The sequence below is a fragment of the Acomys minous genome (assembly GCF_964271855.1).
Source record: "Acomys minous genome assembly, chromosome: 17".
In the NCBI taxonomy this organism is placed as follows: Eukaryota; Metazoa; Chordata; class Mammalia; order Rodentia; family Muridae; genus Acomys; species Acomys minous.
In genome coordinates this window covers 37,911,609-37,976,867 of record NC_140500.1, presented here as the reverse complement: position 1 = coordinate 37,976,867, position 65,259 = coordinate 37,911,609, and the positions used below count along the sequence as shown (strand labels likewise).

The 65,259-nt window shown below is 39.9% G+C and overlaps 2 protein-coding genes across 6 annotated transcripts; one reads left to right on the top strand and one right to left on the bottom strand.

Annotated features, from left to right (window-relative positions):
• The first annotated feature begins 12,799 nt into the window (after positions 1-12,799).
• Positions 12,800-30,313, top strand: TRNT1 (tRNA nucleotidyl transferase 1). Of its 4 annotated transcripts, none has more exons than XM_084766009.1 (9): positions 12,800-12,882; positions 13,532-13,704; positions 16,490-16,683; positions 19,106-19,244; positions 23,078-23,204; positions 25,508-25,701; positions 26,314-26,567; positions 26,706-26,987; positions 29,544-30,313. In XM_084766009.1, exons 2-8 carry the CDS (start codon positions 13,557-13,559, stop codon positions 26,952-26,954), a joined length of 1,305 nt encoding a protein of 434 aa, XP_084622135.1. In that variant the 5' UTR covers positions 12,800-12,882; positions 13,532-13,556; the 3' UTR covers positions 26,955-26,987; positions 29,544-30,313. The 4 variants fall into 4 exon arrangements, with proteins under 4 accessions (XP_084622135.1, XP_084622133.1, XP_084622134.1 ...); XM_084766007.1 differs by having other exon boundaries at positions 12,821-12,921; XM_084766008.1 differs by lacking the exon at positions 12,800-12,882 and adding an exon at positions 12,909-13,003.
• Positions 27,371-48,873, bottom strand: CRBN (cereblon). 2 transcript variants are annotated; one of them, XM_084766005.1, is made up of 11 exons: positions 48,726-48,873; positions 44,801-44,916; positions 43,956-44,158; positions 43,067-43,216; positions 39,277-39,436; positions 32,307-32,369; positions 31,248-31,332; positions 30,729-30,844; positions 30,309-30,373; positions 29,602-29,733; positions 27,371-28,691 (listed from the first exon to the last, which is right to left on the bottom strand). In XM_084766005.1, the coding sequence occupies exons 1-11, from the start codon at positions 48,790-48,792 to the stop codon at positions 28,511-28,513; spliced, it is 1,338 nt and encodes a 445-aa protein (XP_084622131.1). In that variant the 5' UTR covers positions 48,793-48,873; the 3' UTR covers positions 27,371-28,510. The 2 variants fall into 2 exon arrangements, with proteins under 2 accessions (XP_084622131.1, XP_084622132.1); XM_084766006.1 differs by having other exon boundaries at positions 44,801-44,913; positions 48,726-48,858.
• Positions 48,874-65,259: the final 16,386 nt, after the last annotated feature.

Sequence of the window (65,259 nt, the reverse complement as noted above, 5' to 3'; positions counted from 1 at the left end):
GCCCTTTGTTCTTTTCTGGGTGTTTCAGTCCTGGGAATTTCAAGCTGAGTGACTAGCAGAGAAGAATGTTTCCCCCTTTAATTATAGCTTGGAGCAATGATTCTAAACCCCAACCATAAAAGTCTTCCATTGCTACTTCATAACTGTAATTTTGACATTGTTACAAATCATAGTGTAAATATCTGAGAGGCAGGACGCTTGATATATGACCCCTGTGGGGGGTCGAGACCCAAAGGTTGAGAACCTCCGGCTTAGAGTGCGTGTACACAAGGGTTGTGTTCAGTGAATTATTTGAGCCAGATATTAGAAGCTGCCTCTGAAAGGGCAGCTGCCGGCCCAGCTGTAGGAATAGTTGGTGCAAGAATTCTAGTCCCCAGAGAAGCCAGCACAGAAGCTTTTCAGAGAAGAGGGGCAGCCATCCCCTCAGAGCAGACACAGAGAGGCCGTTATGGAGGCTAGATCAATGTTTCTGTTTGTGAGGTGATACATGATGAGTCCCCTGAAGGAAACTTCCACATGGCTCAGTGTCTGCACAGTGTTAAGTACAGTACTGCGTGTGTTCTTGGGGCTCCCAAGGTAACCGTTTTAAAACAGTTGCCAAAAATGAAACCAGATCAATTATTGTTTGATGACCTGAAAAATATGATTTTCCTTGGGGAAAGGAGAAGTGAAACAAGAAACAGAAAGCACTCCAGCTTGTTGTGAGAGCTGTCCAGGAAAGCTTAGACAAGGTTTCAGCCATCTGGCCTGTTCTTTGGGGGACCGCACCTCTTAGTTCAGATGCAGCAATTCATCATGGAGGAATGTATTCATCATGAGCATAGTATTTTGTGTCCTGAAAGGCTACTTTTAACATTCGCTATATTTCTTACACATGTCTATTCAAAATGTATTTACCAAATTCAGATAATCACAATGGCAGGCCAGCTGAACACTTCCAAAGAGTTATTCTGGCTGTGCCTTTGCATACCATTTTTTCAAGGATATTGTTTTCTATTTTAACTTACTACACCAATAAAAAACAAAATACATGCTCATATTTCTCCCATGTCTTTCTGTGAACTCAAAGGAAATAAAGGGGAGAATTTGCATAGTTTATATTTTATGGCAAAAGTTTCATTCTTTAATATAAAATATGTGTCCAGAGACATAGTGAAATATTTTTAGAAGAATTCACAAAATTAGTTTTTTCTTTTTAAATCTGCTTCATTCCTTCAGAAGCAAAACAGTGAGGATTTAGTCAAGTGGCATAGGTAAAATCTGAGTTGTAACTACATGGGAAGCAAAATGCAGTGGCTCCCCCTTGAGCTCTGGCTATGGGAGCTTATTAAACTGTGATATGTAGCCCAGGGTTCATACAGAAGACACTGAAATGCATTGCAGCTTTCCCTGCAGTAGGACAAGTCCTATAGGGATGGGTAAAAGAGAGTTGGAGCTCCTCAAGCTTGAATTATGTGGACATTAAAATGGGTGATTGTGGTTAGTTTCTTTTTTTTTAATTTTAATTTTATTAATTTATTCAGATTACAACTCAATTGTTATCCCATCACTTGCATCCTCCCGTTCCTCCCTCCTTCCTGTTTTCACCCTATTCCCCTCCCCTAGGTGTATGACTGAGGGGGACCTCCTCCTCCGCTATATGATCATAGGCTATCAAGTCTTATCTTATTCTTTCTTTGAGTGCCATCAGGCCTCCCCACCAAGTGGAGGTAGTCAAATATGGAGCACCAGAGTTCATGTCAAAGTCAGTCCCCGCTCTCCACATAACTGTGGAAAATGTGCTGTCCATTGGGTAGATCAGAGTAGGGGTTTGATATTTACTATTGAATTGTCCTTGGTTAGTGCAATAGTTTGAGCAGAACCCCCTGGGCCCCAATCCACCCATCACGATGTTTTACATTTTCACTATGGAATACTACTCAGCTATTAAAAGCAAGGAAATCCTGAAATTTGTGGACAGATGGATGGCACTAGAAATGGTCATAATGAGTGAGTTAACCCAGAAAATGGGTGATTGTGGTCAGTTTCTTTTTGTTGTTTTTGTTTGTTTGTTTTTCAAGACAGGGTTTTCCTGTGTAGCCTTGGCTGTCCTGGACTCACGTTGTAGACCAGGCTGGCCTCAAACTCACAGCGATTCACCTGCCTCTGCCTCCCAAGTGCTGGGATTAAAGGCGTGAGCCACCACGCCCGGCCCTTGTGGTCAGTTTCTTTATGGTTTTGTTTGTTTGTTTGTTTGTTTGTTTGTTTGAGTCAGGGTCTTAAGTAACCTAAGCTAGCCTCAGACTAGTTGTGTCGCTGGAGAAGACTTCAACTCCTGATCCCCTGTGCTCTTCCCTCTATGTTCTGGGGTCACAGGGTGTGTACCACTGTGCACATTATTACCAAGGACTTTTGATATGTAGCTATTATAGGAAAAGCAATGTGAAAGTGTACACACACACACACACACACACACACACACACACACACTTTATAATGCCACTTTAGGTGAAGAATGGGAGGAGAGGTTAGAAGGTTATGTTAAGTTGTGGATGTCTTAGCTGTTCACACAGAACAGACATGGGGGCTTGTCAGTGGCCATCACTGAAAGGCATCTGTTTCTCACCTACATGTCTGACTTTTCACTTCAGTCTAGTTTATTTTACATTGGGTTTCAGATTACATAGTGGATTCAGGCTTGGTCCTGGCATCTGCTGGACTTTTGGAATTGGCATTATCCAAGCATATTCTTTTTACAGTGATAGCAAAAATGCCAGAGGGCAAGATTAACCATTTAGGCTCATGTTGGTTATCTCAATGACATTCTGCTCAGAGCCTAGAGTAGCATCAAACCCCAAATCAACAGTCTTATGCCTAAAGTGTGCTCTCATCCACGCTTGTCAGGCCAAGATAAAAAAGCATGGACCTACTGGTTAGTGAGGAACTTGGAATAATTCCTCCTTTTTTAAAAATTTTTTTTAAATTGACATTATCTTGCATTTTATTCAATGCATATTTGAAAGAGTAAAAATAGCCTGGAATTTACAAGATGAAGACATGAGTTTGGATGTTTTTTTTAATTTTTTAATATATTTTATTAATTTATTCATATTACATCTCAATTGTTATCCCATCTCTTGTATCCTCCCATTCCTCCCTCCCTCCCATTTTCCCAAACAAAAGGAATAATTCCTTCTAATCCTGCAAGATTAATATTTCTCTTGTTTTATCCATGAGTTTCAAACATAACACAAATACTTCATACAAACACCAAAAACAAAAAGTTACTTAAAAATATTGAAGGCATATAACTGACAATCCAGAAGTAAACTCTTAGACTTACAATCAATTAATAGTTTTGCATATGATATATATGGCATATTTATATAGGTGAATGTGTCTGTGTGTAAAATTTCAGAATTGTCATCTGGTGTTGTCTTTGATTAATCTCTACTTTATTTATTGAGATAGGGCCTCTCAAATGAGTTTAGGCCTCAAAAATCAGCTAGCCTGACTGGCCACCCTGCCCTGCAGTTCTCTGTTTGTCTCAATGTACTGGCACTGCAGGTGGCTGCTGGAAGTGGCCAGCCTTTATGTAGGTTCTGGACACCCAGACTCTAGTCCTTCAAATGCTGGTCCTCATGTTTGCACAAAAGCCTTCTCAACAGAGCTGTCTCTCCAGTCCAGTGAAGGGATTTTTGAGAAGGAAACCAATACAATTAATTCAATAAAAGAAAGACTAATCCTTTCTACAAACAGTGCACATACTCATGGTGAGCTTATTTTACAGCCGATAAAAAAAAAATCAACTCATAGAGATAAAGGATATGAACATGACCTGTGGTGGCTCTTTTCGGTTATCAACCTGACTACACTGGGAATTAACTAAAACCTAGGCAGCTGGGTACACGGGCAAGGGATTATTTTCTTTTTCTTCTTTCATTGTTTTTCTCCATCCCTTCCTTCCTCTCTTCCTTCCTTCCTTCCTTCCTTTTTCTTGTCTTTGTTTTGTTTTGTTTGTTTTTTCAAGACACCATTTCACTGTGTAGTCTTGACTCTCCTGGAACTCATTCTGTAGAGTAGATTGGCCTTGAACTCACATAGATCTGCCTGCCTCTGTCTCCTGGGAAGACTCACCTTTAATCTGGATCTTTTGAGATGGAAAGACCTACCTTTAATCTGGGCCACTTCTGGTGGCTACCTATAGAAAGGGCATGGAAGAAGGAAGCTTTTGTTCTTTGCCTGCTTGCCATTGATTTTGTTGACAAGATATCCCAACACACACACACACACACACTTATGTGCATGCACATGCGTAAACACACACGATGACTATATAAACACCAATAACATGCTGATAACAAACAGAAAGTACTGATCTGTGCTATAAAATAGATGAACCTTAAAAACAGAAACGAAGTCAGGCTGCTCAGAAAGGCCCAAGGTGTGATTCCATTCTTAATGTGAAATGTCCAGAACAAGATAGTGTACAGAGGAAAAAATCAGCTAGTGATCATGAGTTCTGCTATAGAGAGGACACAATGGGGAGACTCTGGAGACCATGAGCAGTAACTGCTATTGAGTGTGAGTATCCTGGGGTAATGAAAACATTTTATACTGTGTGTGGGGTGACAGCAAGTCAACCAGTTTTCTAAACTCATTGAATTTATACTTTCCATAAATTTTATGGCACAAATTATGTGCTAGTACAAGTATCATAAAAATATGAGAACAATGTCCTTAACAAAGTTTAATCAGAATCCCAGGCAGTTATTTGGAAAAACTGTAGTGTAAGCTCAGTGTGTGTGCCTTCCGGTGTTTCTCTGAAATCAAAAGCTTTGTTCAGCAGAGACTCCCAGAAACTGAAACCTTCCCAGTTCTTTTTCCAGCAGCCAAGGCTCTGCAAGTCAGACAGGAAATCAGCCAACGTGTATAAAACCCACCACCAACAACAAATAAGCTGAAAGGATGTCTTATAGGTTAAGAGCATTTCTCCCTGTGCAGCTGGGATGGCTTAGGTTCAGACACCTGCACCTACATAACAGGCTAAGCAATGTACTCCTTGTGCCTGTAACCCCACTGATGTAGAGCTTGGAGACAAGGGAATTGCTGAGGCTTGCTGGCTGCCAGCATAACTGAAAAATTCAAGGTCTCAGGAGACATCTTGCCTCAAAGGACAGAGGCAGATTCCCAACACTCTCCTCTGGCCTCCCTGGCACATTTGCACAAACAGTATACGTAGTACACAAACATACAAATAAAAGAAAAACTATCAACAGCTATATGGTTAAACTGTTAAAAAAATAATGTTTTGTTTCAGTGAAAGAAGAAGTTCTTGTGTGTCTGAAGTTGTCTTTTACTATGCACATATCACTGTAGCCCCATAAACCTATTTTACAGGTGAGTAAACTGAGGCTTAGTGAATTTACATAGCCTTGCTTCTTTGTGATGCTCCCCAAATTCACATTGCCTGGGATGGCAGAAACCTTCATTCTATAAATATTATTGTTTTAGAAGACATGTTTGACTTGGAAGGAATGTTTAATTGGTAATGACTGGTGAGTAATTCTTCCTGAGAATTGATGAATTCCATTGATGAATTCACGGTTACGTGTGAATGTCCTCTGGTCCACCAAGCCCTTTCTTACTTTCCTCTGCCTCACTGTCCTGATGCTTGTACATTTCTATTTTGTGCTATTGAACTGAGAGTGATGTTTGTACTTCTGTCCCCACTGCAGTGATGGCTTGGAGTGCATCTCCCATCTCGAATCTGAAGCCCTGGGTGGGTCAGAGGACACATGTTTGTTTTACTCTATCTTCAGTGTTTCAGAATCTTTGTTGGGAGCCAGCACACAGAGCAGGCCTGGGTGCTGCAAGGAGGGAGGCAGTTTCTGCTTTGGCAGTGGACTCTTTCATGTGAACCTTCGCTTAGAGATAAACAACGCAGTGGAGAACAACTCTGTGAGAAACTGACTTTAGACTCCCTCGTTACTCTGATCTGAGGTTGCTGGAAACTCAGACTTTTGAAGGTGATTATTTTCAGTCTTTACCCTTGGGCCCCAGTTCTCTTAACTATTATTGAAGTCCTATCTTTTAAAATTAATGACCCGGTATGAAATTTCAGAGCAGCTAAAATTGATTCGTCTATTTACTTACCTCTTTTAAATGTAAAATAAAATTGCATTTGTGTGTAAAATCCCCCAGCACCAATGGAAACTGCGATTCTACATTTGCTGAGAAATATCTTTATTTGTCCTCTGGGAGATCTTAAACTTTAGTTGGCTTCTATTAAATTTTTATGAGAACAAAACTAGAAAATGACTTTTTCTTCAAACAGGTACCTTTTGTTGTTTCATAGAAGAGCACACATGCCTGAAACAGACCTTGGTTTTGTTTTGTTTTGTTTTTTTCAGCAAATGAGTGTGGGTATCATTTACAGAGAAAAGGCCCAAGGTGGGAAGAGGCAGGGGAGAAGGCTACCTGAACTCCTAAATGAAGACTGTCAGATCAGGTCACAATCACATTTTTCCTGGCTTATCTAAATACTGCACAAAATGTCTTCCTCAAGTGGATGACAATGCTTTCAACTCCCAGGACAGTGGGAAGAGTCCTTCTGCCTTCTCTTAGTATGCAGAAATGTGGATACTTCTAGCAAGGAAGGTAAAGTGAGGAGGGTAGGGACAGAAGGGGCGTGTCCCTGTGTGAACAGTCTGGAGGGAGTTCTACTCATATTCAGCTGTGTTTTTGATGTGTGTGTGTGTGTGTGTGTTTAAGTAAGAGTGATATGTGTCTGTGTATATCTTTATATAAAGGTGCATGTGTTTGTGTGTGTGTGTGTGTGTGTGTATGTGTGTGTGTGTGTGTGTGTTTAGGACAGAGGTTAACATCTGGTGCTATTCTTCGGGAACATGGTCATTTAATTTTGGGGATCAGTGTTTCTCACTGCCCTGATACCTGTCAGTTAAGCGTCACTGATTGGTCACCAGTAAGCCCAAAGAATGTAATATACCTACCTACTCCTGCTTCCCCAGTTCTGGGACTGTAAGGCATGTCATGTATCATCGTGCCTGACTTTGATTTACATGGGTTCTGAGTACGGAACTTGGTTCCCCATGCTTAGACACCAAGCACATTGCCAATTAAGCTATTTTCTCAGCCCTTCATCCATACTTGTAATGGAAATCATACAACCTGCATAACAGCCAAAAGGGAAAACTCAGAAAAGTGTTTAGTGTTATCTGATGTAGCTAACGCTATTACAGCTTTGTGAATGTTTCCACGGTATCCCTTTTCTCCCTATCTGTGTAGCCACTGAAGATTTGACAGGGTGAATAATGAGAGAACCCAGAAACCAGCCTACGTCCATGAACCATATAGTTAAGGCAACACATTTTCTATAGAAAGATCATCTTAGGATATCTGGATAACAAATCCAGTCACCAATGTCCTTGTGACAAGGTGGCAGGAAGAAGTAGGGAGGACTGGCACTGTGGTCTTGGCTTTGAAGATGGAGAAAGATTTTTTCTTGGAGCTAGAAACATCAAACCAAAAAACAAAGGCTTCCCCCCCCCATACTTGTTCTAGCTCCTAAATAATGGCACAGAGACCAATTATATTTATTAGTAATGTTCAAGCACTATAAGTGGACAGCTTCTCAGCTAGCTCAATCTAAATGAACCTAACCAATCCTCTACTTCCCAGTCATGTGGCCTGTTACCTGCCATCTTAAGTCTCACCCTGGCTGCTCCATCTGGGTCCTCACAGCGACTCCTTTCAAGCAGCCCCTCTCTCCGTGCTCTCCTCCTGGCACCCCCTTACTAGGATCAGAAGTGAAATTTCTCTTTATCTTTCCTGTCCAGCTATGGGCTCTTCAGGTTTTTTTTTCCAATCAGAGGTTATGGAGAACAATTTTTACACAACATTAAGACAGGAGATGCTTCAGTATTCAGTAATTATGGTCTCTGGGTACAGAAATCACAGCATTTGAATACATAGTATACAAAACATCCTCCAACAGCAAACAGTACTTCCCGGAGTACTCAGAAGGAACCCTGCTCAAAGGATTCATTTTAGAGTTTTGACTTGTAGGTGCTTTGAATGAGATATGTCTCCCATAGGCTCAGGCATTTGTACTCTTGGTCTCCAGTCGGTGCAGTTCAGGGAAATTTAGGGGGCGTGGCCTTACCCCGTACATCGCTGGGGGCCCACACTGAGAGTTGGTAACTTCGCCCATTCACAGTTTGCTCGCCTTATTTGCCTCTTACTGCTTTGCTTCTCCACCATCATGAGGGCTTATCGCTCGGAAACCATAAGTCAAAATAAGCTCCTCCTTCCATAAATCGAGTCTGGTCATGGTGCTTTATCACAGCAAGAGAACAGTAACTAATGCAGACTTGCAGAGCTGTGGGACAGCGCGTTTATGTGGCTTCAAGCCAGTAGGTTTGGTGTAGTTGGTTACGCAGCCACAGGGGGCTGATGTAGTAGGTTGCTCCTCATTTCCTCTCCTCACACACCTTTATCTTTTCTCAGTTTTTTTCTGGTCTAGTTACCATCCATCCCCCCGCTCCCCTCGCCCACCAGTGCTGTGGGGCCAATAATAGCCCAGGATTATGAAGAAAGACTCGTGGCGAGCTTCAACTCCCAGATACCTCAGATAAAAATGGCAGGGTTTGGCTCCTGCCCTCCTCCCAACTTGGCGCCATAAAGGCTGCCCCAGCGATAACTCTACAAAGAATTGATTATCTTGACAGTTATCAAGCCTCCCTCCTTGTTTGACCTTATAAGGTCACTCACAGCCCCTGAGTATGTAGATGAAGTATCTCCCAGCACCCCTGTCCTGGCCAATGGTACATAGCCAAACAAACCTTGGACCAGAGACCCTGGTCACCACCCCAAGGGTATAAACATCCCTCCCCCCGAATAAACGAACTAGTTCTCAGAAGCTGTTCCCGAGCCTGTGCTCTTTGCCCAAGCACTCAGAGTGCCAACCAAGATCCTGCCTGCACCCACCTGGCCCCCGGCTAAGCTTTCCTCCTTCAAGTCTAGCTCTGAGAGCAATGAGCCTGGATAACCCAAGGGAAGAAGCAGAGACAGTGTGACACTGCCACCATCTTGGCCCCCGTGCATAAGGACAGCAGCTTTAACCTCCTTTTCAGGCCTCAATGCCACCAGTGTGCAGTGATCACCCGTGGGAACACACAGATAGGTTTGTAGAAACCCCCGCTTCAGTAAAACCATCAACTCTATACTATTAAAGTTAAAAGTATGGCCAGTGCCATGCCGCATAGTGTCATCCTGTGTGATCTGATCTCTGTGGTGTCCCCTCCCCCCACCTCAAATCTGTGTAATCATTGTTGAGTAACAGTTCTGAATCAGAATGCTTGAGTCACTTGAAGCCTGTGATGGCTGTTCTTGATCGTCAGTTTGGCTACATTTGGAATTAACCGAAACCTAAGAGACTTGGTATGCCTTTGAAGGATTTTTCTTAATTAAGCCGTTTGAACTGGGAAGACTCTCTTTTAATCTGGATCTTTTGAGGTGAGAGGATCTGAGCCACACCTTCTGCCTCTGCTATGTAAAGGAGAAGAAGGAAGGTTGCTCTCTTTTCCTGTTTGCTCTTTCTCTAGTTGGCAAGCCCATTGCTTCACTTGCATTAGAGCCTGCTTCTTTGTTTGATGACAAGCTGGCATATACAGCCAGCCAGCCTAGGGACTGAACTGAACAAATACTGGATTCTTAGGCCTTCCATTGGTAGACATTGTTGGACTAACAGGACCACAGCCTGTAAGTAAATTCCATATATACATACACTCAAATACATATATACACATATATAATACATATGTTACATACATACAGTACATACGTATCTGTCTAGATTGCTTATATTTCACTTTCCTGATATTTCTTCTTAATCATATATTGTCTTCTTACTGATGAATAGTAGTTTTGACAGTGGTTTATCTCTAGAATAATAAAAACTTACCCGACCCTTACACAGGGTAGTCTGTCCTATAATCACCTCAGGGGATAAAACCCATAGCCAGGGAGACTTCTTTCTGGGCTGTTTCTGTATCAAATACAAGTTCTCCTGAAGGTTAAGTTTTCATTTTCCTGAAGGTTGCTTTGAAGTAGGAGGTCACAGTAAACATCCCTGTGGAAAGGAGAGAGTTTTGGATCTCTAGAGTCCTCACAGCATCCCAGTGGTTCAACTGCACATTCTATGCATAAAAGTTGCATTAAATAGATTCAGAGTTCCTGATCTTGATTTCATAGGTACTTCAATTAAAAATATAAGCATTTTTTCAAGTGTGATTTTATGTTCTAATTATTTTTTCAGTACATACGAAAACAATTGGGGAGTTAAATTATTGTAGTATAATTATGTATATAAAAATTATCTTTCTCAAAAACGTTTTTAAATGTACTGTTGTGTGTGTGTGTTGAGAAGCACACAGTTCTTTAATCACAAGCAATGTCAATATCTAGGGCAGTGTTTTCCTTTCCAGCTCTAAATTTTGCTTTGTTTCTTTGTACTGAACTCTGTTCCTCTACTCAGCCCTGGCTAATGACTGCACTGTTTCTGTCTCTGACCTTTTTTGTGAGTAGAGTCATATGCAGCCTCCTAAAGCTGGCTATAATCACTTAAGAGTGAAATGTGTTGCTGTCCATATTAGCCGAATGCTCTTTTTCATTGCCAAGCAAGTTTTCATTAAGGACATACTGAAATTTGCACATCTGTTTATATGTTGAAGGAAAACTGAGATACTTCCAGTTAGGGATATTACATATAAAACTATAACCACTCAAAAATCCGTTTAGGTATGAATGTGTTTTTTACATCTTAGTATTTTGGTGTACAGCTACTGAGTAATAAGTTGTGTTATAATCCTAAGCTTTTTTCCAAATTGGCATACCAATTTGTTTCTTTCAAGAACGTATGAGAAGTCTGCTCACTTCATATCCTTACTGACACATAATAGTGCCGGATTTTTCAGTTTTAAACATCATGTCAGTTTTTAATTGTGATTCGATATGATTTTCATTTCCCTACCCTTTTGATGATATTGAATATCTGTACATTTTTAACTATACATTTATTCCAACATATTTTATTTATATACAATTTATGGATGCTTTCCTAGTATGTTTTGCTGATAGAATGTTACAGTAGAATTCTTGTGTAGTTATATTGTACTCTGAGACCTTATTTATTTATTATAATTTATTCACATTACATTTTGATTGTTATCCCCTTGCTCTTATCTTTCCATTCCCACTCTCCCTCTCTCTTCTGCCCTATTCCCCTTTCCCAGACTTCTGACCGGGTGGGAGTGGGGCTAGGGGGTGGCAGCAAGGGGGGCTCCTCCCCCACCATCTGACCACAGCCTATCAGGTCTCATCAGGATAGCCTGCATCCCCTTCCTCTATGTGCCAGCAAGGCTGCCCTGCCAAGGGAAGTGAACAAAGCACCAGCACCAGGGCTCATATCAGAGTCAGTCCCTGCTCCGCCCCCTACACCCCATACACACAGAGAATGAGCTGTCCATCAGCTACATTTGAACAGAGGGTCTTGGTTCTCTGCATGCGTTGTCATGGGTTGGTGCATCAGTTGTGCAGCCTCCCCCCCACGCCCCGCCCCCAAGGACAGTTATACTGAATAGCTGCTACTTTCCAAATGTTACAGGTAACATGAATCAAATTCTCCTCAATCTGATGGGAGCTGTAGATTTTTATTCAGGTGCCCTTTATTTTATTTAGAAAGTCCTGTTTAGCCGGGCGTTGTGGCGCACGCCTTTAATCCCAGCACTCGGGAGGCAGAGGCAGGCGGATCGCTGTGAGTTCGAGGCCAGCCTGGTCTACAAAGTGAGTCCAGGATGGCCAAAGCTACACAGAGAAACCCTGTCTCAAAAAACCAAAAAAAAAAAAAAAAAAAAAAAAAAAAAAAAAAGAAAGTCCTGTTTAAATTTTAATTTTCTGAGTGAATGTAAAAAACAAGCTCTTTGGTGTCTCTTGGGCGACTCTATGGCTCTTTTAGGGTCTGTTGGGATGATGAATTACCTCAACTGATTTCTGGACATTAATTCCAACTTGGATTCCTTGAATTAGGAATAAACAGACTTACAGGGATGAGTCCTCTGTGTATGGTGTGGGATTTAGTTTGCTAATATTTTATTTTACTTTTGTTACTCGTTGATACTAGTTTGGAAATTGAGTTTGTCACATTAAACATTTTATCTTACCTTAGCGCAGTTCTCTTTTTTATAGAATTTATCCTAATATCTACTTAGTGTGCAGGGATAAAGCCGAGGGATCTGACCTTTGTTCCCTTTAGGCTTTGGACTCTTAGGCATCAGTGTGTCTGTCACTGAATCACGAGTGGGACAAGCTGTCTGTCGTTTCAAAGATTAAATACCCATGTTCCCTGAAGATAAGAGACCGGGTGATAGAAAAATACAGAATTACTATGACGTATACCGTTTTCAAGGAAAACTTTTAGGAAGATTGAGGAATTTAAGTCACGTATCTATTTTTCCACTCTGCAATTTCTCCATTCTGCAAAGTACTGAATCAAATCCAGTATTTTCACGTTGCCTGGCGAAGCTTCCAAACTAGGTTGCAACGGTCACGCTAAGCTGGTAATTGCTTGGACAAAGCGTGTTGAGCAGGTCTCAAGCATCAAGAGGTGCACGCTGCCAATTTTCTGTACTTTAAGTACCTGGAACATTGCCTGTCTTGCACGCAGGTGCAGGACGAAGTGGGGCTACTTGGAAAAAACCTGGCCTCTCCCGGAGGAAGTGGGCGGAACCTGTCGTGGCTTCTCATTCGCTGCGGTTCCTTAGTGCGTGTTGACGTCACTGAGACGCGACCCGGAAGTGCGCGTGCTGCCCGGGCCGGGGATGGGTAAGCGGGCCTTCGGGGTAGCTGTACAGCCTTTCTAAGGTACTGGTGACTCGTGTGTGCCGCGTGCGTCTGAACGCGGCCTAGGTAGATGGCGGGAGGTAGAGGCTGCTCCCCACTCTAGGTGACACCCCGTCTCTTTTCACTGATTCGTGTGCGGCGGCCGTATCTGAGGGCGGGTTCTCCATGGTTTTTAGAGTTAGGAGCGAAAGCTAGGGTTTCAGACTCGTGGCCTTCTCGTGGGTAGCTGGCTCCGCGGCGCGATAGTTCTCTTGGAGTTAAGAGCTGCCGCCTCTCGGATGTCGAGCAGAAGGCGAGAAACGCTGGGGCAACCTCGCCAAGTTCCAACTTTGAAGGCAGTAACCTTGAGGCGGACGAGGGTGATGTGCACGTGTAACTGACGTGCTCTGGATGTCTGTAGTTCGCGCTAGTCAAATATTTCATTTTCTGGGCTTGGCATCCCCCCTCCTGTTTCCAATATAGTAAACGTAGCAAGAGTATAGAACTGGGTACTGCCATCTGAGAGGTTTAGTGTTCCTTAACGGGCTTCCAGGTTATCCGGAGAGATGAGTTTGCTTGTTGGGCTGTCTGACAGTGTTTGTCCGCCCCCATTTTGAAGTTTAATTAGCTTACCTATGTGTTTGCCATGTAGATGTGTGGTCGGTGACTGTCTCCAGATGCACAGGCGCCTGTATCCTTGGCACAGGCAGGTCCTGAGCTGCAGCTGGAGTAGATTGTGCCTCCTAAAGCGATACCTGTTTACAATGAAGCTGCAGTCTCCAGAATTCCAGTCGCTCTTCACAGAAGGCTTGAAGAGCCTTACAGGTGAGAGGTTAAGGCTGCCTTCTGGGCTTTGGAATTGCCCACCACAGAGAAGTAAGGGGCAGGCAACTTTCCGTCCTACTTGGGATGAATTGAAAAGCTTAAGCCCAGATCACTAGAAAAAGTGGGAAGCTCAGTGCAACATGAAACACAGCTGTATACCCCAAGAAATCCCAATTATCATACATTATGTGATGAGACCCAACACCTTTAGATACGTGTTCTGATTGGAAGAGGAAACACCTGCTTAGGAAGTGAAGCGCCTTGTCTGCTTGCCTAATAATAAACTGAAGGAGTTAAGAGTTGAAATTTCAGAGTCTGATGTCATCCAGTTTGTAAACAGTGAAGCTACGTTTTTCTTCCTTTGTATAGTTGCTTTCTGGGAAAACAGAAGGACATGGAAACGATTTCCTCTTTTTCTATGTGTGGCTTGTCTGGGAGGCAAACAGAAAAGTGCTGTTGTCACAGTTTGGTCAGCATTGGTCTTTATGTGAGCAAATGATGCTGCAGCATCCCGTAGCCGCAATGCAAAGCCTATGGGTTTGTCAAGAATGGCTTCCAGGAATACACAGCACTTGAGATGCCTTTTTATTACCAGAGTTAGTAGGGTGCATGCTCTGTGTTGAGGGGATTTGTCAAGAATGGCTTCCAGGAATACACAGCACTTGATGTGCCCTTTTATTACTGGAGTTAGTAGGGTGCTCTGTGTTGAGGTTGGAAGACTACTTGTAGGAGTCAGTAGTCTCCATTGTGTGTGCTCCAGGATGCAGCTCAGGATATCAGGCTTGGTGACAGGGACTTTTACACACGAATAACAAACATCTCACAGGCCCTTGGAGTACTTTTAAAATACAAATGCTGGGATTCTGTCCTACAGTCCACTGACTCTCAGAAGGACAAACATATATTTTCTTTTGTTTTCACTCCATAGATTAATTCTGTTGAACAAACTGGGGGAAACGTTGTTTTAAACCTACTGTGCTATTCCCAAGGCTACTTTTGTACTCTTGAAATGAGACGATGGTATTTTTGGTACCTACGAAAAGAATGAGGAGAACATTCTTTTAAGTTCTTTAGGTGAGGTAGAGGCTTGTTTAAGTGCAAGTTAATGATGCCATTTTCACTGTGAAAAATGCTAGAAATTCTCTGACCAAAAGAAAAATAAAAAGAAACAGGTAAAAATAATAGTTATCCAGGCATCATAGTTAAGCCTCTGCACATCTTATTCAGACTCACCATTTCCAATGCTCAGTAACCACAGTGGCTGGCAGTTTCTGCTTGAACACTGCAGATCTAAGAGCTCAGTTTGGCTGATTGAATGTGTTCTTTTTTCATATCCTTTCCCAGCCCCTAGTTTTCCTGTTCCCTATTACCCCCCCCCCACCTAGAAACAATATTTAAGTTGTTAAATAGTATAGTTTCTTAAATATCTTTTTAAAAATAGATTTTTATTCTTTGAAAGTTTCATACAATTTTAGCATAATCACCTTAACTACTCTTGTTCTTCTTTACTCCCCCAGCTTCCTGTCTGTCTGTCTGTCTGTCTGTCTGTCTTTTAAATAACCCATCAGCTTCAATTTGTGCTACTCACATACTCCTAAGTGTGGAGCATGGTCATCTCTCCAGGAGCCACACCCTTAAAGCCTTTCTCATTGCTAGCTGGAAGTAATGTCTTTCCTAGTTGATGTTACTGGACAAGACATTTGACCACCCAGCTGGATTGACCAAGGTGGGAAGCAGCTTGGAGTGATGTACTCAATGCAAAGTTGGAAAGAAACCACAGGGAGAGTTTCATTAGGTAACGTGTGAGGCTAGGATTAGAGATGAGGCAGAAGTTAGATATGGGAGCTTTTGTTTATTATGTGAGAGACTTTGGACATTGAGTGCAAATCTGTAGGAGGCGGAACTGCCTAGTGTTATTTACTCTGGTGATTTAGAGTAATCCGGCTATAGAGGCTAGCTTTAAGGAGCCAGTGGTGTGACACTGGGTCAAGGAGATAAATGAAGACATTCGAGAGCCCTGTGTCAGAATAAGCCCAGAGTGTAGAGGACCGGCCTGGGTGTTAAGGGAGATAGATCCCAGTTTGGACAGCTTTTCAGTTGTTTGGGACATGGAACTCTCCGTTAGTTTTATGAAAATTGTGGACATGATTTTTACATTTTAAAGACTCTCAACTGGGGCATTGGTTGGGAGACTTGATTGGGAATTAAGGGAGTGTGAAACTTTATTGGAGAGGGTTTATGGAAGTGGTGTCTTGTACAGAGCCCCCATTTACGTAAGGCAGGATTGTTTAGTCAAGCCATCTCAGAAAACCTACAGAGAGGGGATGAACGAACGGTTTGAAAAGAATAGGCGGAAGAAGAGTATGGGACACTAGCAGAAGCTGAGGATTACATTTTGTGTTGTGGTTAGGGATGGGTTTGCTGATGACAAGGACACATCAAGCCACTTCCTGCAGTAAAGGAAGAATGCTGCCTACGGAGGCCACTGTGCTTGCTCTTCTGTTGATAATAATTCATACTCATAGTGATGATGCTAAGGTATCTTTGGATTCTGTACTAACTTCTGGATCAGAAAGAAAATTTCAAAGTTCTTAGGAGCAGTGTACTGTAGATGAACCATCTCAGATGTTCAGGACTTTTTCACTCTCATACACGTGACTGCTCAGTTCAGTGTGCTCCACTGTCTGCAGGAGATGATAAGACTCTGCTTTTGTGAGTACTGGTCTTGAATCACATTGTGCTTAAAGAACAACAACAAAACCCAACTGAAACCTTCTCTCCTCAGAATTATTTGCCAAAGAGAATCATGAATTAAGAATAGCAGGGGGAGCAGTGAGGGATTTACTCAATGGGGTGAAGCCTCAAGATGTGGATTTCGCCACCACCGCCACCCCTACCCAGATGAAGGAGATGTTCCAGTCAGCCGGCATTCGCATGATAAACAACAAAGGAGAGAAGCATGGGACCATCACTGCCAGGGTGAGTGAAGCTGAACTTACTGGCTCTGACACTTCTGTGATCACTTAAAGTTAACATATTATCCAACGTTTTAAAAGTCTCAATAGGAATGTCAGTGAATCCTACCGACCCTCTGGAATCCTCCATCCTCCTCCATGGAGCTACTTATTATGTAAGTGTGTTACTCCAGCCACTTCTAAAATTTCTGAGGCAAAACCAAGTAAGTCCTCTGTTGGAGATTTTGAAGGTGGTCTTCAATCCTGTGGTATAGTTCCTTGCCGAACCTCTCCAGAGCAAGCCCATATATTCCTCCATCTTTCCAGGGTATAGATACTATAGTTTTGGGTTACTTCAGGTTCAGGTTTAGCATTTATGTCTGTTATTTACACCTGGTTCTGGAAATACGTTTTAACCAGATCCAGAAGTCTCTCCGGACCTACTCCACAAGGTACTACTTTTATCATGGGAGAGACCAGCTCCATCTGTAACTCCACAACAGCGTTCCAGTGGGCTGGGATATGGGTGGACAACAGTGTTACTGACCCTCACTTCCCCTTCCGTCCCCATAGCATTAAACTAATCTGTTTTAAAATGAGGAATATGGTTTACAATAGGACATAAACTATTTTTATAGTTGTATCTTATGTTTCAAGTTATTGTAAAAAGTTTTAAAACACTTAAATTTTAATGAAATTGCTTAGCAACAAACTTCTTAAAACATACGTCCTCTGTTAAACGAATGACATGTGACATACATTAAAGTAACTATAAAAAATGTAGTGTGGTAAATACAGAAACTAGTACCATTTGTCTGTTATCATTAATAAAGACAAGAGAGTGAAATAATTGCTTGTCATTAGTAAAGTATGAACTATACATTGCTGCATGTGTGGTATGCTTTTGCCACAAACATTGTAAAATGTTTGTCATAGCATATGCTGAGGCCCATTCTTAAAGTGTCCTTATGTGGCACAGGACTGTTTTTCTTTCACACTGCTCTGTTCTTGTTTCAGATTCAATGTTTATATTCCATAGGCTATCAGGTATAAAGTTTTGACATAGTGGGTTTTTTTTGAGAATTTTCTGTTAATGGCTTTCCTTAAATGTGCATATTCTATGGCTTTCATTCTGTTTGAATGATGCACTTAACCAGTCCTGACCAGACAGGCCTCCTGGATGCATTTGCAGATGACAGTGTCATGTCATGATGTGCTCCTCATCTCCACAAAGTGACCTGTTGTTGGTCGTCTCATGAAAAATGTGAGCTAGTGCTCCTGATGCTGTTAGGAGTTTTCCTTAGAGATCAGAATCCCCCAGGGTTGTGCCAGGGATAAGCTCAGTTGTGTTGTATTTTAAGAGGACAAGTCTTATTGACTTCCACTTAATCCTGTTTTCATTTGTGGTGCTTCATTTCTTCTATCAACAGTTTCTGGTGCCCCAAGTTTTATTTATTTATTAAGGTTTTTTTTTGCCTACACTGTACAGGGAGGGAAAGTATACTTGTTTCTAACAATTGCACATAGCTTTCCTACTTCAAGTCCTTCTCTTTATTTCATATGTAATTGTACTTCAAGAGCCTTACTTTATAATGAGAATATAGATACAGCTCTGTATCTGAAAAAGTATGTGAAACTGTGAGAAATGGAAGAACAAACTTCTAATGAGGAGGTCCTAAAGTTCTCTTTGGTCAAAAAAAAAAAAATCTCTGTGCTTGACTCCCACTAATATGCCATTTTGTCAGTGCAGCATTGGTCATGATCAGATGAGTTCGCATTTGAAATTTGCTTCTTTCCACATCCCATCCATGTCCAGATCCTTCTCAATGTATAGCCCGCATCATGTTGTTAGCAGAGTTCACGGCTGGAGGTGAGCTCTTTCCAGGATACACAGCACTTTGAGCTGCTACATCTCAGTCTGCTGCTCAGGGTTATATGTTGCAGAAACTGGTCTTTGGCTCTGCAGACCAGAGCTGTTGAATAGTATTTAAGAGAGTAGCTTGCTCTGAAATAGAAATAATCTGGGTCCAGTGCACTGAGGCCTCTTTCCTGCCACCCTATTCCCACTTCTCAGAGTTGGATGTTTGTGTGGGAAACTGATCCTAATCAGAGTGGATATTTTTAAGAAACTATTCTTTGGATTTTTTTGAATTCTATGTTTATGTACCAAGTTATAGTAATGGACTTCAAATAGAGTAGTTGGCAGGTATCACAGCAATCCTGCCTTAAAATATTTGGTGAAACTAAAAATTAGCTAAGAAGAAAACAAGAGTTTGTGGGGGCCATTGTTGTGATAGGTAAAGGCACCTGCTGCCAAACCTGACAACTTGATTCAGTCTCCAAAACTCCAGTAGTGGAAGGAGACAACAGACTTGTGCCAGCTGTCTTTGGCTGTGGCACAGACATGCACACTCACTAAATAACAACAAAAACATGTTTAATTGCAGCTTCATGAAGAAAATTTTGAAGTTACTACACTCCGGATTGACGTCACCACTGATGGAAGACATGCAGAGGTAGAATTCACAACTGATTGGCAGAAAGATGCTGAAAGAAGAGATCTTACCATAAACTCTATGTTTCTAGGTAATCTCTTGAGAAAATAAGACAGCACTTTAACTCGTTGTCCTGCTTCCTCTCTGGGTTAAACTGCTGCTGTGGTGGAAATGTCCAACTTTTAAGTTGTGCTAATTCATCAGTGCCTGTTGGCTGGAACCAGCATCACTAGCTTTGAACGGGAGTATCTTTGTTGGTTTCCTTTGTAGTACTGTAGCGAAGATTAAGGGTACCTGTTAGTGCTTAGCAACAGTACCTGATACATTTATGCACATTCTGTCTGTTAACTTACTGTACTAAACAGGGCAAGAAAATGTGTATCACATGTCACTCATTCTCTCTACATTGTTTTATAAATGTGTGTCCACTCATTCCTCTTTTCGGGTCTCTTGCTGCACAATGGCAAATAGCTTTCAAATCTTTGTACCTGACTCTACACACAACCTCAGAATCTTTGTTAGCATCCAATCCTAGGAATCAGCAATTGAGTTGCCGTAGGTAATGAAACACGTCAGCATAATCTTCCGTGATATTAGAAATGAGGAGAAACATTCAAGACCTGAGGTGAGTTGGCATAGCATTTTGGTCCATTTCTGGTACATCAGCTTTTATACTTTAAATTTCACACAGTCTCTGTGTTTGATTATTGCTTCATGGGCCGAGAAAGTAAGTTTAGGCAAGATGGATACATGAAACTGTAGAATTGCTAAGTGCTGTAGTTAAGTCTGATCAGTGATGGTAGGAACTTCCAAAGCCAAGGCAGTTTATGATCGTAGGGAGCCAGATACTGAATGCTGTATACATACATACACACACACACAATTAATAATGTTGCCTAACAGGACTGTTTTCAATATACTTGTGGTATTTCATATAAAACAAAGCTAGTCTTGGTGCAGTTTGCTGAGCTTTAGCATGTGCCCAGCACAGTTAGAAGCATGTTACAAAAGTTGAATCTGCTCAGTAACTCTAGGAAGCCATTTAACTCATGGCAACATGACTGAGGTGTAGCTTGTAAGCTGTACACGTAGGTTTCCTGCTGAGGCATCCTGGCTCCAGAGGCCATGCTCTTTGAATCTTCAGTCTTTTTTCTTTCTTTTTAAATAAAAATAGTAATTAGAGCAAAACAATGATAACTACCCTCTCATTAGCCTAGTTTTCTGTTCAGGCTTCTTTCAAGTCTTACTGGTTCAAGCATTAAAAGTACGGCCACAAATGGCTTGTTACTTGGCTTCCGAAGGCATTTTCTTCCTGTTTCATTTTGCTTTTTGTAGTACTAGAGATGGAAATGAGGGGCTTGCACATGGTAGCTGGGAAGAGAGTCATCCTGCAGACCTTGCATTAGAACAAGGATCTTTTTTGTTTGTTTTTTCGAGACAGGGTTTCTCTGTGTGGCCTTGGCTGTCCTAGACTCACTTTATAGATCAGGCTGGCCTCAAACTCACAGCGATCCACCTGCCTCAGTCTCCTGAGTGCTGGGATTAAAGGCATGTGCCACCAACGTCTGGCAGAACAAGGATCTGAAGACAGATACACTCTGTAGTCTTATTTTGCTTGTTTAGCATCTCCCCGCTTTTTTTTCTGTTTTTTTTTTATATGGTGCTTTTAGAAATTGTCATAAATCCAGATGCTTCTGGTACAGTAGTTCGCCTATGTATAGATTCAAAACAGTTGGAAACACTTAAAGCCTAATGTTTGAGCTGGCCAGTGCTGTTGCTTTTAGAATAGTCAAGCAGCATTTAATGTAAAACAGCTAAATTGACAGTCATTTTCCAAAGATGGTGGTAGTTTCTCCTGATGGCAGGGTGAAATATCTCACAGGGCCATGGGTCAAGATGCTTTAACTGAATGAATGCTTTTAGTGTTTCTTTTCTCTTGAGTTGTTGGGATAAGTAGCTAGTGATCTGGGTTTGAGATTATCCCTGGAATGTGTGATTAGGAAAATCCCAGGCTAATGAAGATGAGTGGTTCATTCTAATACTGAAGGTTTATAAGCTATTAGGAGTAGTTTTAACAACTCCCTTCTGCTTGTTAGTGACAGAATTATCATAGTTAAGTCGTGTGTGTGTGTGTGTGTGTGTGTGTGTGTGTGTGTGTGTGTATGTGTGAGTGTGAGTGAGTGAGAGAGAGAGAGACAGAGAGAGACAGAGAGAGAGAGAGAGAGAGAGAGAGAGAGAGAGAGAGAGAGAGAGAGAGAGAGATGGAGTAATAGGTTCCCAGAGTCTAGTGTTGATTCCAGATTGCCTGTTTTGTCACAGCCTGTGGTTATCCCTCTGAGAGAAATCTGAAAAACTTATCAGAAATTTGTACTGTGACTAAGGTTGGAATGTTATTTTTTAAGATTTCTGGATTTTATTTTTTAACTTGTTTAGTTATGAGATCTACTTTCTGTTTTTGTAGTTTAAGTATGTGTTCAGGCCATCTTAGAAATTCTGTGTCCTGAATGCTGAGCTAATAGGTGTTTTGCCATCTTGGTCTGTTTATTTCAAAATAGCTTTTGCATATTTGGGAAATTAAGTTATTAGTCTCTTCATACTGAGATATTTCCTCCAGAATTTGTAATTTTCTGGAAGATGTTTTCCCCCCCGATAAGCGTATTTGTATTTTCAAAGTTTTTTTTTAACTTTTAGATTCGTTGTGAATTTCACATCATGCATCCCAATCCCATTCATCTTCCCGTCCCTGCGTATTTGCCCTCCACCTTTGCAACCTCGGTGCCACCTGCTCCAAAGAAAACAAAAACAACCAATTTAAAAAATCTTGACATGGGAGCCGGGTGTTACTGTCTGTCACAATCTCCCATTTTGTCCAAACAGCTTTACTTAAAAATGTTCATTGTAATGAGTCACTGGTCTGGTTTGAGGACCCTGGCTCCTGCTACACTATCAGTACTGGATTCTCATGGTGACTCCTTGGATTTCCTGTTGTTGGCCTGTGGCATGGAGATCCTGCAGCTTTGGTTTGCAGGGCCAGCCCATCACTCACTCCAGCAGTTCATAGATGACATGGATGTTTTTATCTACTATGTCTGTTACTGTGTTTTATTTTTGTAAAAACTACAGTGAAATCCCAATCGTTCCATTTTCCCAATAAAGACTCAGGAGCCAGATGCAGGGATGAAACCAGCTCAGAGAGGGAGAGAAAGCAGAGAAAGCTCATCTTCCTACTCAGCTTATGTCCCAGAAGAACAAAACCAAAACCCTCTTTTCTCTAGTCTTAAATACACTCAATCAGAGTCCCCCCTTGCTGTTTAATCCTGTGAGCCAGTTTCTTGCTCTGCCTCTTGACCTAGGATCAATTTTATTTCACTTGGCTTAAAGGTATGTGTTAGGGCTGAGCCCCATCAAACAGGAAAAAGGTTTTTATGGTTCACAATGAGATCAAATATCTTGCAACAGTATTTTTCTAAGATTTAATTTCTTGTGTCTGAATGTATGCAGGTGTGTGTGTGTGTGTAGAGGCTGGAAAAGGGTAATGATTGTTCTGAATTACTTTCCACCTATTCCTTTGAGGCAGGGCCTGTCCTGGTATATTTATTTTAGAAATATTAACTCTTATGTTTAGAAGATTATCTCTGCTCTTTATGTTCTGTGTAACATGAAAATCAGCCTCTCCCTCCTATTTTACACAAGTGTGGTAAATTGAATTTGTGTATTCTTGAAGGTTCTATCTTTTCAATTGTAAAGTGGTCTTTTATTCTGTTTCTCATTTACTAGTGATATATATGAATATGACTAATACCTGTATTTTTGTTCTAATTCTTACCTTTGTTGAATTTTTGCTGTTTGTGGTAGCTTTCAGATGATTTTTTTTCCCACTAAATCCTTGCTAATGATTTTTCTTCCCTCTTTTCTAATAAATAGGTTTTGATGGGACCCTGTTTGATTACTTTAATGGTTATGCAGATTTAAAAAATAAAAAAGTTCGATTTGTTGGACATGCTAAACAGAGAATTCAAGAAGATTATCTTCGAATTCTAAGATATTTCAGGTAAGAATTTATAAATTTTAACAATAGGAAATTTCAGTTTTTAATGTCACCCCTTGAGCACAATCCCATTTTGTTTAGTACATAACAGCAGGAATACAAAATAGAGACATCTCAAGTCCCTGTCCTCAGTGATGAGGTAGCACCCTTCTGAAGTACACATATTTAGACTGTTCTCTGGTATGTTCTGTATCAAAGCTGTAAATTATTAGTGCTTTTCCTTCACTAGGAAGGCCTGCATCCTTACCACAGGCCAGGCGCTGTGCTAAGTGCTCTGATCAAAGTGTCTGCCCTCACAAGCTTAAGAGTGCGATATGCTCTGGAACATATGTAGTACCTCACCACAAAACAACATGAGTGCTAAAGCAGTCAGAGTATAAATCTACTTAACAGTTGGATGGACTTGCTGAATGTGGTTTGAATTTTTGTAGATTTTTAACTGATAAACAGAAGCTATTATATGTATGTGTAATGTCCTGATACATTGTAATTTAAGCATGTCTCTGAATGTTTTGTAGTCACTATACTGTGCAGCAGTGATGAGGATACCATCTTACATGTTTATCTGTAATGTAGTGCCCACGGAGAGGTCAACTAACAGATCCTAGTCCTCGGCTTTCTTGGTTACATGTGATATTATATATTTGTGTCTGGATATTTTAACACTTTAACTCTAACTCTGTCTGTTGCTTCAAGAGTGGTGGCATATGCCTGAATCCCAACACTGAGGGAGCCTAAGGTAGGAAGGTCATGGGTTGAATGCCAGCCGTGGCTACACTGAGTTTGAGGCCACTGCACATTTTCAGTGTGCTCCATTTTCTGTCAGTTGATCAACAGCCTGTCTGATTTCTTGGCCATTTGCATTTTCCAAAGTGAGCCAATGTGAACATGAGAGCCAGGATCACTTTGTGGTACTGACTTTACTTCTTTTGGACATATAAACTCTAAAGTGGACCTCTTTTTGGTTATCAGAGGAGTCCCCATACTTCCCCCAGTGCCTGTACTAGTTTACTTCTTCGTAGCTTTACACATGGGTTTCTATATAACTTCTTTAGCACTTGCTATCTTTGGTAACAGCCATTCTTATTCGAATGAGATCACGTAATTGCATGTGCATTTTGCAGCTATTTCTTGAGTTCCTTCTATAAGCTAAATAATCTCTCATCAGATGTACCATTTACAAATATTCTATAGGTTGTGTCTTGATAGTTTCTTAATGTTTTTAAAAATATTTTATTAATTTATTCATATTACATCTCAATTGTTATCCCACACCTTGTATCCTCCCATTCCTCCCTCCCTCCCGCTTTCCCCTACTCCCCTCCCTATGTCTGACTGAGGGAGACTTCCCCAGCCTAAATGTCCCTCAGTAGAATAAACTGTGGTACATTTACACTATGGAATACTACTCAGCTATTAAAAACAAGGAATTCCCGAAATTTGTGGACAAATGGATTGAACCAGAAATTATAATGAGTCAGTTCACCCAGAAGCAAAAAGAGTTAAATGGTATATACTCACTTATATCGAGACACTAGCCCAAGGGGCATATCCCATGAAAGTCTTCACTTAACCAGGAAAGTGGGTCAGAGGGGAGGACATCCTATTAGGACTTTAGGTGAGAGAAGCATGGGAGAATGGGGAAATAGAAGGATCCAGAGGGTCCTAGAAACCTACAAGAAGAACATTATGACGTGCGGATCTGGGCCCAGGGGTCCTGCTCAAACTAAGGCACCAGCCAAGGACAATATAGGCAGTAAACTTCAAACCCCTATCCAGATCTAGCTGATGGACAGAACGTTCTCCACTGTTGAGTGGAGAGTGGGGTCTGACTTTCATGTGGACTCTGGTGTCCCATTTTTGATCACGTCCCCTTGGTGGGGAGGCCTGGTGGCACTCAGAGGAAGGATAGCAGGTTCTTAGTGATTTTTTACAAATCCAAATTCTATCCTAAAACAAAAACAAACAAACCCCATGTGGCAGTGTACATCTAGTAACATTCATTGTTCACTAGTTGGGACCACTCTGAGTCCTGTGGAACAGAGCATATCTTGTCAATAAATCCAAGTTTCCTACACTTGAGTATATGTAAACAGTCTGTTAATAGCAAATCAAGCAGCAAGACTTAAATTGTAACACTGTTTATGCTTTGTTGACTCATCACCTAGAGGTATCTGGGACAACCATAGTAAAAATGGAAAGTATTTTATGAACCTGCACAGAGGTAATAAAACTCTGAGGGTAGTTATTATTGTTTTTAGTAGTAAACTTAAAAAAAAATGCGTTACATATCAAATGTCTTACAGGTTTTATGGCAGAATTGTCGACAATCCTGGTGACCATGACCATGAGACTCTGGAAGCAATTGCAGAAAATGCCAAAGGCTTGGCTGGAATATCAGGCGAGAGAATTTGGGTAGAACTGAAGAAAATTCTTACTGGTAGCCATGTAAACCATTTGATGCACCTGATGTATGATCTTGATGTGGCTCCTCACATAGGTGAGAACAGGTTATACAATGTGAATCTCTAGGGACAAAACACCTAGTGTAAAGTACACGAGTATTATGTTTGTGTTACATGGCTATAGAGTTAAGTGGGGAAATGAAATTCTAAGGTAAACACTGGGATCAAGGATTAGGATAGTTTATGAGTAAAGAACAGTTCAGAGAGTACACTTGAATTTGATAAAGCTGTGCCACTTACTGGCTTTGTAGGTTGGGTTGTTTATCATCAACAGTCAGTGGAAGCAGTAAGTTAATGCATAGTAAAATCTTTCACAGTAGTACTTAATATACAGAAAGTCAGTAATTGTAGCCAATATATTCATAAGAACATAACATTACCAAGTAGGGAATGTGTACAGATAGGAGCATGACTGAGAAGGCATCTGATGTGACCACAGCTCCCAAGCCTCCTGGTACATCCTGCTCAGGAAAACAAGAATGTGATAGGGCTTCCCTAGGAGTTAAGAGAGTGACAGATGGATGGGCTGATAATAAGCAATGGAGAAAGAACACTATGCAGTCTTTAAAAACTACATGGTTTAAGAGATGAGTGAGGGTTTTGTAACTAAAACAAAACAAAACGACTTTTTTTTTGGGTCTATACAGGTTTACCTGCTCTTGCAAATCTAGAAGAATTCAACAAAGTCAGTAAAAATGTTGAAGGCTTTTCACCAAAACCAATGACTCTTTTGGCCTCTTTATTCAGAGTACAAGATGATGTCACAAAACTGGATTTGAGATTGAAAATTTCAAAAGAAGAGAAAAACTTGGGCTTATTTATAGTTAAAAACAGGAAAGATTTGATTAAAGCAACAGATAGTTCAGAACCATTGAAACCATATCAAGACTTTGTTATAGATGTAAGTATGTATTAGGCTTGGTCAGAAAGTAATTCTTCACTAACTGGATAAGTAACTTTTTCAAACTAGATTTTATGTAAGTACTTAAATAGTAGAATGAAATTGTGTTTAATACGTGTAAAATTCTGTGTCATTTAGTCTAGGGAACCGGATGCACCTGTCCGTGTGTGTGAGCTGCTGAAGTACCAAGGAGAGCACGCTCTTCTCAAGGAGATGCAGCAGTGGTCTGTCCCGCCGTTCCCTGTGAGTGGACATGACATCAGGAAAGTGGGCATTTCTTCAGGGAAGGAAATTGGGGCCCTGTTACAGCAGTTGCGTGAACAGTGGAAGAAAAGTGGTTACCAAATGGAAAAAGATGAACTTCTAAGTTACATAAAGAAGTCCTAAAATGAGCTCTGTTTGAAACAGTGGAAAGTCTTGGTAAGACTGGTTTTCTTTCCTTCTGTTTCTCACTTAAAATTTAAGAAACAGCAGTAGTAAACTCAGTGTTTTCAGTTACTTCTATTCTAAGCTCAAGTCTACCTCCTTTTAGTACAGTTTAACTCTGAATTTTCCAACTCTTTTGGAAGAGTGCCAGGTGAGAAAAGTCATAGCTTTTACTTGTTTAGACTGGCTGTTGATCTTAAAACATGGTAATTGTTGAAGCAAAACACTGTGTGTGCTAAAACAACTACTTAGTTATGCTGTCTTAGCTGTTTCTTGAATTTTAACACTAATTAGTCCACAATGGCATTCATTTACACAGGATTGTTTCTGATTTCATATGTATGCAAAGCTTAGGGGCTGGTGTTGAGACTTCTAGGTGACAAAGACAGTAAACAATCTTTATTTTATTAATTAGACAGATATGGCTTAGATTTTGACATTGTATATTAACTCTCCTTTCTGCACAGCCACTCAGTTTCTGTGAGGAAGTTGAATAGGGTTAAGTTGGGGAAAAGGGGAGCCTCAAAATCTACTTTACCCAGGTCAGTAAATACCTGGAGTTTCTGCTGTTGGCACCCCACCTACATGATTATGCAGGAAGTATACAGATGGAGTAACATCAAAGCTGCTTTGAGGTGTAAGATCCCCTTAAACAATATATGGGCGCTGACATTACACTGCTGAACTAAAAGGCAGAATTCTCTCACTTCATGACTGTGGCTCGAATGAAACCAAAGTGGAGTTTTAAAATAAGCGACATTGAGGAACAGCCACAGCCTATTCTTGAGTTGCATTTTATTACTGTAGTTCCTACACTTTAAATATTTTACTTGATCAACTTTGACATAATTCAACAGTGTAGATTTGGATATAGGTATTAGTTTTGGTCAGTTTTAATTATGCTCAATTGCTTTAGCTTTCTTTCTAAAGGGTATAATCCCAGAAGCATATACTGCTCACTTATATTTGCAAATGAAATGCAAAATGGACATATACTACTATTTAACATGACAGAGTCATCAAATAAATAGTGCACATACACAAAATGCTATTTTTTCTGCTCAAACTGCTATTTTACTCTTTAATTTTTTCAAAATTTACAAATCAGCATCTCACACAAAGCTAAAGAAAATTATAAGGAACAATGTCCTTTAAAAATAATATACACTGCCTTGCTTCTGTCCTGTGCCTGCCAACTCAGCTTCTGGAGCGCTTTTATCTAGCGCAGTGGTGCCACTCTCCTACCCTGCTCCATAGCCCCAGTATTTCAACGGTGTTTTCTTATCCTAGCAATGGCATATATTCAACAGGGTAATTAATGGCACCAAGCTACTAAAAGGAGATACTTCTGAATCCAACCTTATGTTTTATCCTGCTTTTTCATCCCTTGAACAAGTTGCCTGTGAACTTGGTAGTCAAATGCTGTAACCCAGCACACACATACATCACAGGGAGTGATGTCTGGTGCAGATCTGACTTGAGGAAACAAGGTTAGGAAGTTATCCCTACAGGTGTGCTTATAAACAAAGTATTACTTTGTCTGGACTTATTTCGTCTTCAGTCTCTGGAATTGTCGGTAACAGAGCGGAGCGAGTTAGGCCCCAGAATTTTTGAGGTGACATGTCTTTTTTGGTGGCTGTAAATTTCCATCCAATATGGCTTGCACAAATCTTACACTGGGCAATGGTCCATGCATACCTGTAAAGTGAAGGAAAGACACAAGCTAAGGAAATCTGTTTTTCACCTTTGGTCTAGGCTTGTCATGCAATTTCTTTGAAACCTCCTAAGTTTATAAAACCACCTGTCATAATTTGATACTGTATTGATATGATTTGGTAATTCACTTCTGCAGGCTTATGTTGCTGGTTTGCTCCAGCTTCAGCATCACTGCTTTCTCCTACATTTTTGTTAGAGAACAGCAATCTTAAAGACACAAGTGAAGTAGAGGAAGGAGAGCTTGAACTTTGAAAACAAGGTACTTTGTTCTCAAGCCAGCAATCAGGCAGAGGATTCTCCATGTAGTGCTTGCACTAGCATATTAATGTTAGTTTTACAGTCCTCAAGAATGATGGCAAATAGGAGGACTTTTTAAAATGTAGGGATTAGCAAGTAAAGTCACTACTCTGTAATTCCTTTGCCACTTCCCAGTGTAAAAGGGTGACCCAGAACCAAACAAGCTAGAATGAGCCAGGCATGGTAGCCCACCTCTTTAATCCCAGCACTCTGGAGGCAGAGGCATCGAGGCCTGCCTGGTCTACAAAGCTAGTCCATGACAGCCAAGGCTACACAGAGGAACCCTATCTCGAGAAGCCAGAAAAAAAAAATAAAAGCAGGATTGCTACATCTCATTATGTCCCTCTATAAGGCCTTTGATACACATCACATCAATAGTTGTAAATAGTTACAGTGGACAATAAAATTTTACAATGAGCTGACAAAATTTCAGTTTTCACTGAATGGAGTGAATCATGCCCCACCACCCAAATTCATTTTAACCTATTGATAAAGCTAAAATTAAACTATTCCTGACCTGTTTTGTATCATTTCCAGAAGCTTCATTTAGGACTAAATGAAGAGTCAAGAAAAAAAGATTAAACAACCATATTACCCAGGAAACCAGCTGTGCACTGTAGAAGGCCGGCCTATCAGATTCAGGTTGGACGCTTTATACACAGTCAGTGTCTCATGTACAAATCCATGAGGATTCACATATGCTGCCATTGGACCACACAAGGATAAACTGCCACAAAGAAGCAAGATCCAGAGTAAGACAATGAAAGAAAAATAGTAATCCCAGTTTGTTTGTTTGTTTTTCCCTTTAGGGTGTAAATTATGCTTTCTAATCTTTGAATTTTAGGTTCTATGCCTTTGTGTAAAATATAGGAATGGTATATAGGAGTTTGGCAGATATTGTATTTTGGCTTCAAAATTTTCTTTGCTTCAACAGGAAATAAGCCAGTGTTACAAAGCCTAGTGAAAAGGTCACGTTTATTAATCTTTGAAGAGTTAGTTTGGTCCTCTGTGGCATAGCAGGTTCAAATAGAATGCTTGAAGCACTCACATGTCAGAAGATGATAGACTAGCTCAGATTTTAAGCAAAAATTGAGGCACAAAGTATTTTATAGACACTGTGGATGTTTCCAGACTGGAAGACAGCCTTACCCCAAACTGAAGTAATTCCCTGTGTTTATGTTCTTTATTGGGTATATTTTTAAGGCATTGGAGGAAATAAGGAAAGTAGGACACTACAGATTCTGAAAGTGAAGTTGGAAATATATTGTGGGAGGTAGATTAAAAATGTAATAAAAAACTTACCTAAATATTTCGTTCTTGGTTGTTATTTCTGTTTCTTGACATTGTTTACAGCAAAGGGAAGTACACTGAAAAGGTTCCGTGGAAAAACAGGCATGTTATCCAGATCATGAAGAAACTTCTCTAGGGTTGTATGTCACACTCCCAACCAGACAAGTTTAGATTAAGGACTACAGAATAATTTGAAATGCTTCAATTTTTCAAACCTTATTCAAAGTTGGACAAGACTTTACTGTTTATACATTCCTAATACCCCAAATTTGGCAAAGAGATGCTTTTAAGGCAAACTAGAACAGGTAAATGAGTACTCCTCTAGTATCTGACTATGTTACTGCACAAAGAGATGTCTCCTGATCTCAACTGTGCCAACTGTCTGTGTGGCCTGGCTGACAATCTACACAACAGAATGTGGGTATTACTCACTTTATTCATGATGTCTAACTCACATCGAAGTCGTTGAATAGCACTACCAATTTTAAGGAGCTGAATTCTCAATACATCATCGATAGGAAGACAAGCAGCTACTCTGTAAGAAAAGTCTTAAAAGACATGTGAGGTTTGCAGGCTTTAAACTTAGGAACATTTATAGCTCTTTATATCTCAGTTATTTTCCTTTAAATCAAACATAGACTTGAATGAAACTGACAGATAGAGGTGACATATAAAGCTAAGTCCTGGAGCCAGCTTTACTTGTAAAGGCTCTATCAGGAACAGAAGTGTCTACATGACAGCCACTTCTGCAATTCAACTTAAGTTAGAAAATTAAAAAATTATGAAGATTCTGTTGCCCCTTAAACATTAATTTCTTTAAAGAAAAGTTCTTCAAAGTGAAAGAAATGCAGATGCCAGTTTAGAATTAGAAGGTCAGTTTAAACTGATTAATATTAAAGGATTCCTACCCCTGCCCCAACAACATGCCAGAGACTGCAATACTTTCCATACCTATTGGATTTGCAGGAAGAGAGTCATCTTTGAGATTTTCATCCCATTCACGTAGCTGTTTTTTAATTCTATCCATTAAAGTTTCCTGGTTTAAAATAAAAACAGCCACAATAGGAGTCACCCCTTTAAAAATAATACTAAACCCAAGACTAGGTAAAATGACTGTATTTTAAAGGTGAAACTGGTTGAATCTAACTCCTTTGAAAGTGCAACTTCCCAGACTTCTTGCCCTTAGGCTATCTATTCTGAGGACTGCAATTTTAAATGCCTCTGGATGCTCCTCTAGGCTGCTGCTTCCACTGCCCCCACCTCCCTTCTAACTTTTCTCAGGCCCTTTTCTGGCTTAGTAAATGGAGGTATGCTATAACATGCTGCCTACATACTTCACTTGACGACCAGTCTACAGAAAAGTGCTGTCTTTTTCCAGGCATTAACAGACTTTCACGATGCATGTGTATGTCTTTGTGAGGGCAGAGGTTAACTGCATTTTTTCTTTAGTGGTATGAACATCATTCATGCTTAAATTACTTGTTTAATGTTTTAGTTCTTTAGATTTCTTGGCAGGGGTTCCCTAAGAAATACATTTGTTTAATGCTTACTATGTGCAATAGCTACTATTATACCATCTGCCCCAAACCACAGAGTAACTGTTAAGCACTGGGCTTTGAGAGTAGTCTTTTTGTTTGAAATCAAGATTCTTTAAAAGCCATCCTAGTGTTCTCTTAGTGGTTCTGTAAGCAGTGACAGCACACTCTTTTAGCTGACAGCACAAGCCGGTGTAGATGCATGTTAGCTAATATGCAAATGATGCAAAAATAAATAGCAATATACTTGTTTGAAAATAAATATTGTGGTGTAAGAATCCTTATAGTGTGACTTCCACATGACTCTTCATAATTTCCATAACCAAAAATGTGCCCTGTTTTGTTAAGTTATAAGTAGTAGGCCTATAAAAATTCTAATAGACAAATTCCAGTAACAAGTGTCTATTTTTACTTTAAGTATAATAAATTACACCATGTGCTGAAGTAACATGCAAGTTTCAGGTAAGATACTTACGGCGTCATATAATGAATACAGCCAGCGAGGCCATGAAGTCAGATTTGCACAGTGAAACTTTCTCTGAAACAAAAAGTGCCACTTAATGAAATTTCAAGGAAAAGATTCTAATACTACAAATAGTAATGTGTAAAAATGATTAGTCCTAAAAAAAATTTCCTAATTTAAAAAAGATAATCACCAACAAATTACCTGAAATGTATTCATAGACTCATCGTAGGTGATTATCTGAAATATTTGACAATTATTCGTTTATGCCTTTTAAATATGTACTGGATCTGGAATTCTTATTCTTACAGAGGTGCAGAAAGTTTGAACACCTTTAATGACAAGGTGACCGTCTGAGAAATGCTACTCACAAAATGCACTCAACACTACCCAGGTGGTGTAACTAGACACCTAAGCTAAATGGCACAGCCTACTGCTCCTAGACTACAAGCTCACACAGCATACTGCAGTACTGAGTATGGTAGGCATCTAAAACACAATGGTAAGGACCTGGGTACTACAAACTATGCTGTAACAAGTATAAAACAGGAAATGTTATGCCAATATGGGGCGTTTACTATGGGTGGATTATGCAGAACTATTAATTATTCTGGACAGATCTGTGCTTCGGAAGGAGTAAGACCTAGGCTTACTGCCTGAATATTGCTAAGAGTATGTGTAATACATATTTTAATATACATATTTTAATATACAAAGTATTTTCTTCAGTAATTTTGCCCAAGAAAAATCCAACTAGAAGGCTTAGAGGTGTATTTCAAGGGGACACGATTCTTGTTTGCAAATATTTTAGGAATTACCACATGGTAGAGACATTATTTGAAGCACCTGTGGGCTACGGCTCAAACTAGATACTTGAAAGAAAAGAGCATTTACATTGGTACTGATGTTTTATTTCAGGCTACCTAAAAATGGTCTGGACAGTTTCATATAAACGCTTAGCTTAGGAGTCTAGCCTACTGGGCTGGACCAAAAGACTTAAGTCCTCTCAGGAAGTTGTCCTTTAGCTCTAAGACCATGGACCTTAGGCCAAGAGTTACTGCCACAGTTCAATTAGAGTTTGAAAATGTGCTACCAATAACAGATGACTGACCAGTAATTACCATGAAAATCATTAATATTATGGCAAGAACTTCACATTCCATTAGAATAGCACATGGCCACTAGAAGTATCTCCATTTCAAACCTAAGTAAATTACAAGCATAGGAGGTCACAGATTTGGTAGTGGGAAGTAGCTACGATTTAACCATTATTTATTCAGTGTGCTAATCATTTTTATGTATTTAGGATAGTACGCATCTATAATATAACTAACATAACAAAAAAGTAAAATCACAGCCCATGAGGCTTATACTTCTCGGGAAGAAGTCTATTTACTAAAATTAAGAAATTCTTTAAAAAAATAAGAACACAAGAAAAAGTTTCCGTTTAGGTGGCTGACACATGTCTGACTAAATAGTAAACATTTTTCATGTTAGGATGATTACTTCTGTAGCACGAAGCATTATGAAGTGTAGTGTAAAGGTGTAATTTGAGCAGAAGATAAATGACATGTTAACAGTGACAGGAATGCATTGAATGATCCCATCCTTTTTCATAGCCCTGACCTAAAAGCAAACTAGTGTCTCTTCCCTTTGAAGAAAAGGACTTCTAAAAATATTTATACTGGTTATTATTCTGAAAGACTCTATTCCAAGTACAAAGAAACGTGTTGAATATTCTTTTAACAGTAGGCACAACACCTGAAGGGAGCAGAACTAGTTCTTACAGAGCAACTGCCCAAACTCAGCACTCATTCATGAGTCCCTCTTGACTTAAAGGCACAGTGAGTGGCTCCTCTTTTGTGTTGGTGCTGTTGATAACTTCCAGCAGCTCACAGGCTTACTTTGTAAAGGGGTAACCCTTTAATTAATTCAGAATACTAGCCAGAACACTTGGGCATGTAAAGAGGCTAAGGACTGATTCTCCATAGAAGTTGCAGTCGTTCGAGGAACAGAGTTTACTGATCATAGCATACAGAAAGGCCCTTAAATGACACTCCAAGAATTTTTAAAAATTGTGAAAAGCCAATTAGAGTTGCAAAGAAACTGACAGGATAACGGGAAAAAAGAAGCTAAAAGAAATCATTTCAGTGACTTCCTTTACAAGGGCCCAGAGATACTGTTTGTTTGATATCCTAATACAGTGAGCAAAGTAAGTGATCACTATGGAGAATCAGTCCTTATTTAAATAAATTGGATATTGACAGTTTTGCTTTTCTTTCATTTATCAAATTTCTCTTGGCAATGAGAGCTGTTAGGATCTGTACTCTTCTAGTGGCTTATAAGCTAGTAGTAGGTATAAAACTACATGTGCATAGTATGTGTGCAAGGGGAAAGCATCAAAGTGTTTTTGTGTCAGTAGCTGACTACACAAGGTCTAACATGTCTGAGAAAGTTTCACTAAAAAGGAGCAGTGACATGGCTAGAGGCCTTGTTTGTTCTCACAGTGTTTATATACCTGAGAATTGCTACAACAGTACAGTGCATATAGGCAATAACAGAGGAAGTAAAAGAAAACTAATGTGCAGTGGCCATTCAGATCACTGTGATGAAAAGCAAACTCTCAGAAACTGTTAATGGGACAAAGATGAGCCATCTGGGAAGTGACATTCGTAAGAGGATAAACATGGACTTGTGTTTACATGGGATCCACTTCCATGAGAAAACTGTGTTCGTACCCTTCCTTAGGAAGTTATTAGTTGTAATTTAGAATATTAAGGCAATGTAATATAATTACCCAAAGATAAAAACTCACCAGGTATGGTGGCACATGTCTTTAATCCCAGCACTTGGGAGGCAGAGGCAGGCAGATCTCGGTGAGTTTGAGGCCAGCCTGGTCTACAAAGTGAGTCCAGGACAGCTAAGGCTACACAGAGAAACCCTGTCTCAAAAAACCAAACCAAACCAAACCAATACAATACAAAACTAGCTGATGAGTAACTGGAGGAAATGATTGTGATCACAAAGATGATAAAGATCAAGAGTTACTAGAAGCCAGTGAGCCAGTAAGGGGAAAAGAAAAATATGGACAGAAACTTCACAAACATACAAGCCCCTTAAAATGCTAAAAGTAATTATGCCAGGTAAGTTAAAATTAAATCCATAGGGTGCACTTCTCAGATCAACAAGCGTGGTTGTGTACTGTGACACCATGGGAACAAGGAATACCAACAGGTACGAACCTCCTTTATAAGGGGCTGTGAACATAAAACTACAAGCCTCGTTGTCACTTCCCCTCACTATCAGCATTGATCATGTGTTTGCAAAAGGAATCTGTACTTTTAGTGCAGTTGTCAGGACGACTGGTTATAGTATAACCACACAGTAGCCTGCTGTACGTTTAAGCAGGAATGATGCTGTGTCTATCAAAGGATAAAGAAATGTTTTCCATAAGACACCATTAACAAAGAGAAGGTCAACAGTAGTGGATATCCTTTTGCATAATGTACAAGAAAAATGAAAATTCATATCTTTATAAACTCTAGATGACTGCAACTCAGCCTGTGAGAGCATGCTTGAGGGCCACGCCTTTGTAAGTTAGTGCTCATTTCTGCCCTGCTCCACATGTCGCTTAGGAACACCCATGTCTTGTTTATTTAGCACAGGCAGGAATGATGAGCATCGAATACTACTACATTTACTTTGTATTTCCGTCAATTCTTCTAATTAACAAATCAAGCTTTATATATGGATAGGGTGACAATTTGGACAAAAAAGAAATTCAAGTTTGTCATCTGAGACAATCTCTTCCAATAATTCCACTAAGTTTAGAAAGGTGCCATAATGCTTAAAAAAAAAAACAGGAAATAAAACCTCAAGTGTAAATGGGTTTCAAATATTTCTCAATTAACCTCGCTAACATATTACCCTTCCCAACATCTACTAGGTTGAGTGTGTGTTGTGTCTATCACCTTTACTGCTACGGTCAGAATGGGACGTTGCACAGAACTCTTAAGGAAGCTTCAACACTATTTGGTGTGATCTGGGAGTAGTTTATATATGTTCAAGGTTAACTAAATGTATCCCAGGAAGACCATATTCTCCAGGACCCTTTATCTTTCCTACCAGAAGTATGACAGCTACCTTCAAATCATGCTAGCAATCTACCAATTCTGCCGTCTTAATTACTACTCAGCCACAGAAGGGCACATCTTGTATGCTTTACTTTGTGGTGGGATGTAAAAGTGAGTGGGAATAAATTCCATGAAAGGACTTCATTGACTTCAGGTCTGTCTAAATGCAATACATGCTCATTTTCAAAGTAATCAACTGTCCACCTACAAGTACAGTATGCAGACTTCACAGGAAGTACTGACCAGCCATCCCTGCATCACTTTCCTGTTTTAGAGTTTATATTTTGTTATGCATAGAATGGGTCTAAAAGGAGTAACAGTTTACAAATCACCTGGGTACAATATACATTTACTAACACCATTTAAAAAATTTTTATTTTTGGATCTGAACAAGGGAATCATTGAAACAATGTGAAAAATACAAAGGCTGAAAGCTGCTGCCACTGCTGCTTTTACTTTCTACCTTCAAGCCTCCTGTGCCTGCCCCATTCATCCCCGACTCCCTTCTGATGAGGCCCTGGCCACTCTTCTGACAACCAGCGAGGGCTACTGAGGGGAGGGCTAGAGTGACAGAAGACCACTCAGGAATGCCCGGTTTCTGTCCCCAGACAAGCAGGGACTAATCCTTGGTCATTAGCCAGTGAGCAATCTAGTTGCAAAAGAAAAGATCCAGAATTCAATGTAAATATGCTGAGGTACTTTCACCATACAATATGAAGAATTTAACCAAGAAGTAACAACAAAAGTTAAACTTTACAAGCTGTATTATTTGCTTAACTGAAGTTCAGGTTTAGAATTGCAAGGTCCTAGCAGGGCACAGTGGTGCATGCCTGTAATCCAAGCAAGGAGGAAGTGGGAGGCAGACACAGGCAGATCACTGAGTTCGAGGCCAGCCTGGGCTACATAGCTGAGTACAGGGCAGCCAAGGCTACACATAGAAACCCTATCTCCAAAAGTAAAAACCAAAAAACAAAACAAACAAAAACAAAAAAAAAAAACAAAAAAAAAAAGAAAGAAAGAAAGAAAAAAGGAATTTCAAGGTCCTGTAGGCAGGACAGGATTTCCTATACAGTACCGATAAATCAGTTATTAACAACAGTCCCATCCTACACTTACAACTTTTCAAAGAGGAGTTACTTTAGAAAATCGAGGATTTCCATTACCATCCAAGTATGAATTATAAATCTCAGTAAGTCCTGCTGAAAAAGTGTCCAGTCATTGAAATGGACAACTAACTATGTGTGGACATGACATGTAGGGAGCAAGGATCTTGATGCGATTGATTTTCCACCTAATCACTTTCACTAGTAAACTGATCACAATAAGCATTAAATAGCTTACTTTAAAAAGAAAAGTAAAAGAAAGCGCAATAGAGATATCTTTTGACATACTTATTCTAAGAATTATGCTCAAAATCATCATGAACAAAATTCTCCACTGTTGTATTGATAAATAAGGATGGATATATGGAAAATCTCTCTACCCAGTTTAGAAAAGAAAGTACTGTATAGGTGATACTAAAGTTGCCTGCAACTTAAGGTAGTAACAATAATGTCAAAGCTTCCAAACTATTACCTTCATTATTCTTTTTGCAATTGTTTAATTATACATTTTAGAAACACTAACTAAAGCACACTGTACTATTCATGAATGGCTTACAGAATAAGAAAACAAGAAAAACTGTACACCCTAACAGTTATGAGACCATCAAACACCAGCTCTGCCCAAAATTCTCTAAAGCTAAAGCCTTCCATAAGAACACTAAATCAGTGAAAAGAAAACAAGACTGTCACAAGAAATATATACTAATTCACATCAATTCAGGGTACCGTGCTACTTACATCAAAGTGTAACCTTCCCTACTGTAACTTAACAAAGAATATGGCAACGATTCACAGGATTTTTATGTTTACAATGGAAATAAGTACTAAACCCCACAATTTATTCTAAACTTAGAAATTAGTACATTTCTTGGTTATGGGGAAATTGTAAATTGAGGAAGCTGTTTTGTACCTAATGCTGTATTTACATGTACACCTACAAGGAGGTCCTAACTCACCAATGAGGCAGAACAGCTTTCACTTTTGTCTTAAGAGGAGAACTTATTTAGTAAAAGAAATACATAACAAGAAGAGACTTGATACCCTATGAGCATATACAGGGGGAGGTAATCCCCCTCAGGAACAGTCATAGGGGAGGGGAATAAGGGGAAAAGAGGAGGGAGGGAAGAATGGGAGGAGACAAGGGATGGGATAACCATTGAGATGTAACAAGAACAAATTAATAAAGAAAAAAAAAAGAAGTAATGCATACTTGCATACAAGCATACTTGGCTTTCCTCAGTGCTGGGCATCAACTGCAGGGCCTTGAACATGCTAGGCAAGACCTCAACCACTGACCTACATTCCCAGCACCAAACAAGCAAGTCAATTTCTGTGTGACCAGCAGCATGCTGAAAAACAACGACAAAAAAAGCTTTCCTCTGAAAAGCCAAAGGACAGCATTCTTTTCTTCTGCCACTGAATGCCAGCCCAAACAATTTTGTCCCTTCTTCAATGCAGCATTTAACTCACAAACCAAATATGTGATCAGAGTTTTCTAAGGTTCCCAAGGAAACTAAGAACCACAGGCCATTAATACATGCAAGATAAGCATAATATCAAGAGAGCCTTACCATTCTGACATTTCACTACTACTGTAAGCTACTTTTCATAACTGCTGGTAAATTGTTTTTAAAGCCATCTATGATCAAGTGAGCTACAGTGTCTAGAAAATATCATGACAGTTGTGACTTTTTAAAAGCAATCTGTCTTCAGTTCTAGAAGTCACATAAGAAATTAGCGTCTCACCTTCTGGTATTTCTGCCACCATTTACATGAATACTGGTCTTCCCAAGACATTGGTTTTGAAGGAAATATCTGGCACTTATTAAGTGATTCTAACTGAACTGCAGACATGGTTGACGGCAACACACACTCTGGCAAAATTTGCACTTTAGCTTGCTGGATTCTAAAATAAAGAGAATCAAGTATGTTGTTCATTTTTAAGATACACTAAGTTAAATTTCTCGACAAAGGATAATTTTAAATATCAAGATTTCCCCCATTTTCCCCCTTTAAGCAAACTGACCAAATGCTACATACATACATATTCACACATACAAGAAATTCTCAAAACAATTTTGGTTAATGCATCTTAATATATAATATACAAGATAATTTAGATGTAAATTAGTCTCACTTATAGGATCAAAAGACTATACATTTCAGATAAATACAAACAAAGCAAAATTTATTTAAGAAACCAGCATAAAGGCTACAGATTGCCCTGGTGCATCTAACATTTCTTTTTTTTTGTTTTATGACTTATTTATTATCATGTATACAAGGCTCTGCCTGCGTGTACACCTGCAGGCCAGAAGAGGGCGCCAGATCTCATTCTAGATGGTTGTGAGCCATCATGTGGTTGCTGGGAATTGAACTCAGGACCTAAGGGAGAACAGTTAGTGCTCTTAACTGCTGAGCCATCTCTCCAGCAACCCCCCCCCCCAATCTAACTTCTTAGATAATACAACTCTCCATCCCTAATCTCTAGGCTGTGGGCCTAACACACTCTTTGTCATTAATATCCAAGAAGCAAAACCAGGTAGACAAAGAATGGAAAAAGCACACAGTAATGTACTTTGGACAGTAAGACTACAGCATTACCCACTTGTCTATCTGTCTCTCTCTCTGTTCCTAAACAAAAATTCACTGTACCAAAGACATTGTGGAACCAATGTCTTCTATATCATACCAGGCCTTTGCAGCACCAGCTTTTAAAGCTGGAGAGGAAGTGAGCCTTCACAGCCTTCACAGTCTCGTTCAACATGCCCGCAGCACTCGCATGTGTGCCCGTTCTCCCTAACGTGCTTATGCAGGCACTTTATGATTATAACAACATGATTTTATAACAAAGGCTATAAAAGCATGTGAAACTGAGGAAAACCTGAAACATTTAGGGCTTTTCACTCACATTGACTAATGCCTCCTTTGCGATGCCTGTAAAAAGGGACCACAAGTGTAGAAGGGTGATGTGTGAACAAAGTTCAGGAGTGGCCCTCTACATCCTAAAGGATCTGCAAACGCAGTTCCAAGAAAACAACTTGTCTCTCCAAAACCCAAAATGTTGCCCTATTTTAAATTTCAGCTAAAACGTTTGTCCAATATAGTTCATACTTATTTGACTAAAAATTACTTATCTCAGCTGAGAAAGATAAGAAATCTTACAATCCCAGCAAGATGTTAATTTCTCTTTTACTTCTGAACAGTCCTACACTGAGTCAAATATACTACTATATTACTTTTTAAAAAACTATGTATTTAAAAACAGACTTTTAACAGGAAGGTTAGAAGGTGACAGTATGCTTATCAAGTGTCATTTAGGTTAAAAAACAAAAACAAAAATTGAATCTTAAACTACAGATTTCATTGGGTTAAGTTCCCAATATGCTAAGGAGAACTTCTGGTCGACAGCTAGGTTGGGAGTCAGATTGTGGAACACATCAGCTGGTTCTTATTTACTTATATGACTTTGGGCAAGCAAACTCTTTGGTACTCAGCCTACTCATTTGCAAAAAGTAGGGATGGCCCTGGACCATCTTCATGGTTTCACTTGACCATTTTAAGTGTCAGTGGTTTTAGGACTAGGGTGAAAGTGGAGGCAAAGAAATCTTATTCCACAGCAGGCTTTTAAGCCGAGACACATCTTTTTGAGAGGCTTTAATATATAATCGTCTATAGAATACGAGAAAGAATATTCCTTTTCAAGGCCTGTCTACCTGTTAGTGTGATGTCAATCTTTACTAGGTCAAGAAACATGATTTTCTTGGCCTACTTTCTGACAGTGACTACTTACAGTTTATGTTTTAGAGTTTTACACAACTAATTATTGAAGTCACATACAGAAACACACTATCTCCCAAGTCAATTTCTTTTGTAGGTTTTAGAACGAATACTCGGGCTGAAGAGATAGCTCAGAGGTTAAAAGCACTGACTGCTCTCCCAGAGGTCCTGCGTCCAATTCCCAGCAACCACATGGTGGCTCACAGCCATCTATAATGAGATCTGATGCCCTCTTCTGGCGTGGAGGAGAATGTGCAGCCAGAGCACTGTATACATAGTAATAAATAAATAAATCTTAAAAAAAAAAAAGAAAGTAATACTCAAAGATAATCAAGCTGTATCAAGATGTATACAGGGATTAAAAACTGTTGGTGTCACAGTAACAAAACAAGCAGCCAACTACTGCAATACAGGCCGCAGACCACTCCTGTACTCATTCCTGCAACGCTGTCCCAAATGGAGACTACAGAAGCTTCAGGCACTTACTTCTCCAGCAGCATGCCTACCGAGGGGCTCAGGCACAGAACCTTACAAAGGTTTTCAGTTTGTATCATAAAACTTCCTAGGGAAGACCTGGAGAAAACCAAGCCCCTCACTGTCTAGACACCCCACCTAATTACCCACATGGTTTCTCGTCCCAAAATTCTGCCTGACTTACAGTTTTGTGACCTAATATTTACAGTTGCTTACAATATGAACGCAACAGAGAACAAATCTGTCCTCATGCAGCTCACATTCTTATTCATTCCTAAAATCTTCAAACCTTCCTGTGCTCAAATGCAAAGAAGTCAGACAGAATTTTGAGTTCTGGCCATAGACCAGTGAATGGTTCCCCAGAAACAGGTAGAACCCAGACGCTGTCCCCTATATATGACAGGTGCTTCCTGCGTGCCAGAGACAAGACAAATGCTTGCTTTATTAATTTCCTGTTTTAGAAGGACGGGTTAAGTTATCTGGGTTTTATGGGAAAAGGATAAACACACACAGTATTTCCTGATCCTATGAAAAGCTATGTTAACTGCACTGCTATCCCCAGCAAACTTCTAAACTTCACACATGCAGAGACAACAGCATTTCTTCACTACCCACTTAAAAGACATCTAGGGATGCTGTAAAACTCACACGACAAACAGCCACACTCCTCTATGGTACAGCTCAGGTGTAGCCGTTGGAAAGTATACTACTCAGTGTGGCTTTCAAGCAGCTCAGCACCGCTGCCAGTGACACACCTGTCCTGGTGAGCACACTGGGCAATTTTTGCCTTCTACTCTGCTACAGCGCTCTGCAACTCCAAAAAAGCCTTGTCCCCAGGTGGCACTACCTTTTGGGTTTATATTACTGTTCTCAAACCTGGAGAGATATTACAATAACCTAGAAATAATTTCTAAACAATGCTGCAGCCTTACTGCACATTAAGTCACAGTCAGCTGGGAGACAAGGCTAAAACTGAAGCCTCTACAGTTTTACATTTGACAGGTGATTCTGCCTAACATCAAGGTTGGAAACCACAGGCTTTCACCTTAGAAGGCAAAGAGAACAACTAATGAAATCATAAAATAGCAGAGATCAGTAGTTAGTAAATCACCATAGTAGGCCCCCTCAGTCACAGTCATAGGGGAGGGGAGTAGGCAGAAAGCAGGAGGGAGGGAGGGACGGGAGGATAGGATGGCATAACAATTGAGATGTAATATGAATAAATTAATAAAATATTTTTAAAAAGGGTTCATCTCCCTGTAAGATGTTCAAAGTTTCTTACCCATCTGACTGTGTTCGAAGTTCAAGGACCTTGAACCTCTGGCGTCCAACTGCTTTCACTTTCACTACTTCAATTCCAAACTCCTGCTCTTCTCGATAAGCATAGATCTCTGCCGTTGTCCCAAACTGTGCTTCCCTTTCTTGGACATTACTTCCAAGACAAAAATTTACAGGGAAAGTTTTCAGCCTTGGCTTTTAAATATACAAAACTGGTAAAAAGCCTTACAATGGGAAAACAGTGTGACAATTTACAGCAGACAACCCTCACAGTAAAGCTAACACACAAGGCTCCAGAAGGCAAATAGTGCATTTTAGAATAAGGGTAGATTTTTAAGATCCACTGAAATAACCTACAGCTTTCACTTTGTTAATGACGGTTGCTGCTAGTTAGCAGCGTGTGTGTGTGTGTGTGTGTGTGTGTGTGTGTGTGTGTAACAGGAGGCTTCCTGTTTCCATTTCCTGCCTCTACCATGTTTCCTTCATCTGCCACAGGCTACTTGAAGAACAGCTTCAGTTTGCCATGGTTATGTATTGGTACAACTCGTGAATTTTGAAAGGGAGTAGTAACCTCTAGATGAAAATATAAAAGCCTAGCTATCTGACAGTTTTGAACTCAGATTCCAGGCAGGTTTTCCATTAAACAAGTGGAAGTTTTGCAAGAGCCAGACACAGCTAAATTGTGAAAGTAAATGTTTGACTTACAAAGTGATGAAAATACGGTTAGATAGATACCCCAGTTTGGACTTTGTCAAACACCTACCTGACAAGACTGCTTGCCTCACATTCTAATCCAACACCTGCGAAATTCCAGTTGGCTTTGGCAGCCACACTGGCTTTGGCTGTGACAACATAAAAGGCAATGCGATAAGCAGATTTACCTAATCTCGTACCTGTAAGCAAGAACGGCAAAGGTTCGGTCTTTCTGAATTAAATTCCGCACCATACTGACTTCTTGCGGGTGAGAAAGCTGCAGTGGTAATGTCTGCCCAGGAATCAGGATCATCATCACTTGAGGAAGGACTGGAATCATCTGACAGCTGTCATCGTCATGCAGAGTCCTACCATGAAACTCTTCCATATCCGCTCCCAGATACTATTCAAGGACAAACAAAGGCAAGACGGACGTCCAATACATCTCAACAGATTACGGAAGAAAGCCGAGTAAGAGCACTACTCAGATAGAGCACATGCGTTTATTTATATAAACTTGGTTATATAAGCACATCTCTGTTAAACTCTAAATTTTGATCTGTTATTTCCTAGAACTCCCAATTTTTGTGAAAAATCAGTATTTTGTAGTTAAAATTATTTTAACCTGCCCCCCGCCCGTGTCCAAATATGACAACCAATACGACAGAATGTAATTACGTAGGATATCACCCTACATCTCAGCGCTGCTGAGAATACATAACAACAACTTCATGGCCCAGTGACTAGTAGAACCATTCAGAGGAGGATAATTCCTCAAAGTGTCACGCCCAGGATAAGTTAAAAAATTCAAGTTGTATGTCTACATGTTAGAAAATAGTCAAGAACCCCAGGGGGATATAGTTTACATTGCTTGGATTTTTAAAGTTGCACGCGTATGCATGTCAAAATAACCGCCTGTCCTCATCCACAAGCTCTAGGGTCGGATGAAATGCAGGAGTCCTTTAGTCAGCCACCTGCATTTAGGAAATGCCAAGCACAGTTAAAGGTCCGTCGACTGTATTAGTTCAGGGACTAAATTACATACTGTATGTGAGGTTGGCAGACTGGTGTCAAAATTTATGATATTTGGTTTTCTGGCTTCTTTACTATCTTGGTCTTCAACTTCCATTTCAATTTCATCTTCTTCATCTTCACTCTCTGCTGAAGCAGAATAACAACAGGAAAAAATGAGATACATTAAAAAAAAAAAAGCCAACTCTGTTCCCATTCACACAGCCTACCTCAAGGAAAGGCCCAAGTCTCCTGTTCCTTCTGCCGCGACAATGCTTTCCTTTTTTTTTTTTTTCCTTCTCTCCCTGTTTTTAGTAATTATTTTAGGACATATTAAGATTTACAAGAATGTTTGAAAAATGGAATTCTAATATGCCAAGAGTTATCTTCCTCCACATTTAGTATGGTATATTCATCTGGTATTGTTGTCACAACTAAGTCATCAATATTGGCACATTACTATTAACTAAATTCTTTATTTTATTTGGATCCCCTTAGATTTTTAGCTAATCTCCACTTCCTGTTCCAGACTCCCCTTCAGGACACCACATTCTAGTTAGGTGTCATGGATCTTCTGCTGCCTCTGACAGGCTGGTTGTTCTGTTTTCCTCATCAGGTGCCTTCCACAGTGTCCCTCCATGGGGATCAGGTGGGATGTAACTGCCAGGCCTCTGCTGAGGACAGTGCTGTTTCCTCGCCTCACATCAAGGGAACATACAATCAACCTGACCCAGGGGTTGATGTTCCCCTTGATCATCTGGCCGGAAACGGTCACCAGGTTCCTTCACTATAAAATTCCCATTTCCCTCCTTTCACACTGTAGAAAGCAGCACACTAGGTCCTGCCTTACAAAGAAAATAGCTCAACTATGCCATTCTCCTGTGTGGACGATTTTTGTCTTCTCCATAAGTACTAATTAATTGCAACCTTACACAATAAATTCCAATTCACTAAAGCTTGGCTTCTTCATCTGAAAAAAAAAATGAAGGCTTGCACAAAATAATCTTTGAGCTTCTTTCAGACTTTAGCTTTCAATTTTCTCTGTGAGAAAGAAAGCAAAGAAGAAATAAGCAGGCAAGAAAGATGTGTTAATTAAAGTGGAAAAAGACAGCATAAAACCTGGCAGAGGGCACTGCTTTGCCAGTGACTACTTTCCCAGCTATCACATCGTATTTACAAATGAATGTTTGTAAGTATTTTTATAAAACACTGCTTTGCTATTTTAAAGTTAAAGGAGATGTTTTATTAAAGCTAAGCTGATCCACTTTAAAACTAGATGCTACCAAGGGCAGAGATGAAAGTCTGGAAAACCAAAACAAACCACTGCTTTAGAGAGGTGTTATTCTATCAAGTAGGAGTTGCTCTTTTCCTACCAACTATGGGTAATTTCCCACTCCAAGAATGATTTTTTTTTCCCTTGTGATATTTGGAACTGTCTGAAGATATTTTTGACTGTCACAACTATAAAAATCCCAGTAATCCAGAGTAGGTGTTGACCAGGCATAGTGCTAAACACATTGTATTATTGAGGGTGCACCTTAAAATATGAGATTCTCCAGCCTGAAACGTTGACAGTTTCAAGGTTGGACAACATTGGTCTAAACTAAGAATTATAACTCACTACATCTCACTTCTGTTCATATATTTTTAAATGCCTCCATAAAACTTTTAAATACATAAGGTTTCATTACAAATTGGCCAGCTTTTCACTTGTGGAAATTATTCAAGCCATCTGCAAGTAGGTTTCTAACAGAATATATATATATATATATATATATATATTACACAAAAGGTAAATGCCTGGAACTTTATTTTTACTAAAAACTCCTAGCTATAAGGCCTGTCAAAGAGAATTACAGAATTATTTCAAGTTGTATGCTGATAATTGATGTTTAACACAACAAGAACATGTTTTCTTGACAAAAGGGAAAAGACAAAACTAAAATGGTAAGAAAATCATTCTGAACTTAATTGGTTTTTCATGCACAACTCTGAGAATCTAGATTTCACAGGGCCATTTGGAGAGGCCCATTCTCTTCTCTACTACAGTAAGTGTAAAATATCTGCTATTAGCTCAAGGGATGAAACTATATAAAAGTTACATTTGAAATGTTTTACTTTTATTCTATAAAAGAATTTGTTACTTATGGTGGTCATTCTCATAAACAAGGCTAAAACCCACCTCTCCCATGTGGCTATGTCTATCTTTGAGCATTCAATTTGTCTAGTGCAGACTCTTCACAACTAGATTAGGCAATTTCCTTAGCACTTAAAGATGATCATTTTTGAAAGCAACTTACACTACATGGATTCAGGGGACAAGCCAAAGTTTCTCCAGAAATAAAACTCTTAATAATTTTGGAAACCATTATTCTCCATCTACAACATCTGTGAGCCTCTTACCTCTATTTTAAATTGAGAAAACACACAGACTTTTCAGAGCTTTGATGACTCACACAGGCCAACATATGCATCCTCTGTGTTCGCTACCCCTCTCCCTAAATCTCTGGTACACTCAGAGTGGAGCCGATGTCTCTGAAATCTCTTGTGCTGAAAGATGCTTTTATGAGCTTCAGAGAGTACAGCTTCACAAGCAGCCAGTGACTTACAGAAAAGGAGCCTTCTATGCACGGCACCCAGCACTTTCCTCCTTCAGTCTACAGTACTACAAGGAACAGAGTCATACCCAAGCACAGCTTTATCAAGGCAACTAACTGAAACCTGAAGTTATTTCTTCACTCCTCACACACACACACACAAAAAGTCCTAACTCAGATGACTTATAAATGCAAGTAAGTTTTCAACAACTTAGAACTAACCTAGTCTGCAATCATATCCCTATCACAAGATTTTCAATTTCTCAAAGCCCAGAATAACCCCTACCACTGAAGAATCACAAAAGCAGTTGGAGACATAGCTCAGAGGATTTGGGAGTCCCTGGTATCCAATGCGCCATCACAAAGAATCCAACACAAACCCAAAACACCTGAGCAGTACTTGTTTATAGGGCCCCAAATTAACTGCACCTGAGATTATAACCATATACTTAATTATTCTCAAATACTGAGAATTAGCCTTACTTCAACTGTGAACCTCCTAAAAGTAGAATAGCGTGCATGGTGACTGTTTTCATACAAGCAAAGGCTAACACACTGCATGCCTTGTAACGAGAAGAGTCAGAACAGTCTGTGTTGCCTACAGCATTCTAAGAACAGTATGTGCCACCACTTCCTGTCCTTTCAGCATACAGTGTATGCTAAATGTAAGTAAGTTGTCATAAAGCATACAGGTATAAAGTAAATAGGAAAGAGAAATCGGTAATACCATTCTCTCGAGTTATCTTAAAAGGTTATTATTTGTAAACCTGAGAAAAACCATCAAATACTGCCTCCACAGAGAGATAGTTAAGAGACGCCAGCTGTGGTGCCAGACCAGCACACCGCGAGCGAACCCCTGTGTGACCTTCCACGTCACTGAATTGAACATATTTAACAATACGTCCATACGTCTCCCCTCTATGAGCAAAGTTCTGAACATGTGACAGGTGTAACAGTCAAAGCAGAAATGCATGCAAAGCTTTTACTTCGGGGCGCGTGACGTTCAAGTGCCTAGTAAATACTAGCTGTCAGTCTTAATTAAAAGACAGACATGCAGGAAAAGTAACGGCTACTAATGTGACCCAATTCCCGATGTGGCCTGGCCCTAGAGCATTTTCACGGAGGCCTGCTAGGGAGAAAGACAAAAAGAAACGGGACCCAGCTCTGGGAAACGAAAGTCCCTCATCCCAACCATCCCCCACAGCCCAGGAGACAGAGGAAAGCACTGGGCAGAGGAGGGCGAGGCTGGCGAGAAGCTTCCCAACTCTCCGGGGCGCCTGGGTTGCTGTCCACATCCTCCCTGTGGGCTCAGCCCGGGGCCTCGCTCTCCACCCGTGGCCAGGAGCGGGTCCCGGAGGTTACCAGGCAGGAGCGGCAGGTGGTTGCCCATGTTGTGCGCAGCGTCCTGATGATCTCCTTCGCCGGCCATGTCTGTTTACCCGCAAAGGAGTTTGGGACAGGGCGGTGCCGGGACGCAGGGGGAGGATCTGCGCCACGCGGCCTCCACGCTCCCGGGCCACAGCGCCCCCTGGCGGCTCCAACCAGGCGAACAGCGAGCTGCACAGGCAAGAGATCTGAAAGGATGCAGTGAGGCTGCATAAGGAAGAACAGCAGGGGGCATTATGCTATCCACGGGCGTCCGTGACCTAGTGACCCCAAACAGGTTGTACAGCCCCCCTCTTCTTCCCAGGCACAAATGAAGAACCCAAGACCGGGTTTTTAGGGTTCGCCTCGAGCAAACAAACCTTAAACAGCATCCTCTTCTGTCCAGAAGTAAGGAAATGAATATTCAGAAAATACATCGGCTGCTCCAGGGGCAGCTTAAATATGCCTGATTTTTTAAAACAATTTCCGTAGTCCTCATATATAGCTCGAAATTGACATGTATCAATATGAGACAAAGAGTAGAAAAAGGTCGATACTCACCTGGAAAAATAAAACTCTCGGGATATAAACTAGCCCAGTCGTAAAGACTTCACTAGGAGAAAAATGGATCAATATATGGTAAAAACAACTACAATGTACCAGAAGAAGGAGAATTGTTTTGGCACTGGAATCGTGGCTGACTTTTTTTTCCCCCAAGAGTATAGACGATGTCTTTTCAACATGTTTTCACTGAAGGAAGAAAACTGGAAAAAAAAAAAGATGTAAGATATCTAAAGAAGGAAGTGGTGGAGGTAGGAGGGGAACAGAGGACGTCAATAAATCTGCGGTTTTAAGACTTTTAAACCCCAGAAAAATTGTTGCATTGAAAAGCAACAATCTGAAAACATTCAATTCCATGTCACTCTGCCTTCTGTGCCTGAGTCCCTCCGGCCTTGGCCACGCCACTTTTATATCCTAAGGACTCAGTTTACCCAATGTCAAAACCAGAACAAACACTGTCTAAGATGTTGTCCTCTTTAATGATGTATGAAATATTGATGGCTTTTATGATCAAGTTAAAAAACAGCTGCATTGGGGGCTGGAGAGATGGCTCAGAGCTCAAGACCACTGACTGCTCTTCCGAAGGACCCGGGTTCAATTCCCAGCACCCACATGGCAGCTCACAACTGTCTGTAACTCCAAGATCTGACGCCCTCACACAGACATACATGCAGGCAAAACACTAATGCACATAAAATAAAAATAATTAAAAAAAACAGCTGCATTGTGATGAGTGTGTGGTGTTAAGGTATTGTTCTAGCTAGTCAAGTGACGACTCAGTTCTGAACCCCTGGATAGTGTATGCAGCAGAGGGCACATGGATCAGATGACTATTAAAGAAAGAACAGAGAATCCAACAGAAATGTGCATAGCTGTGCACACATATATGTGTTTTTGTTATCACAGGATCAACTTAAATAACAGTTTGCAGAATTGCAATAAATTGTTTATCTGCAGAATTTTTCTATATACAGTAAACCTCTGGTTTGTGTTTTATATGTCTGTCTGTTTGTGCATGAGTGTATTCACGTTTTTTGGCTCATGGGGGAGTAAGAGTGCCAGTCAGTATGGAGGCCAAAAATCAACTTGTTTTATTACTTAGGAGTAATCCACCTTGTCCACCGAGACAATGCTGTTCACTGGCCTGTGGATAAATAATCCCAGTGAGCCCCAGGGACCCCTGTCTCTGCCTCTGTAGTGCTGGATGGTATGACAAGTGAAGCTTACTGCCACAGCTGGATTTTTTTAAAATAAATTTTTGTATAGATTCTTGCAACTGAACTCATGTACTCATGCTTACACAAAAAGCATTTTTACCAACTGAGCCACCTCCTTAACCCTAAATATTCAGTTCTAAGTAAGGAAGCTCTTGCCCTCCTGTGCTGCTCTCAAGAGTGCCTGCCCTTCAATTGTCTGAACCCTGACTCAGTGGAGAACTGTCTGGGCAGGAAAGGGCCACTGGAATCCTAGAAAAGCTCTCTGTCTCTCTGTCTCTCTCTGTCTTTCTCTGTCTGTCTCTCTGTCTCTGTCCCTCTATCTCTGTCTCTCTCCCTCTCTGTCTTTCTCTTTGTATCTGTTCCTGTCTCTCTCCTTTTTAAAACAATGCTCTAGCATCACCAGAGCTCCCCCTTTTGTGTGTCTTTCACTATTTTTTGTTCTTTTATCTCTCATCCCTTCAAATTCACCACCTAGTTCGTTCTTTAGTTCATCTCTCTAATATGGACACATTTATCTATATCTTTATTTTTCTGTAAGGATCACAAGAAATATCACTGGAAAAAGTACATAAGCAAGCACGCTTCTTGTACCAAAGCCCTGCGTATTTGAAGCAAATAAGAACCATGAACATATATTGATGTGTGTGTGTGTGTGTGTGTGTGTGTGTGTGTGTGTGTGTGTGTGTACCCAGATAGGAAGACATCTTTTCTTTGGTGTACTTATAACTGTCAAGTGGTGGGTCTGGCAGCTATTGCTGTGAGATGTGTGCTTCAGCATCTCATACTGTAAATCCTAGTTGTAGATGGATAAAAGATGGATCTTGTCTGCTCCACACAGGTCTAGAGGGGAGAAGAGGGGGAAACCTGCTCTGTAAGCAGGAATTAATCAGAGGCAGGGCATCTTTCATAGCCTCCTCAGTGTCAACAATTTTATTAATGACTCTCATATTTCAGTTACACGTAGAATAATGCAGGGTTTGAAGAAATTGTTATATGCAGCTTTCACAGCTGCTGTAATATTTTCTGGTCCTCCAGAGTGTATATAGGTTCCATAGAGGTTGGGTTATTTGTGAAAAATTATTGTTTGGGACAGTACTTAGGACTGCAATTTACTGCGACCTCCTACAACTGCATCCATCTCTGACTTGACAGGTAAAGTAGAGAAAATTTAGCAAGATGGTAAGATGTTGGGCAATTTATGGTTTTTAGACTTTTTCACAAAGTGTTTTCATGACTCACCTGGATATACCTAGTGGCATGTGACACTTCCACTACAGCTGAGGATCACTGAAGAGAGGTGAGCACAGAACAGGAAAGGGGCTCTTTTCTCACTTTCTCTTTTGGTTTTTAGATCATAATTTCTACATCTTTCTCCTTGCCTCTGTTTTCTTGGTGTTGCCGTAACAGCTGACTATATACACATCATGTGAAACTTTTCTACAATGACAACATACCACCGGCTTGATGCAACAGAGGATTACGCTTTGCTCCAATAAGTTGGGGGCTCTCCAGGACACCAGGGTCTTCTCTGCTGATATGTCATTACTCTACTTCCCAGCTACAGCACCTCCCCACCTGAAGTATTTCTACAATCACTAGCTGCCACTGCAGAAGGAAAAGGCTTGGAGAATGAGTCACTGTCACTTCAATGCCTTCACAACCTGTACTCATATTTAGCTGGCCAGAGCAAAACCTAGAGCTCTGTCTAAGCTGTAATGGAAAAAGAATATTTATCTCAGAAGTGGAATTTGGTCATATTATAAGCATTTGCCACAGAGTGGAACTAAATAAGTAGTTTTCATGTATGTGGATGTATATACACACACACACACAAACACACATTGCCACACATATAAATGGCTGGTTATGTTTCATTTAGCCACAGGAATAAACCAAAAAAAAAAAAATCTTTATGTGATTTCAGTGTTATAGAAATCTGAGTGACATAGTCTGATATATATCTTGGCTACTTGGTCTAGTCCATCACTCCTAAGCTAAAACTCGTATGAGTGTCAGTGTCCTGAATATGTTAGGAAGTTATAGTATAATGTTAAGAATTTGTGATCTAATCATACTGCGGATATGTTACTGTGGATGAAAACTGGCGCACCGTACTAGGACAAAGCCCTGAGTGAAGCACCCAGAATTTAGAAATTATTCTGGATGAGTTGGTGAGTGAGTGATGAATGCATTTGAAGATGGAAGACCTTGTGTATACCGCTGTAGACTTGGTAGACATGATACACATAGGCTACTCTAAATTTATAAAAAACATTTGCTTCAGGAGTCAAATATTAGCCTATTGAAACCTTTTTACCATATGAGATATTTTTCAAATGTGTTGATGTGTATCTAAAAACAGACACACATTTTATTACTGTACATTTTTTAAAGTTTCAATTCTATATTTAATTTTTTTAATTTTAAGTCACAAATTTAAATTTTCTAAACTCATTTCTTTGTTGGTTAAAGCGAAGGCACGAACGCACACACATTAGCTGGTGCCTACACAGGTCAAGCTTACCACCACCGTGTTCTGCTTCTGAATCATGTCCTGCGGGAGGATCCTCAGGGCAGTAACATTTGGAGTGTTACATCCTAGGATCACAAAGCCTTTACTAGAATACTTTGAGAAGGACCTGCTTGAGACTGTTAAAGTCAAGTAGAAGGAATGTTCTCTAAAATACTCATTGACATATATTACAGTAAATACATAAACCAGTAATAAATAATACAATAGTTGACTATCTGGTGTGACAAGTGACTGACAGGTTTATGCGGTGATAGGACAAACATGCAAGCAATGTGTTTTGCTATGACACTGTAACACCACTAGGTGGCAGTAGTTCTCTAGCTGCATCTACTTTCCTAAGCTATCATAGCAGAAGCAGTCCAGCATGACTGTACTTGGGATTCCTGGTAGCCTGGCAGGGCATTTGGTTCTAAATCAGAAGAGTTAGCTCTGGTCTGTCACTCACAGGTGAGCAAGCGTTTGCTAAACATTTAACTCTAATTCAAAACTGACAGTGTGCTTTGTATGTGGTTTCTTTGAATTTTATGGCACTCTTAAGAACTCTATTTTCAACCTATCCCAATATGTTATGATCACAAGTCAGTTTCCATGTATGAAAGAAGTTCAGCCTGAAGGATTTTCAGCGTCTCGGTCAGCTTTCACGTCTTTGCAGCTTTGTCTCTTTAAGCCTCCTTACATCTTTGTTCACCGTGTGTTTCTAACTTTTGTCTTATCCTACTGGGTCCTGCTCAAGCGCGCCTAGGTCAGCCCCAGAGTCCTCCTCTTACTATGGTTCCGTGGCCATATTCTTGCTTCTTTGTAGCCCTAGTGCCATCCCTTAGCTTTGTCCAGAATACCAGAGAAATGTTGGTTTTACCTAAGTCATTGTTTTATGTTTTTTCCATAATTATTATTATTATTATTATTATTATTATTATTATTATTATTATTATTTATTCTCAATACATCCTGATTGTAATCCCCTCACTCTTATCTTCCTGTTCCCACCCTCCCTCCCTTTTCCACCCTATTCCCCTCCCCTAAACTTCTGACAGGTGGGGTCCTCCTCCCCCACCATCTGACCACAGCCAATCAGGTCTCATCTGGATAGCCTGCATCCTCTTCCTCTGTGTTCCCACAGGGCCTCTCTGCCAAGGGGCAGTGATCGAATTGTGGGCACCAGAGTTCATATCAGAGGCAGTCTCCTCCTCTGCCCTCCCTCTTCCCCATGTGGAGAATGAGCTGTCCATTGGTTATATCTGAACAAGGGGGTGTAGGTTATCTGCTTGCAATGTCCTTGGTGGGTGCATCAGTTTGTGTAACCTCCCCTCCCGGCACCTCCGGGTCCAGATCCATCAACCTTCATAGTCTCCTGGGGCTCTTGACTAAACTACTGGTCAATTTTCTCATTGCTGTGACCCAACAGGAAGTATTTTAAGGGAGGGAAGATTATTTTGTTGGAGGTTTGAGAATAAAATCCATCATGATGGACAAGACCGTGGGGCGGCCTTCTTTCTGCTATGGCAAATGGAACTACTTGATCATATATCTTTCTGGATCATCGGGGAGAGAGGAGACAAGTAGGACCTCAAGGCCTAACACCTGACGATCCACTTTCTCCAGCAAGGCTCAACTTCCCAAAGTTTACAAGACCTCCCAAAACAACAGCACTACCACCTGAAGACCAAATGTCCAAACACTCTAGCATATATACGTATGATATATATATATATACTAGCACAGTAGGCCACCAGTCAACTGTTGGCTCCCAGGGTTCTTATCAAATAGACTGAAAATATATCCCAGACTCTGTGCTTTTCTTTGACTATTGTAGACTTTGGTGGTTACTGTACTGATTCTCAACTTGACAGGCTATAGAATGACTTAGGAGATGGACTTCTGAATATGTCTGTGAGTTTCTAACTAAATGAGGTGGGAATGCCCACTTTACAGATGGATGGCACCATTCCATTGGCAAGGCTCCTGCTGAGCACCAACACTCATCTCCCTCTGCTTCCTGATTGTGGATAGAGTGTGACCACAAGCTGCTGCTGCCATGACTTTCCCACCATCATGGATGGTACCCTCAAACTATGAGGCAAAATAAACTCGTCCTTCCTTACCTACACTTGCCAGGTATTGTGTGACCGCAACAGGAAAAGTAACCTATGCATAGGCATGAGTGCTCATAGCTTATCATTTTGATATTTAACTAAAGGCCACTTATTAGTAGAATGTAAAAATACAGAAGATTAAAACATGGTTTTCACAAAAATAAAATTGGGGCATGATCAAAATATGGAACAGACTTTAATTTTGTAGTCTGTCAAGAAGTCTGGTGGCTGCCCACTGTTTTGATAAAATTGCAAGTCTTCTACTGAGAATGTACAAGCATGAATCAGAGAGGTTCCTAACACTTTCTGGAAGGAAGCTCTACTTCTGCACCTCCTACTTCTGCAGCACCAGCATTGCCTTAAAGTGGCTTAGTTTTATTCATTGCTCTTGTTAGATGCTGCTGAAAGTATGCAAAGATTTGCTTGGGTTGGTCATTTTGTGGGGTGACTTTCAGGGACTTTGCTGCACCTTATCCTGTCTGTATTCTTCTCAAGGTCTTTTGCTTTACCAAGCAGGTGTGCACAGCATGGGTTGAATTAAATCTACTGATCTGCTGTCTGGAGAATGAGGGAGTCACAGTTTGCAGCCCAGACTGATGTCATCTGAGCTTTGCCATGTGGTCATATTCTTGTCATCTGGCATCTCCCTGGGCTGGCTCAAGGCTTGGGAAGCGACCATATTCTAACCAAATACATAGCCTGTGCTGCTATGAATTTATACCATGTTGTCTGTGGTGATTTGAACAGGAATGGCCCCCAGAAACCCACGTGTTTGAATGCTTTGTCTATAGTTGTGACACTATAAAGAAATGTGGTCTTATTGGAGTAGGTATGGCCTTGATGGAGGAAGTGTGTCACTGTTGGGGCAGGGCTTTGAGGTCTCCTATGCTCAAGATATACCCGGTGTGCCACATAGCCTCCTTCTGCTGCCTGCAGATCAAGATGCACAATTCTCAGCTCCTTCTCCAGAACCATGACTGTCTGCACACTACCACGTTTGCCCTCATGATGATAATGGACTAAACCTCTGAAACTGTAAGGCAGTTCCAATTAAACGTTTTCCTTTATAAACCTTGCTGTGGTCATGCTCTCTCTTCGCAGCAATAAAACCCCAACTAAGACCCTGCCACAGGCAGAGCAGAGCATCCTGCAAGTCACTCTTCCCATTTACAACTTTCTCCTTGCTAGGCTTCAGTTAGAAAAAAATATCAGGGGTGAAACTCTTATTATTCTGAAACGTTCATGCATGAATCCTGCTGATGACAGCAATTGGTTCAATGCCTCAGGTAGAGATATAATCGATGAATACAGAGAATACTAAATGCGCATAATTTAACCCTTTTCCTAAAAAGTTACTTTCTGCTTCACTCAGTTCAATTGTCTCTTAGCTGGAAATCTTTCCTGATATTTTTTTAAGGAAGAAAGACAATCCCCACATTATTTTGAAGTCCTTCTTTCCTTCCTTCCTTCCTTCCTCCCTCCCTCCTTCGTCCTTTGCTCCATCTGCCTTTTATTTCTTTGTTCCTCTTTTCTTTTGTTCTATGAAACAGGATTTTACTATATAGTCCAGGCTTGACTTGACCATGTAGCCCAGCGTGACCTTACATTTATGATATTCTGCCTCTGCTTCCTGAATGCTGGATTACAGGCTAAAACCTGCATGCCACATGGAATTTTATTCTTGTGTTCTATTTGTCTTGCTCTGCAGACTGGGTAGTAGGGATAGAGAGTATGCCTCATTCATCTTTTTATTCTCAGTGAATATTAAAGTATAGGATGTTAATAAGAGATGCTTGACTTTAATTCAAGCCAGAAAGAGAAGGCTCAACCATCTTTCAGGTCAGCATAGACCTCTAGACTCCAAGCCAGGACAGAAGCAAAAGAAGCACTGAAGATAATGACTGTAATAACCTATGTCCATAGACTACTTTCTATTTCTATTAGGAGAAACTTCTTTTCATAATTTTACTTGATCATCTGTTGGGGTAATGTTTTGTACACCATGTGAAGGTGTCCCTGTATATTTAATTGTTGATTGGTAAACTAGCAGAGAGCTGAGTACTGTCAGCACTTTGGTATTGCTTTTCTTATGGATCAGTACCTACGTTATATTTTTGTGAACAGTCTTCTTCCCTCATCTTTTGATTGGCTTAATAAAGAGCTGATTGCCAATTCTAGGCAAGAGAGAAAATGTGGGACACTCAGGCCAAGAGAGGGTCTCTGGGAGAAGGATCAGATGCTGGTGATTCACCAGTGCGATGTGGAGAGGAACAGTTGGTGGGACTGAATGAGAGAGAGGTAACGGGACATGTGGTGGGATTTGTATTAGAATAGTTGGGTTAATTAAGTTAGATGAGCTATCTGGGGGGAAGTCCAAGCTAAGACCTAAGTTACAATAAAAATTAATGATTCTCTGTGTCTTTATTCATCTGCTGATGGATCCAGAAAGCCCCGCTGAAATGATCTCAGTAACCCAGCAGGTAGGCATCTATAAGTCAACCTGACTGAACCAGAGAGCTGATATCCCATGACTAGGGTGGCAGAGCCCTACAAAAGCAGAGCTAAGAAACCAAGCCTAGGCCAGGATAGCTCCAAAGAGAAGCTGCCCACAACCACTGAACATAGTGAAGGATGGGAAAAAACAGGCAATGTAGGAAGAAGAATTTCTTCCATGGAAGTTGTAGGAAAGGATAAAGAGGCGAGACTTAGAGTATATATTTATCTGAATATTGATCCCCAAGGAAACCTACTTATAACTATGCTACCATTCATGGAAAAGGAGGACTTGCAGATGTGCCATATGGGAAATTTTGAGTTTGGCGAAACAATCTTGGTTCTCTGAGTGAGCTTCATGTAGTCTGATTGGTCATTGTAAGAAGGATGCAGGAAGGTGAGAGTTCAGGAAGATGTGATGGTAGAAACAGGGGTTCAGAGATGTGTGATGTCAGGAGGCAAGGCTTTCAAGGCAAGAAGTCTTTCTCAAGAGCTTCCGGATTTTTGAATTATCCTTTCCACAACAGAAAAAGAGGATTTGCTTTCCAGCCAAATCACAAGCAGAGAGACTGTGTGAGTAGGAGTGACTATGCACATTAACTACAAATCCAGCCTCTGCCCTGAATCAAATTTGGCCAATCAGGTATGACCTCATTTGCATGGCAGGAACTAGGTAGTGAGAACTCAATCCAAAAGGAAGGTAGCTCCCAGATAAAAATCCACAGTCTCACAGTCTCCTTGCAAATACTTCTTTTGACACTATCTTCCTATTGTTTTTCTTGCAGTGTGTTCAAAACCATGTCTTCCTTTATCTAGATATTGACTTTGCTGAATTCTTTCACTGTCCATGATTCTGGCCAAACACACTAATGAGACTTTTAAAAGAAGTTAGTTTTTTTTTTTTTGTTGTTTATTTGTTTGTTTTACTTCACCATATGCTAAAGAAAAGGAAAAAGGAGTGAGTAAGTTCTCTCATATACTGATGAGCATTCAACTGGCTAAATAAAAAGGGAAGTAGTAATCATGGGTTTAAAAAGGGGGAGTTGGAGGAAAACTTTAGTATGCCTGTAATCAGATCAGTTGTGGTCAAACTATCAAACAGGAGCAATGAACAAACTACTGATCCATGCATTGGGAGCAGACTGGGCTTAAGTTTTGATTTTAAAGCAGAGAAAGAAAAGTTCTCACTCAAAGGTGACTATCGTCTGCAACTGAGAAGTGCAGAAAATATGTCAGGAATCACAATCTATACCAACAGAGCCTGTGCTTATTTTCACTTCTGTGACAAAGATTCCTGAAATACCAAGTAAAACCTGACTTAAAAAAAAAACTATACATAAAGTAAATGAAGAAAAATGCTGATGCCATTGTCCATGTCTTTATGAGCTTGTATGACCAAAAAGTATTGATTACTGTAAAATTCCCTTAAAGTCAGGAGACTTGATGTTAAATTTATTCTCATTTACTGTACTTTCTTAATGTTCCCTTTAAAATAGTAAATCACTTTTAGTTTTGAATTTGAGCTTGAACATAAAAATTAATGAGATTTGTCTCAGATGCTATCCACTGTATCTGGGTCTTCTTGGCTTCTGAAACCCCTGGCCTCTGTTAACTCATCATATCTTTCCCTGGAAATGATACTTCTTCAGATTTAGGCCAGGTAGTGACAGGGATGGAACACAGTGCCTTACGCATGCTAGGCATTTTTAATCCCACAAATATGAGAAGAAAGATGACCAATCCAAATCATCATGGCCAAATTAATTAAAGGAAGCTTTAAGAAAATCATGTACATGGTCTCTCTCTCTCTCTAAACGTAGAATTCAAGACATCAGCATTAGACATGCAAAAGATAATGGTTTTTTATAGTTCAGGAATGTGGAGAGATCCAAATAGGGGATTTGGCAGGCAAATAGGTGGGTTTAAAAAAGCAGAATATAAGCACAGCAAGTTGGTCCCAACAACCTCTTGAAACAAAGACATGTTTGCAAGGTGGTCATAACAAGGTAGTTATAACAAGGTTGTTGTAACAACTGGTGGTCATAATAGCTTTCTGAAACAAAGGTATGGTTATTGTTTCTTGGAACAGATAGTGGAGAAATATTTATAGTTAAGATGAAGGAGGGGCATTTCCCAAGTCCTCAAGAAACAGATATTTAATAATAAAGAACAACTAAGAATGAATCTAGTTTGTCCTTTACTATAAGATGGATTTCAAGCCTAAGAAGGAGACAAGTTGGTTTATCCTCATGGGCTCTCCTGTTGAGTTATTGAATTATCCCAATCCCTGACAGCTCACATCTTCAAGGACACTTCTGACATGAAATGTGACAATGTGAAGAAGCCTGAGAACAAAGCAGGCACAACCAATGCCTAGCTATTAATAGCGCTAAACAACACTTCTGCCAAGATGGCATCCTTTGTTGAATGAATAATTCTACTTACTTGGCTTGCTTTTTTCTCTTGCTATTATTTAAGCTGTGGTCCACCCACTCTGACACACCATTCTATTTTGTGACATTGAAGGCTATTATGAGGTGCCAGAGTGAAACTTGCAGGTGGAAAGAACTCCAACCTTTTCTTCTCCATCTGGCATGTGGCAGCATCAGACTAATTCTTCATTTGCATCACTACAGGGCCAATGTGCTTTCATAACAATCCTCTCCAACATTCACTAAAGTTGCCTTTCACTCCCTCAAAGATATAGCAGTAGTTGACCAGTGACAATTTTTCTATGGCCCAAATTGCAGCTAAACATTTTCATAACATCAACGTGCTTCACTTGAAGGCAGCTGTTTCTTGAAAAATGATGCCTCCAGAATGTCTTACTGTTTTCATTTTGGTTTTGATTTACCCACTTAAAAATATGCATCTAGCTAGCCGCTGTTCATGTACCAAGGGCTATCTTTTCTCATAATAGGAATAGCACATGTGTTTCTAGTTTTTATATTGATTGATTTGTATTTTGTATGTGTATGCTTCCCAAGGATAAGTTCATGCTCTTACTTTGAATATCATACAACCAAAAACCGTTATCTAAAATAAGACAATAATACAGAAAATTGAGTGAGAGTCTTGAAAATTGAGTGAAAAGCTTATAAAAGATGGTTCCTAAATGTCCCCATCCCCAATATGAGTGGCTATTCCACTTTCTTAGTAATATGCAAAATGTTATTTCAGACTCACTGCAATACTGAGTTAGTACACATATACTTTGTGGCATTTAATGACAAAAACACTAGACAAACTATAGGTTCTCATAATGTAAGTAATGGACATAATACTGCTGAGTAAAAGAACACAGCTATGAAATAATACATATAATTCCATGTAAAAGAAAAGTTAAAAACTAGAAAAGTGGATCTGGCAGAATCCTACACCAAAACATTAGGCAGAGCTTGGGAAACCCCGTGGAAGGGGTAGAGAAAGGATTATAGGAGCTAGGAGGGGTTGAGGACACCAGGAGAACACATCCTACAGAATCAACCAAATAGAGCTCTTAGGGGTTCACAGAGATGGGTGTGGCAATTATGGAGTCTGCATGGGGCTGTGCTGTGTCTTCTGTATACATGCTATGGTTGCATATTGCTGTGGTTGTTTAGCTTGGGTTGTTTGGGGGCCTCTTAACAGTGAGAGTAATGTGACTCTAACTCTTTTTCCTGATTTTTGGACCACACTTCTCTTACTGGGTTACCTCATCCAACCTTGATATATGAAGGTTTGTGCCTAGTCTTATTGCATCTTGTTATTCCTTGTTAACTTGAAATCCCTGGGAAGCCTGACCTTTTCTGAAGGGAAACAGAGGAACAGTGAATCTGGGGAGAAGGGGAGGTGTGTGTGTGAGGGAACCGTGAGTTGTGGAGAGGGTGGAGGCTATGGCCAGGATGTATTGTACAAGAGAAAAATAAAAAAAAAGAAAAATGAGTCTGGTGTTTAAAATCAGCACTGTAGTTAACCTTGACCTGATGTAAGGGACACTGACTGGGAGAAGAAAAGGGGACATTGGTGTTGGTAAGAGTCTAATTCTGGGCATGATTGATGATGTCATAGATGTAATGATTCCATTTATTATATGATAATTCATTAACTTAAAATTTGATTTATGTATGTGTTAAATTCAATAAGAGGTTTTAAAGTATTTAAAGCCTGACATTTCTGAACTTCATTCAGCACTTATTTTGAAAATTTATTTTCAAAGTTTCTCCTTTACTATGCTTTAACTTTCCTCAGAATGTGGCACTTGTCTTTCATTTCTTGTAGCTTCCTATAGGCCTAAGCCACAAACCAAAGTGTGCTTTATTCATTAGTTGCTATGTTACATATTTCCAAGCCAGCTTACAACTTTATTATTGAAGTGTTTTAGTTGGTTTTGAATTTCCAGGTCTTAAGGCATTACCTGAGTTCAGCAAATGTTCAATAAATATCTGTTGCATAAAGGCTAGGGAATATTTGCCTAAAATATCTCATTATTATTCACAGCACTCTTATATACTATCTTGTATAGTGAAAACATTCAAACATATTTGTTGAGTATTTGAAAATGAATTCTGAAACCATAATTGCAATTTAAGCTACATGGTATCTCACAGGAAAACTGATTTCAATTTTGTTTTAAACTAAGCAGTCGACTGCTACCAATTTTTTAGGTGAAGTATGTCCCTGTCCAAATAAATTTTATGCTTAGATGATTTTTTTCCTACCAAAACTTTTTAGATAGTTGAGAAAATACTTATTTAGCCAGGCACAGTGGTACAAACCTATAATCCCAGAACTCAGGGAGGCAGAGGCAGATGGATTGCTGTGATTTTCAGGCCAGCCTGGTCTAAAAGTGAGTCCAGGACAGCCAAGACTACACAGAGTAACCCTGTCTCAAAGCACCTTCCTATCCCCCCAAAATAAAAAGAAAATAGTTATTTGTTTTTCTTTTCAGGATGTTTTTATTGGCTGTGTTTTTATTGCTATGACAAAAGTAATAGTGGCTAGGCCAGGTGGATCACACATCAGCTGGTTTATTATAGTAAATATTGACTGTAGGATACTCATTCTTGAAATGGAGGAGTATGGAATTGTGAAAGAAAATCAATGATTTCTGTACCAGCTATTCAATCTCCTCTCTACCCAAGGTAGATATCACTAATCAATAGCATCACATTTTTCTACCAGGTCCAAATATCACTTTAGAATTCTTAGCTTAGTACACAAGAAACATAAAATCAATTATAGTTTGCAATTTTTAAGTTGGCGAAGCTTAGTTGTCTACCATTAATGCTATAATCAAACACATATCCCTTCAGTTTCAAAGTTCTATGACCTACTATAAGTCATATCTCCTGTGATGACTTCCTTTGAGTACATGCAGGATCGTCGAAGAAAAACTACGTTGTTTTCTTTCACATTTTCAGGTTAGTTTATTAAATGATCAGTCTTTGCAAGTGATTATTCAGTGTGTAGGGATCATTTAACACAGTTCTTCTTAGTTACACATTTCATTTCTAGAATGAGATTTAAAATTAGCACAGGGACAAATAACAAGTATCCCCATGGAATGAAAATGCGTTCAATTTGAAGTCCCACTGCCTCTTAAGTATCAGCAGTGAAATGAATTTTCTTACAACTGTATCACTTGACAGGTAGAAATTTGTTTTTTTTTTTTCTTTTGGAAATTGCCCCAGCAAAGGTCTTGGGTGATTGCGTATTTTGATGATATCTTTGTGTTAAGTTTAATATAGAAATGGCTCAGGATCACCAACTTTATCTAATATTAAGTATATTACACTGAGTGTCTGAGTAATTGCTGACAACTTAATAATATGGTATTATGTGGTAGATGAGAAGAAAATGAGAAATCCATAGTTTTCAAATACGTTGTGTGGGTGAGGAGATTATCAGAGTACTACCAAAATAGTTTGGGCCTTTCATTTCATTCTTCCTGAAGAAAATGGGGTGTCCTTTACTTATTCACTCAAGAGCTGGGTGATAAGACTATTTCTTCTCTTAAGGGCTATAAACTCTCACCTAGTGAACACACTTTAAGATTGAAGGCTAGAGAGTGGCTGTGCATGTGCTGAGTTATAAAAGCATTTTATGAGACTTTAGTATATTGCTATAAAGGCATCTCTAAATTCCAGTAAGCAGAGGAGAGAGAGCCCAGGGTTGAGACATAACAGATGCATATGAAACCCTGTCTGTATTACTAAGATCAACCTTTAACCTTGCGGGATATTTCCTTTTGTATTACTTTGGAAAAAAATAGGTAAACCAAGTTTCTTTCGGATTTAACATCCTAGATGACAATAAATGTTCACTAGGTGAACAAATACATTAGAACTAACATCAAAATTATTCAAATGGTTTAAGCTGGAGTGGGTTGTAAAATGCTTTAAAGGACGGGTACGAGGAGATAGTTCAATGGTTAAGAGTGCTGGTGGCTCTTGCAAAGAACCACCAAAAGGGAGAACCCACATGGTGGCTAACAACTATTTGTAACTCCTACTTCAGGGTGAATCTGATGCTCTCTCCTATCTTCTATAGATACTAGGCAAAAAACTGGTGCACGAACATGTAAATAAAACCCACATATATTAAATTATTAATATATAATATTAATATTAATATATAATAATAATAATATTTATTATTTATATATTATACAATTATTCAAAACATTATATATTTATACAATACATAATATATATTTACCGTATATTATATATAATAAAATATAAAAGTTAAAAATATTAAGATAAATATTTTAAAGGAGACGGTGCCTATTATTTTGAGATGAGAGTACCTTCCTCTCTACTTATTGTTCAGAATAGTATTTGCTGCCTTCTTGTGGTAGTTTGAATGAGAATGGCTTTCATAGGTTCCTATATTTGAATACTTAGTCCTCCATTTGTGGAACTGTTTGGGAAGGATTAGGAGGTGTGGCCTTGTTCAAGGTGGTGTGTCACTGGGGGTTCGGGGGGGGGGAGGGAGTTGAGGTCTTAAGAAACTTAGGACCTTCTTGTGAGCTTTCAACTATTTCTGTCATCACGCCCACATTCTACTATCATGAGCTCTAACTCTCTGAAACCATAAGTCCAGTTAAGTTCTTTCTTTATAAATTGCATTGTTCATGGTGTTTTATCACAGAAATAAAATAAAGTAACTAAGATGGCACCGTGGAGTGGGATATTGCTATGACAGACCTGACCCCAGTGACTTTGGGGAGGAATGTGGAAGGGTTTGAACCTCTGGGCTACAAAAGCTGTTGATTGCTGTATGCAGAATGTGATAGGGCCACCAGAGTAGGAACTTAGAAGACAATGCTGAGAGCTATGTGGACCATGGAGGGCTGTGTCAAGAAGTTTCAGAGGAGAAAATTATTAAAAAAAATATTGTGATATTTTCATATGCTAAAGAATATATGCTAAAGAGTTTTGGAGGCTAACTTAAAAAGTGATGGATGAATTTCTTGGCAGAGGATATTTCAAGACAGCCTAACATTGACTCTCTCATGTGGTTATTAGTAGTCAGTCTTATGCAGATCTACAGAGAAGAGGCATGAGTTCATAAAAAAAGAAACATAAAATGTATGTTTTGGAGAGATAAAGAATACTAGAAAATTTAATAAACACCCAGGGAAAGATCCC

Coding starts and splice junctions, on each gene's coding strand:
- TRNT1 (XM_084766009.1), top strand. CDS start 13,557: ATGCACAGGCGCCTGTATCCTTGGCACAGGCAGGTCCTGAGCTGCAGC. Junction 13,705..16,489: donor AGGCTTGAAGAGCCTTACAG/GTGAGAGGTTAA, acceptor TTCTCTCCTCAG/AATTATTTGCCAAAGAGAAT. Junction 19,245..23,077: donor CATAAACTCTATGTTTCTAG/GTAATCTCTTGA, acceptor TCTAATAAATAG/GTTTTGATGGGACCCTGTTT.
- CRBN (XM_084766005.1), bottom strand. CDS start 48,792: ATGGCCGGCGAAGGAGATCATCAGGACGCTGCGCACAACATGGGCAAC. Junction 44,917..48,725: donor CCACCTGCCGCTCCTGCCTG/GTAACCTCCGGG, acceptor ATTCTGCTTCAG/CAGAGAGTGAAGATGAAGAA. Junction 28,692..29,601: donor GTGCACAGCTGGTTTCCTGG/GTAATATGGTTG, acceptor TTCACTTTACAG/GTATGCATGGACCATTGCCC.